The sequence below is a fragment of the Marmota flaviventris genome, chromosome X (assembly GCF_047511675.1).
Source record: "Marmota flaviventris isolate mMarFla1 chromosome X, mMarFla1.hap1, whole genome shotgun sequence".
Taxonomy (NCBI): Eukaryota; Metazoa; Chordata; class Mammalia; order Rodentia; family Sciuridae; genus Marmota; species Marmota flaviventris.
Window position 1 is genome coordinate 77,036,578 of NC_092518.1, and position 72,089 is coordinate 77,108,666.

At 36.0% G+C, this 72,089-nt stretch overlaps 1 pseudogene; it reads right to left on the reverse strand.

The window, feature by feature from the left end:
* Positions 1-23,076: 23,076 nt before the first annotated feature.
* On the reverse strand, positions 23,077-25,315 carry LOC114091376 (splicing factor 3B subunit 4 pseudogene; annotated as a pseudogene).
* Between the last annotated feature and the right edge of the window lie 46,774 nt (positions 25,316-72,089).

Here is a 72,089-nt window from a genome sequence, read left to right on the forward strand (position 1 = left end):
GAAACATTTCTGATTTAACTATTTTTATTTGTTTTATATAGAAATGTTGCATAGTCATAGCAATGAAAATATCCAAGAAAGGCCCATCTAATAATGTATAACCAGATGAAAATTTCCAATTTCTACATGTTTGTATTGGGAATAACCAAAGTTGCCTAAATTTGAGTACTATTTCTTTAAATGGATTAGTTTAAGTGCTGTTTTGAAATAATCAATTGTTTGACTTTTAAAATTAAAGAGGAACAATTTACCAAGGAATGATAACTATAGTGTGCTGAATTTCTACTCTTCTATTTGATGTTATATTCTAATAATGTTAGTATTTAGTTTTCATATTAGTGTTGGAGATATTCAATAGTAATCAAATGCTTGAAGTTCTTGTAGAGTTTTAAAATCTGATTAAAGTAGGGACTACAATTTTTGGTTTCTACTTCAATACAGAAGCATGAAAGAGTTTTAAAGTGAAGTCTAACAGTGTTAACAAAATTCTTTTGGTTTCACTGCTGATATTATCAATCTACCCTTGCAGAATGTCAACTGCTAAACATATTCCATCCCTGGGCTGGCACAGTACTAAGAAATTGACTTTACCATCTGGCTTTCTAGCATTTTTATCAAGTCTTTTTAATTAGGTTCAAATCGGTGATCTCCACCTTTCCTTGCCTCTACCTTTTTCAGTGCCATTAAGACAGAACTCATTTCCAGTGCACTGCAGTGTGCTCAAGTGGAACTTAAATTGAATAGTATTTTCCCCCAGGTTTTCACACCTTACATATGCTAGCAAAAGTCATGTCATGCTTGCCCAGTAGTGCATATAATTCAATTTTTGTTTTATTAAGATAAGAAGATGACCATTACATTACAAAGCCATGCAGCCTTAAGAGACCTAAATGAAAAATGGGACCATAGTTAGAGAAATTAAAGATCTCTTCAAGGTAAGGAAAAGGAAGGGAGAGCACTGAAATTTTACCCTTGAACTTAAACCACTGAAACAATATGTATAATAGAAATGTTAAAAAACATTTTCAAGTTAATCCAAGTGTTTCACTCTCCTACAAAAATACTTCCACGGGGTTTACAAGAAAATGAAAAGCTGGTCACATTTGGTTATGTCAAATCTCTGCTGTTAATTTGAAATGATCCCAATTCAATAAAAATCTATCCTCTGCAACAGAAAGCTGGTCAGGCAATGGGAACTCATTTCTCCCTCTCCTTTGGCAGTAGAGCTAATTGGAGGTTGTATTATAGTTAGTGTGAATTTTTTTTTCCTTGAAAAGGAAGAGTCGAGCAGTTGTTAAAACATAGCCAGCTTACCACCTTCATAATATTCACCTCAGGAGGACCCCATATTATTTAAATATAAAATTGATTTCTAGAGAATGAGAGGGTAGAGACAGAAAGAAGTTTTACAGGATGAATGCTCAGGTATATTTCTAAGAAATATCCAAAGCATTAAAGCCCTTTATTCATTCTTGATTGAAACAATGCATGTTTTTTTTCTGTGGTAACATTGAGATGTGCATTATAAACTAAAACAGGACCAAAAAGACTGGCTTTTCCTAATTCACTAAGACAGTAATATGAAGAGCAAGATTCAGAGCTCAGAGACTCTGCCACACCAATCTGCCATACAGGCAGCCCAGAACAAATTGAGCAGACCACACAATTCATTCCTATATAATCTGGCATGTATAAATAGATTAAATTGCACTGTTAAATTCAAAATGCTGATTCTGGATTTCAAAGGTAGAACATTCAATGGATTGTGATTTTCTAAAATATGCTATGGTTTGGATTTAAAAAAAAAATCTGACCAGCAGAGCGACTACTCAGGGATTCTATTCACATTTTTTTCTAAGTGGTTCTAAATAGTACCAAGGATTCTTCCCTATGAACACTCAAGTTTGAATTTCCCATTTCTCTATTTTTAAAATATTTGTAGGTGTAGATGGACACAATGTCTTTACTTTATTTATTTATTTTCATGTGGTGCTGAGAATCAAACCCAGTGCCTCACACATGCTAAGCAAGTGCTCTACCAACTGAGCTATATCCCCAGCCCCTCTGTTTCTCTTTCAAATATCCTACCTACTCCCTAAAAGAAAAAGAATATAGGTTAGAAGATCTGTGTGCAATACCTGTTCCTATTTACTTCAAATATTTGGAATGTAGGGGTATTCAAATTCAAGGTAAAATTGTATAAAAGGGGAATCCCATTGCCCCCACAAAATATATTTTTTCACTGAGTTTCGCTCACCAGGGTATAACTTCCTGCAATCTCTAGATATTCTGCTCTCTAAGCATTTTATAAATATATGTATGCTGCAGGAACTGCAAAGTTCCATTTTCATATTTTTCTGCATAGGGTGTGTAGTGTCATTCTGGGACCAGCTTCAACCTTTATTATGCTAACCCATAGCTACAGTCTTTGGTGGCAGTTTTAGTGACCCTGAAATAATTTATATATTTTTAGAATCCTCTCCTAAGGCAGCCAAGGCAACCATAGATTATTAAATTCATTGAGGTTTTTCCTTTTTACACATTTTTTAACTGCAGATGTGCTAAACCATTCAGCAAAAATGCAGGGTACTGCAGAACAAGTAGAGACCTGCAGAGCTGTAATAATTACAGGATAATGTAGAACTAAAATAATTCTTCTGAATGTTGAGGTTTAATATCATCTTTCTTTTCCTCTGCATTCCCAGTGGAACAATTGACTCAATTTCTCCATGCACAAATCTTTCACAACCTCTTCTTAACTTTCTGCATTCTTCTTCCAGCTTGACTTTGTACTGGAACCCATGTCTCCCACTCCACTGAAATCATCACATTTTAACCCACCAGGCCTTATTGGTCCATGTCTATACTTCAACACTATATTTAAGAATCAGTCTTAGCCAGAGGAATTATTTAACATTCTAAGTAACAAATTTTGACATGTTTTCCCTTCCTCCAGTAATAAGTTCAAATTCCTTAAGGATCCACTTCTCAGACAAACTTAGTAGCACAATGAGTTCAAAGAGGAAAGTCTTCCAAAGGGAATATAGAATTTCCAAACCTCTAAAGACCTATGACACCCGCCTAAAAGTGATGCCTCTGCACTATATTTCTAGGACCTGGTTAACAATCAAAGATCTTAATCCTTTCTTTTAAATAGTAAATATGACAAGATAGCCTTAAAAAGTAAGGCAAGTAATTTTCCATGAGTGTGCTGTTTGTTTCACTTGGCACAAATAGTTACTCATCCTTGGCGAGTAGATAATTACAAGGCTTTTTGTTTCACAGACCATCTATGGCCTAATAATATTTCAGTAGAAATTTCCTAGTGAACAAGTCACCTTGTGATTTGTAGTCATGCTAGCCATAAATCTTGGTCATAGGTTAGGAACAGACTCAAAATTTTGTCAGCAATTCATGTTATGCTATGATATCTCATTTGGCTATAATATGATAAAGTGTGACAGCTACAGCCTGTGACTAATCATGGCCTCATACCGAAGCCTTCTAATGTGGAAAGCAAGATTTCAGAGAGTCTACTGTATGAAAAGAAGCTGCTTCACCCATCAAGCAATGTTTAGTTGCACTTCTAGCTTCTACTTTTTGAGAAAGGATAGAAGGTGGAGGAATGGCAATGATTGATAGGCTTTTCATAGTTTCAGATTTCAAATGATTTATCATCATAATATTCCTGGATCAATATTAGTATTTTCATTTTTAGGTGGTAGGAAACTGAACCAAAAATACTTTTCAATATTACCTTAGACAATTCATGGAAGAGAAAAAATGAAGGTAGATAGATAGAGTTCAGATATTTTTAATTATATATGAATAATTCAGTTTATCCACATTTTGATAATTGAAAGTAGGAGGCACAAAAACTACTTCTCATAGCAGAAGTATGAAAGATGTAAGAAGTTGACATGTAGCCTACCTTTTATTGGCTTTCCACTTTTCAAAACCTAATGGATTGCTTCCTGCTATAGAGTCTGCCAGAATGCATAAAAATATTTCAAATATCCAGAGAAGCTTCACATCCATTGATCAGGGTTTATATATTGATTTGTGGCTAAGAGAGACCCATTGTTTCCACTTCTATCTGTTGTAATGAAAATGGAATGCATGCTAATTTGAACTGAAAGTAGATATGTAATGACAGAGTGTTGTCTCTGGTGTTTTGTTTTTTTTTTTTTCCATTTTGGTCTAAGAATTTTGGTTACATCAAATCATGCAATTTGTTAATGATCACAATAAGAAGCCAAGCCAACTCTGACATTCCCTGAAGTCATCCTCAAATCAAAAGATATGTTTTCAGGATCTTCGATACACAACTGTTAATTGTAGAAGTTTGAGTCTGGATCAGGTAGAATCTAAAAGGAAGGATAAATATTTTCAAGCTTTTAAAATCACACACACACACACACACACACACACACATACACATACACACCCTATCAATATGTCATTCATATGTTTCATTCATGGGGATGTTTATCAGGTTCAATCCCAGGCAAAATAAATTCATACAGCTTTTGTTCCATAGAAATTTATACTTTAAATGGAATGGTGTAAACATATATTAAGGACATAGAAAAATGGAAAGAATAATTTAACAAGTCCAAAAGTGACATTTTGAAAACTAAGTCATGGTAGATTCCTAGAAGGGGTAGAATTTTCAGAATCTTTTGACTGATTGTGAAAAAACAGCCTAATTAAGAGAAACTTTAGAAGGTACAGATGAATGGCATAAATGGATGTTTAATAAAGGAGACCTAAGGAAAAAAAAATAAAGGAGACCTATTAAAAGTGTATGGAACATTCAAGAGGATAATAAGACAAATTAAATGAAGATGAAAGATAACTAAAAAAATCATTTGGAGCCCATCATCGTGGTACACTCCTGTAATCCCTGCAACTAGAGAGGCTGGGGCGGAAGCATGGCAAATTTGAGGCCAGCCTCAGCAACTTACCAAGATCCTAAGCAATTTAATAAGACCTTGTCTCGAAATAAAATAAATAAATAAATAAAAGGACTGGAGATATGTCTCAGTGGTAAAGTGCACCTGGATTTAATCCCCACTACTAAAGAAAAAGAAGTCATTTGGCCAACCTTTTTTACTATGGACAAGATAAAAACCTAAGCTATTCCTTAAAAATTGGCAAATTCCCAAATTCGTTGAGTTCTTTAAACTGGTTTCTTCATTTAGCAGGTAATTTCTATAATCTCACAGCTTTTGATCTTTTCTGATATGATTTTTAACCAACTTAATCCTCCTACTGTTATCATCAGAGCTTACTTTAGAGGGAAAAATGAAATTTAACAAATATTATAGGCTAATCCTCAGAATTCTTGGTCTTATTAAAACATACACCTACAACTCCTAAAATATGGACTATAAATCAGAATTTTATGTGATTTCAATTAATGTGAAAAACTTTATTTAGACCCCAAATACAGTGGTTGGATATTATGTCTTTCTTGTTTATCACTGTACTGCTAACCTTATTCATTTTCTAAAATGATGTTATTGTTATAAACTGTTTTCTTTTGATATGGATATGACCAAAAACATTACTGTGAGACCCCAAATTCTTCTTCATTTTTTCCATCTGAAGTATGATCTTCATATATCTATTGGCAGTATGTCAATCCTGAAAAATGCTGCTTATTTTTGTAGCTCTACTTTTACTTTTGTCATCCAAATGAAAAAATATGGACGTTCATATGTCTGCTCAAATTACTTCACTTCAAATATCTTTTGAGCACCTATTATATGTTGGGTATCACACTAGGCCTTAGAGATATAAGAACACTGGTCCAAGTCATTATCATCTTTCATCTGGAAAACTATAAACCTTCTAAAGTGTTCTCTGCCTTCAGGATGGCTTTCCTCCAATCTTGTCTCCACTCTGCAAACAAAATGAACCTTCTAAAACTAAAACTTAGTTGTCCCACTCTGCTGCTTAAAATTCTTTAAATGGCTTCATTATGATGGCTCCAAAATAGTCTCAATATCTTACCTTGGTTTCCATAGTCTTGTGTAATCACCATCTTTATTCTGCACCATTCCACACTTAGGTTGCAGACATACTACATTTCTTTTTCTTCCTTGGGAGCTTCATATAGTTTCATTCACTTAAAATATTCTAGTTCTTTTCCTACTCAATTCTCCCTCATTAGCTCATTCCTAAACATTTTCAGGCCTCAGCTTAAGGGTCACCTTAGGGTCCTATCACTTCAGAGTTTACAATGTAAGTTGTATAACATCCTGTTAGTTTGTAGTGAGTGAATCTACTTAGACTGTCATAATAAAATACCACAGTCTGGGTGGCTTCACCAATAGAAATTGAGACTATTACATCTGACATGGTATAAACTTAATAAGTTATTTTGAATGAATGAAGAAGAGTAAGACATGATCTGTTCCCTCAAAACTCAATAAATATAGCTTATAAACCTAGCTTATTAGTTAAACATAAATAAAAATTGGTTATAATATAGCATAGCAAACTTGATTACAATAACATAAACAAAGTACCATTGGAAAGAATTGTTAACTTATTATATCTGACCTGGATGGAGTGAAGGTGGGGTGAGAGAGTCAAGGCAGGCTTCCCAAAGGAGACAATATGTGAACTTGGCTTTATGAGAAGAAGAAATGACTGTTGTTTTGACTCTTATTATAATCTCATTTTTTCTCCAAAAAAGACAATAAAGTCTAAAATAGCTCTTAAATATTTATTTCCAAGGAGATTCTTACTTGTGTTGTATAGGCTGCTTCTTCATGCTTATAAACCACATTACAAAGCACAGTAGACACTGGTTACATGTGGCTATTTTAAATTTAAATTAAATTAAATAAGCATTCAGTTACTCTAGCAACATTTGAAATGTTCAACAGTCACATGTGGCTACAATATCTTGCTGGGCACAAAATCATGAGCCACTCACAGCCTTGTAGATTCAAACAGCAATTCTTTATTCCCGAACTCACACCGGCACTCTACAAACACATTCTGGGCAAAATCCACACTCTCCACCGGGCTCTGAATCCCAAATACTCTCTGAATCCCACGAGAACTCAACGGAACTCAAGGCGCCTGAGGCAGCAGGATACGCCCTATTCCTAGCAGGAATCACCTGAAACCTGGAACTGCCCTAAACCCGGAACGCCCTAAATCCCTATCCGCCCTAAACCCTGATCCACCTTAAACCTGGATCCGCCCTGGTCCTTGAGCAAGGTCACCTTTCATTCAAAGTCACTGCAAATGACCTGGGTCCACCGTGGAGAGTCCTTCCTCTAAGCAACATGGAGTAGGCTGACAAAGAAATTGCGATGCGTCATTCCTACTTGGCAATGGCTCTCAGCAGACTGCAAAAATTAATATAACTTTTTCACCATCAACAAAAGGACTTAAAAACAGCATAGGACAGGGACACAGCCATATCAATGTTTATAACAACACAATTCACAATAACTAAACTGTGGAATCAACCTAGGTGCCCTTCAATAGATGAATGGATTGAAAAAAAAATGTGGCATATTCTGGAATATTACTCAGCAATAAAAGAGAATAAAATCATGACATTTGAAGATAAATGGATGGAGTTAGAGAAGATAATGCTAAGTGAAGTTACCCAATCCCCAAAATCCAAATGCCATATGTTTTCTTTAATATAAGAAAGCTGATTCATAGTGGGAAAGGGAGAGGGAGCATAGGAGGAAGAGACAAACTCTACATAAGGCACAGGGGTTGGAGGGGAACAGAGTGGGCATGGGGTTATTAATGATAGTGGAATGTGATCATCGTTATTATCCAAAGTAGAGGTCTGGAGGCATGAGTTGGTGTGAATATACTATGTATACAACCAGAGATATGAAAAATTGTGCTCTATATTTGTAATAAGAATTGTAAGGCATTCCACTGTCATATATAAATTTTTTAAAAGGCATCTTATAGGGCTGGGGTTGTGGCTCAGTGGTAGAGTGCTTGCCTAGCACATGTGGGGCACTGGGTTCGATCCTCAGCACCACATAAAAATAAAATAAAGGTATTGTATCCAACTAAAACTAAAACAAAATATTTTTAAAAAGGCATCTTATAAACAATGCCATCATTCATCTATTAAATAAATTTGTACTATCTATTATTTGCCCTGTACTATACTAGATGTTATTGGGTGTAAAGATAAATATGACAGGGTTTCTGATTTCACAAAGATCTCTCTAGTGAATTGGCTTGCTTTATTTCTGCAAATTGGCTCATGATAAATGTTTCTTTATTTTTGTACACTTTAACATTACTATCTCTAGGCATTTATATGCTGTTGTATCTTACTGAATTGAAAGTTTCTCAAATGCTTAGAAAAAGAATTATAGCTATGAATGGAAATTTGAATAAATCCACTAATTATTAAGTACTCATTATGTGACTGCCCTATGCTAAGTAACATGGAAAATCCAAAAGAAATATAAGACAAAATATCTTCTCTCCATAAGTTTATAAATTAAATTAAATGTTGAATGCAAAACTGATTTATAAACAATGAATATATTTGTATTATTAAAGTATAATTGGGAAGACTGTATTCACATAAATTTAATGAGCAGAGAACAGTATAATACAGTATACAATCAAGTGCTAGAATATATACCATAAATTTATAAATCCTATGAAAATTAAAGTTGAGAAAGAATATCATGAAGTAAAATGGTCAAGGAAGTCTTTGGGAAGAAAGTGATATAAGTCATAAAATTGATTATGTTATAAGTGACAGAAAATAACAAAAACTGGCTTCATCAAAAAGGGGGATTTATTGACTTATGTAACTGGAAAGTTCTAGTGTGGACTTTAGACAGGTGCATACAGAGAATCAAACAAAGAAATCCCCTTTTTCTCCTTTTTTACCCCTCTCTCTCCATCTGTCAGCTCTACTTTTCCTCTGTATTGGCTCTATTCTTGGGAAGTTGCTCTCCTTCTAGTAGCAAGATAGCTACCAGAAGCTCTAGGTTTTTTATCCCTTTCATTCAGCAACCCCAGTGAGAAAAGAGCATCTGTTTCTAAATTGTTTTCCTTGGGTCATGTTATTATCTGTGAACTAATCACTATGATCAAGAGAAGACAATGCTCTCATTAGAAAACAGGAGAGGGAGATGTTATTTTTTTTAAATCAAAATAAGAACAAATTAAAAACGAGGAAATGAAAGTTAAAGAACAAAAATTCAATTTGAACTAGGACTTGAGGAAAATACTGCATTTGATTCTTTCTCCAGTAGAAAGGTGAACCTGGTATTCAAGAAAGGGAAAGAGAATAAAGAAAGACAGATATAAGAACAAGTGTTCTTGCACAGGATTAATTTATCCATTGTATATAAATTTATGAGATAAGAGGTCATCTGTTTGTCTTTGATTTACCATAGTTAGTATACCTTGGGGCAAACCTTTCACAGGAAGTCTTGGCTGATTCATTTAATGCAAAATGATGGAAAAACAGGACAACAAGTAAACCAATTAGTAAAATTCATATCTGTCCCCTCTGTCTGATTGACTATTTTTATCTTTGATGTTTTCTGTTTTCTATTTCTTTGTACATATACTTCATATAAACAATTAGTTGGAATGTTTCTTGCCAATACTTGCATGAACCAGATGAATTCCTACCATTTGGGACCAGCCAAATCCCACAGTACTCAGGCATGACACATATCATCACAGATTAACCCTAGCATATTGGGACAATTTTAAGAGCTGCCAATTTTTTCTCAGAAGCTTCAAAATTCCATTCCTGTTAACGGCATTGAACATTTGGTAAAGCCTATGAATACCACTTTGTTCAATCCCCCTTACCACAAAAATAATAAATACACACATACACATAAATAAATATATTTTATGACTTTTGATATATAGATTATGACTTTTAGTTTATTTGGCATGTTCCCCAAGTTGCACAGTGAGAGCACAGAAAATAAGGGGGTACATTGTGGAAAATTTACACACCCATAATAAAATAATAAGTCATTCTGCTTTTATTATCACTATATACTTGCATTTTAAACAATATCAGGAATAAAATAGTAATGGGGGGGTAACTTGGTCACTCTAAGTTAAAGTTTCTCAGCTTCAATGCTCTTGACATTTTGGACTGGGTCATTCTTTGTTGTACAGGAGGACTGTCCTAAGTATTGTAAGATGTTTACCTGCATCCCTGGCCACTACCCACCAGATGCACCCCTACCCAGTTGTGACAACTCAAACTGACTTTAGACATTACTAAATGTCCCCTGACAGGCAAAATTGACCTTAGATGAGAACCAATGATTTAAGCTCAAAATTATTGCAATGATTACTATTGAGATTTGAAAAGATATTTTATTACTTTTTTAAAAAATTTGTTCTATTCAGTTATACATAATATCAGAGTGATCTTCAATTCATTGTACACAAATGGAGAACAATGTTTCACTTCTCTGGTTGTACAGGAAGTAGGGTCACACCATTCGTACAACCATATATGTACTTAGGATAATGATGTTCTTCTCATTCTACCATCTTTCCTAACCCCATAACCCCCCCCTTTCCTCCCTCCCCTTTGCTCAAAGTTCCTCCACTCATCTCATGCTCCCGCGTTTTATTAATTTTAATAATACTTTTTTCCACTACTTAACTCAAAATAAACACAGAAGTTAACACAAAGAACTCTAAGTAATAATGTTCTTGGCTTCTGCTACACACACATCCCTGTACTCGTGTTCATTTCAGAGTATAACACTCTAGGGCTGGGCATGGTCGTGCATGAATATAATCCCAGAAACTCAGGAGACTGGGTCAGGATAATCTCAAGTTCAAGACCATCCTCAGCATCTTAGCAAGGCACTAGAAACTTAGAGAGACGCTGTCTCAAAATTTAAAAAATAATAAAATAAAATAAAAAAGGGCTGGAAATGTGGCTCAGTGGTTAAGTACCAAGAACATAATAGTTTAAAATCATTTGAGCTCACTTTGGATAGAATTCACACCTATAACCATTGTACGTCTGCATATTCCTGCAATTAAATACTAGATCAAAAATAAATAATTACAGGACAGTGAATTTTAACAGCAAAGAAACTAAAATTGACTTGCCTTAATACTGTCATTATATGTAATTACTTGAATTTTTTATTAAAAGAGTGAGTAATAAGAGGTTGTGAGGGGAAAGGGGGGGACAAGGGAGAGAACTGAACAACAGCAGATGAGGTAGAGAGCGAAGATGGGAGGGGAGGGGAGGGGGGATAGTAGGGGATAGGAAAAGTAGCAGAATACAACAGTCACTAATATGCCATTATGTAAAAATGTGAGTGTGTAACCGATGTGATTCTGCAATTTGTATTTGGGGTAAAAATGGGAGTTCATAACCCAATTGAGTCAAATGTATGAAAGATGATATATCATGAGCTTTGTAATGTTTTGAACAACCAATGAAAGAAAGAAAGAAAGAAAGAAAGAAAAAGAGTGAGTAAAACAAAAGGCAAATTGTAACATATTGTTCTTAGGTATTTTGATTTGGTGTTTTTGTATAATCAGTGCTATGGTTTCGGTAAGTGTCTCCCAAAGGACCATGTGTTAAAGGCTTGGTCCCCAACACATGGTGCTTTTAGGAGGTAGTGGAACATTTAAAATGTGTTGCCTAGTGGAAATCCTTAGGTTACTGGGGATATGCCCTTGATAGTGCTAGTGGGAGTCCAGCTTCTCTCTTTTTCACATCCTGGCCCTGAGGTGAATGGTTTTGTCATGCATTATCACCACTATATGCTGCCTCACCAGAAGCCCCAGAGCAATGGGATTTACCTATTATGAACTGAAACCTTCAAAACTATGAGCCTAAATAAATCTTTCATCTGTTTTAAGTTGATTTATCTCAGTTATTTTTTTGCAGTGGGATTGAAATCAGGGACACTCGACTACTGAGCCACATCCCAGCCCTATTTTGTATTTTATTTAGAGACAGGGTTCCACTGAGTTGCTTAGTGAATCACTATTGCTGAGGCTGGCTTTGAACTCAAGATCCTCCTGACTCAGCCTCCCCAGCCACTGGAATTACAGGCATGTGCCACCCCACCCAGCTCAGTTTTCTTTTATAGTAATGGAAAGTTGGTGAACACTTGGTTTGGTATTCTGGTTTGGTTAGTGAAAATTGTAGTTAATTGAGGAAATATTTTACTGAATTTGAATGCTCTCACTTATATTAAAAATTTATTCTTCTCTTTCAATTTGTACTGTTCTTGTGGAATTTTTGCTATTAAACTAAAGAATTATTATTACTTTATTATTTATAAACATATATAGGTATGAGATTTTAATTCATTATTTTATTCTTTTTTGTTTTGTAATGCTTATTTCATGTCTTATTATATTTTACTTACATAAGTTCATACAATTTTTTAAAAGTCTCAATAATAGTAAATACAGTTCTCACTCTCTTGACCATGAGTTTCAATTATTATCACTGAAAATGTTTTTTTTTTTTTTCTTGTATTCATCAATAGTCTCTGTGGTGAATACCTGAGAAAAGCAAATATTTATTTTGGATCAGATTCAGAGGTCTCAGTCCAAGGTCATCCAGCTCCATTGTTCTGGTCCTGAAGTGAGACAGAGCATCATGGTGGAAAGGTGTTGTAGAGGGAAACTGCTCATCTCGTTTCCTTCAAGAAACAGAGAGAGAATGTGTGAAAGTGAGAGAGACAAAAAGGAGAGAGGAGAGAGGAAGAAGTCAGAGATAAGATATAATCCCCACAGGCATGCTTCCAGTGACCTACTTCTTCCAATTCAGTTCCCCCATTCAGCCATCAATGGGTTGATTCACTGATGATGTCAAAGCCTTCATGATCCAAAGACTTTCCAAAAGCCCCACTTCTGAACACATGAGATTTGGGGGGCTATTCCAGATTCAATCCATAATAATCCTATCAATGAAAAGAATGTTTAAAAATATCTTTTTAAGCCAGATGTGGCTGTGTACACCTGTAATCCCAATAATTCAGAAGGCTGAGAAGAATGATTCCAAGTTCAAGTTCAGCCTAGGCAACTTAGGGAGATCCTATTTCAAATTTTTTTAAAAAAAGAAAAGAAGGGGAAAGGTTTGAGTGCTTGGGATGTAGTTCAGTGGTAGAAAGCTCCTGGGTTCAATCCCCAGTACTGAAAATACACATTTTTCAGTATATATAATGAATTTGTCTATTACACAAAAGCAGTTGTTCTCAACCAGGGGCAATTTTGTCTGTATCCTCAATAGTTATTTTACATCTGGAGACATTTCTGGTTGTCACAACTAGGGATAAAAGTGCTGCCTGGTACTTTCTGAGAATGCTACTAAACATCCTACAATGCTAGATCAGCCCCCTGCAAGAGAGATACAGCCCAAATGTCAATGATGCTGAAGTGGGGAAAACTGATCAAAAGCAATGGTTCCCAGAGTCATACAAGCACTTGGAGTCCAACAAATTATTAAGAAGACACATGCCAGCTAAATTCAAGTTTGACAGAACTGGATCCGTATGCAACAAAACACTTCACTGTCACATGTTTATACCAACACTGCCAGTTTTGTGCCACTCTCATTCTCATTCTCATTCATATTCTCATGTAATTGATGTTGAATTTCGCCCCAATAACAGGTTTATGTTTTCAGGTAGATTTTCGAAAGTAAGAAGTATATTTGATCATCATCACCTCTCAAATCTTCTCTAACCATAATAGGTAAAGAGTTAAATTTGGACAAAGTAAAGGACACTCCAAATGCAGAGAAAATCTAAAACACATGCAATCAAGAAACAATCTGAATCCAGAATAAGGGAAATTTGGAAGTTTTAAAAACCCAAGCTAAAAACTGTAATTAGGATTCAAAAACTGCTCCATATTACAGGATTTTTATAATCCTCTAGTTTTCTATGCAGATAAAAAGTAAAATTCAAATTATCTACTCATTGATTCCATAGACAATTCAGTAACATCTGTAACCCAAAACAAACACTTTTCCATCTGCAAAAAGAAAAAAAAGAAATAAAATAAATACAATTATATTACATGAAAAAGGAAAGTAAGATAAAGACAAGAAATGAAAGCTATATTTTCTCCTTGGAAGAGAAGATGCTGTGTTTGAATAGAAACTAACTAGATATAAAATTTCCTCGATCTAAAACTAGGTACCCTATTGCCTTGATAAACTCTCTTAGGAGCCAGTAGTGAAAGCCATTTCATTTTCACTTTAATTACAATGAATTACTCATTAAATGAGAAAGTCTCCAATAGATATCAGTCTTGCATACCAGTTCTCTTTGTGTCAGGGACCAGTTTATAGCCAATCCTATTTTATACCATTCAAGCCTACTTTATTAGCATATTATCAGTACTGGGTATTCAGTCAGTCAGCTGTGCTTCTTCAACAGATAAAATGACATCATTTCTCCTGTTGTGGATGTTATTTTGCTTCCCATTTTTGTTCAGATAAAAGCAGGTGGAAGAGGGGAGATCATGAAATTGTATTTTCATCTTGTGACTATATTAATGTCATGAGCTCCGATTCTTGATCTTATATGGGATTTTCTGACAAAGCCCGTCTGGAATAAGTTAAATATAAGGACATAGAATAGAGTTACCAAAAAATGCATGAGAATTTGAAAAGATTTAGATACATGAATAAACTGAGCCTGGGACTGCCAAACATTTTATTATTAGGCAAGGTTATGTTTACAATAATGACTTTCTCTAATATGGTACAGTTGAAATAATTTTTAATAAGAATTTCTAATTCAAAGTAAGTCATCCCCAAATAATTTGTTGCTACAAATTTGATTAACCCTTTTCTAAACTTAGGATCTAGTTTATGGCAAGAGGAGCAAGGACAAACTGCTAAAAGATAATGAATATCACCTGGACTGAAATGTGGCTCCCTTCAGCTCACCTCTAGGAACAAAAGAGATTTAAATATCAGTTCTAGCTAGATGTCATCTGTTCCTCATACATCATTTTGGGTGTCCAACATACACTACTAATTCTACATGCAATGGAATACAGCTTTGATTTGTGCTTCAACTTCACTTACTGTTATGATAGCAGCTGTCTAAATTTATAAACCATTAGAGACACCATCATTAACTTCTTCATGAGCTTAACTTCCAATTTCAGAATTGTTTAGAATTGTGTGACATTGAGTAAAAATATAGCAAGAACAATATTGCAAAACTAAAGATTAGATTTCATGCTTTCCTCTGTAGTATGCTCATCCCTCAAAGTTAACATTTTAGGATTTATAGTTCCTTGGCACCTTTTGAAATACATCAACCTTTCCCTTTGATAGTTTTGCCCAGTATTTTCCAGAGTAGATATTTTGAATGCCCTTTTAATTACCTAGACTGATAATGTGGAAAATTTGCCTACCCTTTTAAAACATGTCTGTATTCATCAGAATAAGCTTGGCTATGCCATTGGCTTACTTCCCATTCATATAAAGCATGATTTGGTCCAGAAAGTTCTCCACATGGTTGTTATACCATATGAAACTTGTGACTTCCAAGGTCATTGCAACAGTAGTACAGAGGAAAAAGTAAGTATACAAGGTCTTCACTGACTCAGTTCAGAAATGTCACATATCATATCAGCTCCCTTTCCGTTAGAAAAAACTATAGTCACATGGCTCCAAACTAACTCAGAGAAAAAGTAGATGTCCTAGGAATATTTGTTGAGTACAAATTCAGCCAGTCGTTCATTCATATATTCTACTCATTCTAGTCATGTATCTGGATGCAAGCCTCTGCTGTTGAAATTTAACTCCATTTTGGTTAGGTCCAATAAACATGAACAAATTTCCATGTTCTTACCAAGAAATGCACCAATATAAAAAAGTAAGGAAATAATAAGAAAAGTGTGTTGTGAAGTGAGTAAACTGTAGTCACTTGAGACCTTTGATCTAGTCTAATTTTACTGTATGAATAGCTAGATTATGCCTCAAAACTGCTTTGGAAACCAACACACCTTAGCTGCTTAGGTGCTGCAACCATCTTAAAATTGGCTAAGGGTATAAATCCTTAGGTTGTCATGAATGCCTATAGTCTTCCTTCAATAACATTGATTTGGCTGTCAAGTCAGAGTAAAATGTCAACATCTCATACTATCCAATTAAGGCTTTAGAGAGATACTTTTTCTTGCAGAGAAACAAAATGTCTGTCTCTTCTTATGTCTCACATAACTCAATGTATGCAGTATACAACATCATATTATAGAGATACAAATAACTGTGGCACATGACACAGCTGGGACACAGATTCTACCCAAGTAAAGCACCCATGTCACTGACATGGCAGAAGCTGCCCTCATTAGTAATGATGTACAAGGACAGTAGTGGCATAATTTTTTTATTTGCAACATGGCTTGTCAGAACAGAGTTATCAGTGAAATTCTGCACATGTGATAAAAAATACTTTACTCAAAGCCCTCATATATGCTATTATTCTTTGAATCATAATGAAATGTAAGCCTGACAACATACATGGAGAATAATTGCCAAATGGGAAATGGTGCAGTCCTCTGTTGAGGGGAGTATCTTTCTTCTCAGCCTTCTGCATGGGTCAACAGCCCTTAATAGAAGTGAGAGTAATATGAAGTCATCCTACACTTCTTGATCAAGATCAACCAAGGGATTCTTTAGCTGCTTGCAGTAAGCAATGGTTATGGTATGGCTTTGGCTGTCTTTGAACCTGTTAAATTTTGTTGCAACTTCAGGATTGATTTGAGTTTGAATGTGAAAACACAAAAAACAGACTGGTTTTCATGTGACACAAAATTCAATATAAGGGAGGCTATGTAGTTGTTAGCTAGTTCCCCTAAATTCCTTTCTCCCTTCTTACTATGCACATAACTTTGTTAGCTAGATACAACATTTCAAAGATTCCCTAGCAGACACTGTCGACATGTTATTAAGTTCTTGCCAGTGGAATAGGAACATACAGATGTGCTTGATTTCTGCCTCACTTGCTTTAAAGGAAATTGCTTGCACTAGATGTACTTCCTCTTTTCTCCCCTTTCTGTAGGATAGAACACAGATGTGCTGCCAATTCAATTTTGACTATGTTTCTAGGAAATGCCCTAGGAGTAGGCAAAGCAACAAGATGGAAGGAACCTGTGTTCCTGAATAACCTCATCAAACAGAGTAGCCCCACCATTGTAGACTAGTCAAAATTTGCTTAAGAAATAAACTTCTATCTTATTTAGACCACTTTGACTTGGAGTCTCTTTGTCAAAAAACAGTTCAACCTTTATCTTTGCTGTAAAGTTTGCCTCTGTGGCCCCATGTCACATCCCCTTTGCTTACCTCTAATTTCAGCTGCAGCACTCAGTGGAAAGTTCCATGAGAGCCCAACCCACTTCTTGCAGGGCTGGGAGTGTAGCTCAGTGGTAGAGAGCTTGCCTAGCTTGCTCCAGGCCAAAGGTTCAATCCCCAGCAACACACACACACACACACACACACACACACACACACACATACACACACACAGACACACAATATCGTGCAGACTGCACCTGCCTCAAAGGCATGCTGTGTGACTTTCTTATCTGCATTGGAGCCTTCACCAATGCCACAGATGCTTTTTCAGTCTGCATGCAACACTTAAATAATGGAAGACAAGAAGCAGTGGCTAAGCACCCAGAGTCTCTTCCTGCTGATGTGCAATTCTGTGAGGATAAATGGTTAAGAGAACTGAAAATGTTTAAGCCAGAGAAGACCTGCTAGAACCCAATCACAATAGTTAATTATGAATAGAAGAATGCAATTATATTTACTCTAATCCCATGTAAGATATTCCACATAAAAAATGAAGACTAAGAAGTAGAAGATGTAATGAGAAAGATGGCAGTTTACTATAAGTAAAAGCTTCATAAATTCAAAGTTGTTCAAAGTTAAGTCTTTAAAACACACTTTTGATATATAGTGACAGGTTATTTTAAATCTTGTAATGACTCCCCTCTACCCTCTGGATGAAGTCTGACCTTCTGATAGAGAGACAAGATCCTTCAGGATCTGGCTTCTCCTGATGCCCACTTTGCCCCAACTGTGATAAACCATGACAAACTACTTGTGATTCTTGTATCATGCCAGGTTCCTTAATCTCTCTGCCTTTACACTAGGCAGTTCTTTCTGCCCTTCTCACCTCACCATCCATTTGTTCTCCTAGTAAACCTCAGTTCTGGGATTTCTTCCTCTGTAAAACCTGGTCTTGAATGCTGCCCACCCCACCACATCCACACACAGAGATAATTATTCCTGTTCCATCCTAATTGTTCCTTTTATATTTTTATTTGTTTCTGTTATTACCCAAACTATAATGCAATTAACTACTTACATGTCTGTCAGCTCTATTAAACTGAAAGTTCCTTAAAAATCAATGACAATATCTTATTAATCTTTCTCTCTGCATTACATAGGAAGGTATGTGGCATGTAATAAGCAGTCAACCATTTGAATAAACAAATTTATGAGAAGAAAGTATACAGGGAGACATGCAGAGAGAAATAGACTGAGAATTTTTGGTGGAATATTGTAAAGAACTGAATCAAAAGGGTGGTTATTCTGACCTACCCTTAAGGTTTCTTCCAAACCTCTGTGTATGTGTGTGTGTGTGTCTGTGTGATTCTACTTTAAAAAAAAAAAAAAAACCTCCTAATTGCTCAAGGCTGATTAGACCTATTTAAATGAAAATTAGTTTAAAATATCAGTCATCCCATAGTGAAGAAACTTTACCTCAAAGTAAAAAAGAAATTCTATGACCTGTTAATATCTTAAATTGTTGAGTTACACCAATCAAAATTTAGCAAGCAAAAATTCTAATTTTTATACTGCTTATTACCAGTTTAGAAATAAATTGTACCTGTTATTTAGTCAGTACTCACCTTGGAATAGAAGTAGTGATATGTGCATGTGCTCATGTATGTGTTTATATGTGTGTATATGTACAAATAAGTTTCTGTGCATATAAATCTATGAGTAGTATACAATTTTATCCTGTAGAGAAATCACACAGATGAATCTTAATTCTATGAAACTGATAAAAAATAAAATCAGGTGCTATATCCTAAGTAAATGCTCATAGTTACAGAATTGTGCTACTCTCATTTATTGATATGATTGTATCAAAATCCTCTATCTGAAACACAGCAGGACATTAAGATTGTTTCAGTATAATATATATAAACCCAGTTTTTCCCTGCTTCTCATTAGCATCTTGATTAAGGTATAGCTGAGCACTGGGAGATAATACTCTGAGGGCCAGCTTCCTTGACTCTTGTTTCAGTTATTGTTGGCATGATGGTTACACCTAAGCCAGGGAGACACAATATCATGAAGCTACCCTAGACCTTTTCTATATATCCCACTAAATTTTTTAACACTTTCCCTATCTTCTGTGGTACAAGAGAATCCAAAGATCATTGTAAAATAAAACTTTACTTTTTTAGTCCAGCTTTACTAGACTGTACCTATTCTGAATGTTAAGGCATATCTGTATTTCAATACTGATGATAATTATTAGAACTGAGCCTTGCCAAAACTGTGATGATATGAAAGGTGTACATTGGAAGCTGCCTCTTCAATGTTCCCTCTTTTCTGTTTCTCAGTGTCTAGTATCCTTAGAATTCCTGTTGGTTGCCTGGGGTCCTCCACATTAACACTCTTCATTCTCTGGAGCATTCTGTAACCCATGACTCATCACTTGAAAATATCTGTGCTGAAATCTAGCTTTTTACAGTATTTCAATGCAATTAGCTAGACAATCTGATAAATCAATTCATAATGATCATGGCAAGGGATAATATCAACTAGAGTTGAAACCTCACTCTATCACTTTATTGCAGTGTGCCCCTGGGCAAGATAGTTAAATTCTTTTTGCCTGAGTATCCTCATCTATAAAATGGGGATAATAAAAGTACATACCTTATAGGACTGTTATAAGAATTAAACAAATCAGTATATGCAAAGTGCGTACACAATGCCTAGCACATTGTAAATGCTTAATAAATGTTACCAGTCAATAATCATAATTTAGGGGGGTCTTGAGTGTTTGGTTAGAACTTCAGACCTTGCGGGAAATGCTTTGACACTTATTTTGGTGGCCTGTGCTTTAATACAAATTCTGCCTCTTCTGTGAGGGGAGCCTGAGAGGTTATTCTCTGCACGGTTGTACAATACAGAAAGACCAATGAGAGAATAAGAGTCCTTCTACACTACTCAAAGGTAAGGCTGTATAATTAACATAAAAACTAAAGAATCCCTTTAAGGCAGACAAGTACTCTAAGCATGGATGCCACTGGGAACTCACTGATCAATTTTCTAAAACCCTAGTATCATAGGAGAGATTGCTCAAAATGTCTTTGACTTTTCTCCTTAGCTCTTCTCAAGTGATGACTATTCTCCTTCATTGGCTGGTCTCATGCATTTTGACACAACTTATCAGGCAAAACTTGTGTTCCTGGTCTTTGCCTTATATATTTTATTTAATTTTTTTATATTTATTTTTTAGTATTTGGCGGACACAACATCTTTGTTTGTATGTGGTGCTGAGGATCAAACCCGGGCTGCACGCATGCCAGGCGAGCGCGCTACCGCTTGAGCCACATCCCAGCCCCAACCTTATATATCTTAATACCAGTATTAAAAAAAAAAACACAGGAAAATGCCCAATGGCACAAAATAATATTCTCAAAGTCATTTTTTTTTCTTTTCATGGTGATCACTTTAGTTATAGAAAGTGAACTTTTAAAATATACTTAAAAATTCAGACAAGCTTTTAAATCCTGTTATCTCCATAATGACTTACTTTCTAGACAAAATTGGCAACCTTTTAAAAAGTTTAAATATCTTATTCTTTTTCTTCAGGTCCTTTCATTCTTCATAAATGTGACTCAGAAGATAAATCTGTTGTATGAAGCCACAGACTGAAGTCAAAAACATAAGACAGGAAAGAGGTTACATAGTTTCACAAAATAAAACCAAGATAAGAAAGAGATAGAATCACTCTCATCTCAGTCCAGGTAATGTTGGAACTTGCCAGTATCGAAGGCAATGATGCACACTGTAATCTATCTTCCTAACAATTAATTATTTAATGTGAGTTTATTTTTTTCACATATGGTAGTACAGTTCTTTTATATTCAAGCATTCAGTTTTTGCTTTTCCTTTATTTACAGTAAATTTCACATATTAGATTCCATTTAAGGACATTTTGATTGAAATTGAGCTTTATATTTCCTCTCCTTCCACCCACTAGACTCAGACTTCAGCCCCTTTGAACTTTCTTGAATGACCACATATTGCTACAGTTATTTCTGTCATGGAGCTTAAAAGTACCATTCATAAGTCATTCCCTATTTTCTCCTCACTCCCTTTCAATTCAAAGTGTGTGCTCTCTTGGCATTACAGAATGATACATTTCAACAGAGCACACTTTATAAAATGTCTGTAAGACCATTTTTATTTTATAGAGAATCAAATGTCCATGTCTTAAATATTGGCCAACACTGGATACTTCAGAACCGAGGTTATATAAAGCATGGTCCAAATAATGACATTGTATTATGTCATGGAGTTAATTTAATGGTATTATCTTCAAATAAACATTTCCATTCATCTTGTTTCTCATACCATTTTCAATTATAAACTGTAAAGTAAAATTGAAATTGTCAAATCCCATCAACAAGTATTGATTGAGCACTCAGCTCTTCAAACTTACCATAGACTGTAATACTGGGAATATGCATTTCATTCCTTGATCTCTCTTCCTGTTATTGCCTTTCCAAGCATCTGTGTGATTTATAATCTCTGAGTTACTGAAATTCTTACTATGGCCACTGAAATAACTACAATGTTTGACTAAATTGGGTGAAAAACAAACATTTTTTTTTCAAATTCATTTACCAAAATAAATGATTAACAGTAAAATTTCAAGCTCCAGTACTAAGACAAAATCTTATGTATCTCTAAACAATTTATTCTTTGCAAGCACAGAATGCTTTTTTAATCATTTTAAAGATAAGGAGTGGAAAAATAGCTATTGCATGAGAGATGCAGTTTATCCTTAGAATTCATAGATTACAAACTTGTGAATTTGCCTTCTTTCTGAAATTTATTTTAACCCCAAAATCAACACTTGTGGTACTTTTATGGTCATTATCAGACATTCACAGATTGGTGAAAAATTTGAGTCACCAATGTGCATAATCCCAGTCGAGGTCAAATGTGGAAATGACCTGCCTTCTTGATTCATTTCTCATGCTGAAAACCAATGTCCCTTTTTTTTTTTAACATTCATGAACATTTATTTTGACCCAAATTGCTAATTTTAACGTTTACAACTATGAAAGACATTTATATGGTTCCAAATGAAAGCCACATTAACAGTATATTCAGAGAAATCAAGTTTCCCTCCATATCCTCTCCCTTCCCCCAGGGATTTTTTCTCTCTCCTTTTTAAAAACATAAACAAATACATATATGTACTGCCCCTTATATAAGGTAGCTCAGCATATATATTTTCTTCATTTAATATAACCCAGAGATCTCTCCCGGAGACATCTAAATTTTTTTTTTTTTTTTTTTTTGGTGGCAGGGATTGAACTCAACACCTCATGAATGCTAAGCACATACTCCTATCAGTCAGCTATATACCCCCAGCCCCTTCCTCATTCCTTTTCACAGCTGCACAGTACTCTATTGTGCACTTACCAGTTTATGCAACCAGTCCCTTACTAATGGACATGTGAGTTGTTAGCTATAATGAATAGCTCTGTGCATGTTACTTCCTATTTTTGCCAGCATAGCTCCAGGCACTTTACTTCGCTTCCCATTTTAATGTCCCATGTTATAAAACAGAGGATAAGTTCTATATAAGGACACAACTGCTACAGTGCACAGCAGAGTCCAGCTACTGAAACAGCACAATACAAAATAAGCCTTCAAAATGTAAATACCCTTACTTTTACCTTACCGCTCCTCACAATGCACCATTTCTTAAGAGAAAAGTTACTTCACCAAGGAAAACCCACAAAGAATAAACAAGGATCAAAGTTTTATTTTCTCTGGGCATCTGCAAAACACTGGACCAATGTAAAAAAGAAAAAAAAAAAAAAAAAGAAGAAAAACCTCCTTTAAAAAAAATTGCATTGGTGGGGGACTGAGAGGGATTAGCGCCCTAGCCCCCCAAGGAGCTATAGCAACTCTGACTGATCCAAGGAATCGAAAAGGTATCGGAAGGATAGAACAGAAGGAAGAAGAATGAGAATTTACTGAGGGAGAGGGCCTCGAAGTGGGCCACGGGGGGGAACTGGAGGCCGGGGCGTGGGTCTGGGTGGGGGGAGGGGCCCCCGTTGGTAGCCATAGGGTGGGGGTCGTGGAGGACCAGTGTATCCATGAGGTGGCATCAGTGGAGGAGGCCCACGCATACCATGTGGAGGCATAGGACCTGGGTGACCCATGGGAGAGCCAAACGGAGGTCCTCGGGGGGGGGGGGGGCATGCCCATTGGAGGAGGCCCAGGATGAGGCATTCCAGGTGGTGGTCGGGGTGGTGGCTGCCCCCCAGAGCCTGGAGGTCCAGCATGTGGGTGTCCTAAGCCATGAGGGCCATGGTGGGCCAGCTGCATCTGAGACATTCCTGGATGGGGCATCCCACCTGGTGGGAACGGGTGAGGATGAGAATGTCCATGACCAGGATGTCCAGCCCCTGGGGTTCCTGCTGATGGAGGGCCATGTCCTCCAGCCCCAGGCGGCATAGGTGGTGGGGGCATGGCAGGAGGTATCCCAGGTGGGAGGGCTCCAGGAGGCGGCACCGGAGGTGGGAAGGAGCCAGGAGGAGGCATGCCTGGTGGAGGAAGCCCAGATCCCAGTGATGACACCACAGGGTTGGGGGCGGAAGGTGGAGGGGGCGCATCTGCGAACAGCTGATGAGGACGGTCAGCCTGGGAGAGTGGGTTCTGGGCTGCTAGAAGTCGTTCAGCTGCTGAGCCATGACGCTCGCCCTTAGAGTCCTTCTTGAATGCATAAGATACAGTGATAGGGCGGTTACAGAGGTACTGCCCATTCATGGCCTCAATTGCTGCATCCGAAGCATCAAACGAAGCAAAATTAATAAAGGCATAACCTTTGGAATTGCCTGTATCGGGGTCCCGCATAATTTTAGGTGTTTGTAAGATGACCCCGAAGGCGCTAAAAGTATCATAAAGCAGCTTCTCATCAATCTCTGGGTCCAGGTTCCCAATGAAAATGTTGGCCCCTACATCCAGGTTTTTGTTGTGAGCAGATGCCTTGTTTACACTTATTGGCTTTCCATAGAGTTTGATCATGTTCATGATCTTAATGGCATAGTCAGCATCTTCCTCACTCAAGAATTCAACAAAGCCATAACCTTGGTGCTGGCCAGTGACTCTATCCTTTGGCATGTGGGTGTTGACCACGGGCCCTGCCTGGAGAAAGAGTTCCCAGAGCAGTGGTTCACTAACCTTCTCATCCAGGCCCCCCACGTACACAGTGGCATCCTGGTTCCGTTCGGATATCGGCCCCCGCAGCCATGGCGAAAGAGCTCCCGCCGTCTCTAAGCACCAGCTCCGCCCTCTCCCAATGTCCCTTTTGATGCCACACTATTTGTGTTTTTTGTAGATTATTTTTCTTTTTAAAATGGCCCCCAAGAATACTGCTGAAATACTTTCAAGTGTTCCTAAGTGCAAGAAGGCTTTTGTGATTCTTACAAAAATAATATGTGTATTAGACAAGCATCATTCAGGCATAAGTTGTACTGCTGTTGGCCATGAGTTCAATGTCAATGAATCAACAAAATATATTCAATAAGGTGTATTAAGCAGACACACACATAAAACAAGATTACACATTGGTTAATAAAAATGTGACCAGATGCTTAGAGACACTTAATTTGCATTCCCTCTAGGAGCATTGGTTTAGTGCTTGATAAGATATAACTATCACAATAACAAGACAATGGCATTTTAACTCAAGGTTTAGTTATATCTGTCAAGAAGTCAACTACAAAGATAAATTAATAAAATATCTTTCTATGCCAAAATCTTGGGTCATAGACTGTAGAATTTTTTCATAAAAGGACTAATGAAATTAGGTTTATTTTCATGAAGATAAGTCTCTGTTTTCATACAATAAAGACGTTCTGTAACAAGTAAGCAGATTTCTACTTGGACTTAAATAACAGAATATTTGAAGATTCTTAAGTTACTCTAAAAAGAATGACAGAACAACAATATGTGTGAATAGCTTACCAAAGTCATTGTACATTCTATGTAACCCCACAGAATAAAATAATTTTTAACAAGCCAAGTATCAGAGACTTTTGTCTTCATTTACTTCCCTAAATATATATAAGATATTGAGTGAACTAAATACAGTGAAATTAGAACATAGGTAGCTGGGCACAGTGGCACACACTTATAATCCAAGTGGCTCGGGAGGCTGAGGCTGGAGGGATTGCAAGTTCAAAGCCAGCCCCAGCAACTTAGTGAGGCCCTAAGCAACTTAGTGAGACCCTGTCTCAAAACAAAAGGTAAAAAAGGGCTTGAGATGTGGCTCAGTGGTTAAGCACCCCATGGGTTCAATCCCTGGGACCCCCCCAAAAAATATATAGGTAGATGGGTAGATGTGATTTTGTTCTGGTAAAGAGACCTTGGGCTATTAGTTATCCTTTGAAGCTAATTCTGTTTCTCGGGGTGAGAAATGTCTTCAGTACAATAATAAAACTCAGACTCCTTTGCTTTGGAATGATTTATTCTTTGATTAGAATCTCAATTCTTAACAGGTCCAGATTTAAAATGTCTTGAAATCTATAAAAGGTTTGACAAGATTTGGGGGTTATAGGCAAACAAAGGAGTGTTCCAGCCCTTTGCAGTTGAAGTGCAGTGATACACCCTGCCCAAGAAGGGCTGTGAAAGGAATACCAGAGCTACTTCGATCTTTCTGTAGGCAAAGCACAATAAGTGTTGATTAATGGGAGATTTATTGACAGGTTATGAACCAAGGAGCCAAGAGGATGGCCAGCTGGTCACTGCCTAATGTTTAAATTGCAGCACCCTAATGATTTTCACTTTCCTCCAGCACATTTCCTGTATTCCCACTATAAGTCACTGCAGTAATAGATTTCCTACCAATAACCTTCACCTTCTCTTTAGCCATCCAAAAAGCTGCTTATTAGGCACTAATTCTAGATATTTTCCCAAAATTTTTCTTGGCTTTACTTCTTCCCATTATGCCTTTTAAATAATAAATGTAATTAGTGGTTCCATAAGGCTTAATATTTAAAGTACTTTCATAGTTGTTAAAAAGTCAGTCCTTACCACATCCATGAAAGTTAGGCCAGCTCTGTTCTATCATCTACCCCAGGCACCTTCCTGTCAAAAAAGAAACACTTCACAAATTCCTTTTAATGAAAGTCCATATTTTGTATATCCTCAGTAGACCAGGGTGTAAATCTTGAGGACTCAATCCATGTAACTGGGACATGTGCTAAGGTACTGCTGGAACATATGCCACTTAGAACAAGGGATTGGATCCTATTTTATTAAGCTTGTATATAATACATAACACATTTCCATACACACCTGGGCAATAAAAAGAAAATTGATGACTATGAGTAGAGTAAGTAAAACATACTCCCTCCTGAATTCAAAGTGATCATCTAATTGAGGCAAATTACCTTCTCCAGGATTTGCTTATAATAGAAAATGTAGCTCCTGAAAGGCTTAATAACACTGAATTGGTACCCTTTTGAACTAAATTATTCCCTCAGAGAGCAAAATGGTCTTCCTGGAAGAGGTAAATTACCTTAAACATATGAGCACTTTACCTCAAAGAAACAGTACCAATTTGCTCTGGGAACTCCATTCTTCAGTTGCCCACACCCTCCTGCACAAAGAATCTCCATTGTAAACTATTTGTCTACTATGGTTTATATGTGCTACAAAATACAGCCCAAGTGTTTTCCTCCTCCGAGCAGCCATATTGGAATGTTAACTCTGAGAGGAGGTATCTACTCTCAGTGGGAAATTCAGATAGTGGTAACTAAGATAGGATGCTTGTAAAAAGATTTGGTATTTCATGAGAGGAAATTTCTCCATTGCTGTGACTGTAGTGCCAATGAGTTGAAAACGGTTGAAGAACCCTTATTAGTTAGGCCTATTTGGGGTCATAGACCACTCCTGCTAGTTGAATTTACCCTCTGACCCCTTGAAACACAGCAATATAGATCCAGATAATGTCCTCTGTTCATTTTCTCCAAACTACTTCTTGTAAATGCTAATGAAGAATCCTCTTTGACTCCACATATTTTGGATAGTACACTAACTCTCTGCTCCAGCATTTTAAAAGTGTTGACTTTGCACAGATATTCATAAATACTCTTATGTAATGGATTCACCATCTTGACTTTATGTGTCTTACACTTTAATATTGCCCTTCTGTATTTTTTGAGATTTGTTTTTAGAGCTTTATAGTTATACATCCTTCTGCATATTTTAATAAGCCATCCTTCAATCTTTTTATTGCTATAACTGTTTTTGATGCTCCTGCTGTCGTTTAAAAATGCAACTGGCAGGAACCATATAGAGGAAAATATTAATTATACTTATTTCTTTACCATTGTCTATAAGCATTATATTACCATCCATGGTTTTCATTCTAAATCTGTACATGGTAGGCCTTGCTTTTTGTCTTTCTACCATGTTTGTAACCTGGCAACATTTTGTTCTCTCTGGTGTTTGTAATAAATATAACTTTATTAAATATCAGCTATCAGTGTAATTAATGTCCCTTGATCATTAATACAGATATGAAAACAGAGAAGTCTCTCATCAGATTATGTGGCACCTCACTGAAATCCTTTCCTAATATTGTATAATATCATGCAACTATTCTGACATTGGCTCATATTTTCAAGTTACTCGATACTGTTCAGATAAACTTCTCTGATGCTTTTGGTTGATTAACTGGTAATAATTTCTTTGTCAGAGCTTTACAACTTAGACTTTTTCAAAATTCGGATTTATTTGAGCTGTTGATGTTAACACCTCTCCTTGCCCAGTTCACAACACAGTCAACAGAATCCAATCTTCCTCACACACACACTCCTCCAACTACACAATAGGCTTTGGTTCAAAGAACTGCATTTAAATTACAGATCAGTGTTCCTCTTTGTTTCAGTAATCCCACAGATTGCTATCTGTAATTTTTGCCATAATCAAATGTATTTTTTACTTTGAGGGCAACCATTTTGTAATTGTGTAACTGCAGCTTAAATTTACTCCTAGAAAACAGAGTTCACCTTTTCTCCTTTCTGACCATGAAAATTTTCAAGAAAAACTGCTAGATAACAAAACTCAATTCCAATGTATATCAGACACATTGGCTTCTCCACTGGATTGTATCTTTGAAATGGTAGAGCAATACAGAAATCTACCAGGCCCATGTTTAATTCATTACCTGACCTTTTTAAATATAGATTTTGTCATTAAACTAAAAGTGATCCAAACCTTTAAATATACACTATAGCAATATTAGACCTATAATAACTCTACATAGGGGTCCGTTGTTTAAAAGCTTGACTTTGTTCTTAAATAAATTGATTTCTCTCTCTCTCTCTCTCTCTCTCTCTCTCTATCTATCTATCTATCTATCTCTATCTCTCTCTTTCCTTCCAAGATCCACTCTACTTTTTGTCCATCTCTCACTTCTGAAAGATGAGGCAAATTAATTCCTTACAGTTAAAGGAAGCAGGAGACTCTAGGAAAAATGTACCATTTTTTCAAAATAACTTATTGACTGTGGGCCTAAGTCACTAAACAGACTTTACTGAGGTGGGAATTGACACAAATTGTTCCTATCACATTGCCCTCCTCTACCCACTTCACTGCTACCCCCAGCACACACTCAGTCTTTGGGTGACTTTCTCATTTTTCTCTTCTGTATTATGCAGAGATTAATTCTAGAACTGTGACTTCCTCGAGAATTAGGACCAGATCAATTAATCTCCCCAAGACCTAGCACAATGTCTAGGACATGCGTGTGCTCACTGAATAAATGTCTGTAGAGGGATCAGTTAAATAATTAATCAGATATTAAATTTTTCTAGTGCTGTTATACTTTTCTGACATCCTAAACTACAGTTAAGGGTAAATAGAGGGCAAAGTCTCACAACAACATTGACCTGCATTCCCTTAACTTTCATTCTGTCAAAACAGGAAAGAACATAATTCATAGAATGTTAAGAGGCACTGGTCCAGTTTAATCCTATCGTTACTATGACATTGGTATCTAAATAGAATATGTCTGCATTGATATTTCAATTAAATTATTTTTAAAATTCCAAACTTCTACTAAAGGTACTGTGGTCAATAGGTTACTGAAAAACATTCACAATTGCTTATAGATGCTGGCAGAAAAACAAAGATAAATAGACATACTAAAATTTATAATCATGCCTTCTATTATGAGGTCTACATTTATCTGACAGTATAGGACAATAAATATCCTTCCGCAAGTACAATAATACCCAGGACTCATCAGAAAAAGATTTTTAAAACATTCTCACAGGAAATGACAGACACATGTAAGTGAAAACTAACTTTATTAGAAAAGTAATTGCACTGAATTCCTATAATTGGATGGCTCTAAAAATCACCACAGTTTCAATTACTCAAGGATTGTGATGGAATTTCACCTAGTGAAAATTCAGGGAGTTAACCAAATTATTTATTTCTTTTAAATGGTGGATAACATGAATAAAAGTATTACTATGTTATTTAAATCTAATTTGAAAACATAATTTACATGATGAAAATTGCTCTACTTCTTAATCAGAGTCACTCTGGTGGAACTGCTTTAATAAAAGTTCCTCTTTTATATAATTTAGCTTTCCTATTAGAAAATGAATTTTTCTATCTTCAAATTAAAAATTGCCTCACACGTTTAACCTTTTCTTGCATCCTGAAGCTTGACTGAGATGGAGTGAAGAGGGTGCTGCCTGATAACCCTTTGCTTTTAGTTTGCATTTCTGTCTTGAGCAATTGTCAAACTTGTATTATGCTAGTTCCCATTTTAACACCATTAGTACACAGTGAGATAGTGCCAAAAGAAAGAGGTGGAACTGAACATTTTCTGGGCTGCTACCCTTCCCATGGATTCCCATTCATCAGAAGACACTCAGCCTCCCTCAGCTTCTTCCTGAAAATAAAATTATTTTTTCATGATCAGGGCAGCATGAAAAAGATATGCAACCTCAGGGAAAAGAAAGGAGATATGCAAACTAAACAGTCTTTTTATAGGTATCATAGGATCACATCAATAGTTGATTCCAACCCCTGACAGGGAGAAATTGCATTTATTAGCAGAATCAAGAAATACTGTTCTATGAATTATTTTAGGTGAGAGGATCAAACTACTGAAAGATAAACTGCTAGTTTGGAAACTACATGTTCCCCAAAGGTCCATGCTAAAGGCTTGGTTCTCATGGTGGTGGTATTGGGAGGTGATGAAAATTCTAGAAGGATAGGCCTTATGAGAGGTCCTTAGGCAACTGGGGGTGTGTCCCCAAAGGGGACTGTAGAACCTCAGCCCATCTTCTCTCTATCTTTGCTTCCTGGCCATAAGGTTTTAATCTACCATAAGATCCTACCATGATATACTCCTCACCGTAGGCCCCTAAAATTGGGCTAATTGATCAGGGACTAGACCCTCCAAAACTGTGAACCTAAATAAACATTTTCTATTTATAAACTAATTATCTTGGGCACCTCATTATAGAAATGCAAAGCTGACTAATACAGTTCTTAGAGATGATTTCATCCAACCCTTTCATTTTGTCAATAAGGAAGCTATTACTTGCCCCAAATCATTCACCCTAATCTAATACCTACGTCTCTTAATTTCCAACCCATGATTTTCTGCATTACCAAACTGGTTAGGATATATAAAGCAGAGTACTTTAGGACAACCATCTCATTCTCACTCCCACAGTCTTACCCCCCCACAAACAAAAAATATCATTTACACATTTTCTCTTTTCAATACACACTTAAATTTGAATGTACTTTATAATGCAAAATGTTCTGCCCTAAAACTTTTATTATTTGTTGTATTATCTCCTATAAATCTAACTTTTGGTACCCTCAGCCCCTCTGTTCCCACACATCACAGTCATCTGACACACACGAAGACACATTGCTTGACTGCCCCATAGGATGATGGAGCTAGTAAAATTCAATGCCTAGTATCAAAATTCATCATGACCTCTCCAAGGATATTGTTTAAAAAATGAAAGATGATGCAGCAATTTAGTTAATTAAAAATACACTTGTAATGAGTCTGAAGGAAAAGTAAGCATTTTCAAACATGAGGATGGTAAAATATAGATGCTACAGGACTATATGCAAACTATTTAATCTTATAAATATGTCATTTTAATTTCAGCTAATGGATATGGACACTTTAGAAAATGCAAGGGAACTGGACGTCAATTGATAAACTCTGCGTCACCAAAGTAGGGCATTGCATTAGGATTCTAGGCACCATCTTGATTTTATATATTGTGTTCATGAATATATAAAAGGCTTATTTAGATTTTCATTTAGATGTTTTATTTAGGATGGAAAATTAGATTATGTGTGTAATAAACTTCCATTGAATTATAATTACACATAAATCATCAGGATATGAAGTTTTAAAAAGTCTTTATCAGATAATGTAAGCAAAATGGTAACAATAAGTAATGAAACAATGAGAAATAACAATTGCCCTGAATTGCAGATTAACTGTATCAAAACTAAATGACTATATAATGCTAAGATGGTTAAATTTGTCCCTTTTGTCTGCTTCTCCCCAACTTTTCCCTATCCCTGTATCTGTCCTTATTAATAATCGTTAATTTTAGGGTATCTGTCAGTCCCACAACCCACCCACCAAAAAAAAAAATAGAACCCAGGTGCTATGTATGTACCATGTAACTGATAAAATTTCTCCCTCTGAGCCACAGATGATTGGGCATGAAGAAACATTTGGCCATTTTCTCCTGGGCTCTCTCATAAGCCATAGCTGATCAGATGAAGATAAATATTCACCACCGGGTGTGCCAACCAGATTCTTTTCCTAAGAATTTGGACTTCTGATGCAGAAATATGACTCATCCTCCCATATATGGTTAAACTGAGAATAGAGAAATTCAGAGGCTATGATTTTGTATTTTCTGTTATCATTAAAGTTGGAGGGAAAGAGAGAGAAAGAGATGAGTAAGAGAGAGAAGCTGTCCAATTTCTCCACAATTTTTCAAAGTATGTTTTTAGCTATTCATAAGGCAAAAATTTCCCTGTCTACTTTGGTTTTTTTGAGATAATGTGTTTCTTACAATAAATTCCCCTTTTTTACTTATGCTCATTTTCATTAACTTTAGTTAATTTAATTATTTACAATCAAATGCTTGATAATTCAAACCCTTTGGTTCCTTTTTATTTGTTTATTCTCTTCTTTTTTCTTACAAACAAACAAACTGTACATGCATAAACACACACACACACACACACACACACACACAATCGACATTAAAAGCCAAGAATTCTAGAACTCCATATTTTGGACACTTTGAGTTTCTAAACCTTGCCACATTATACGTTTATTATTGTTCTTTGAATCAACTAAAATGTTTCTTAGGAATCTAAGAAAACAACAGGAAATGAATATTGGTTATTCGTTGTGTTATTTCCTCTCTCCTCACTAGACTCTCTTTAATAAGAAATTCCCCTTCCTGACTTGAGATTACTGATATTTCTACTTGTTCATAGAACAGAAAAGTACTGAAATTAATAGTATCCATTTCCAACGTGAAGAGTAGACACCTTGAAGCTGTGTCTTGTAGCTACATATGAATAGTGGCGTTGCCATTCATCTTGATGTTACCAACACGTAAACAAAGCATTTTAGAAACTGTATGTTTCTTTTTATTCAGATATATAATCATAAGGATTGGAGGTTTTATGCTATCTTACAATTTGCATAGCAAATAGACTTGGTAGGATTGATTTGTTTGATTTATTCCATCTTCACAATTGATTTGCAAATGATCAAATTAATATATTGTTTAATCATTAAAGGTGACTGAAATGCAATGTCAATTATGTTATATAGTCCATCGGTGATATTGTTACTGTTGTTTCCAGTAAAATACATTTAATTTTTGCTATATTTTGTCATATAATTTGAAGATATTCATATAATATCATCTCTTGTTATTAACTTGAAATCCTCAGAAAATTAAAGATTTCACATTAAAAAAATGCCAGCTAGAATCACTTTTTACTTTCAAAAATATGGATGCCCTACAGGAGACAGGTCAACCAATCAACAACAGGAAAGAAAACTAAAAATCCTCAATCACTAAAACTACCTCTCCTTCCATATATGATTTGACAATAAGGACTTACTGGGCACCTATGAGTAATTTATACATGTGTATTGTCAACTGACAACATGTGCAGTCCTGCACTGAGAGATGCAAAATATAAAGAGCATTTGCCCAAAAGAAATTTGGAATACAATTGGCTAGAAAGACAAATTCAAATTGAACAATATAAAGAAAATTTGTCAACTGCCAAATCATTTCATACAGATAATACAATCAATATAAACCCCAAAACAGAAAAAAAAGAAGTTGTTATGGGCCCAAACAAATAGGAATGATTTCCAGGTGAAGTGGAACTTAAGTCCATACATTCCCTCAGCAAATCATTATTGTGCCAAGAACTGTGCTCAACTTTGAACTTACCCTAAAAGACAGATAATAATTCTATTGGTAGAGAGAAAGATGAGTAATATTCCTAACAGAATTAACAGCAAAAGTAAAGGTACAAACAAGGGAATACACATAGCATATTTTAGGTACATGGATTAGATTCATTTGGTTCTTAAAGGGGAAATTATGAGATATATTTTTAAAAGTTGTTTAAGGCTAGAAATAGAAGATCTTAGAAACCAGGACAAGGAGTTTGGGTTAATCTTTATGGAAGTAACAAGCTACTTGAAGGATAATAACAAGTGAAATTTTGAGCAAAAAAAGATATTATCATAGGATTTTTTGGAAAAAAAATCTGATGATGAAGAGATAATTTCAGGATATATAATTAAGGTTGATATTTAAAACAAAGACTAATTAGGATATCACTGCAATAGTACATGTGTGAGGAGATAAATGGCAGATTAGGAAGTTGACAACAGATACAAATGGGAAGGAAAAAATCTGAGAGGCAAGGACTGTACAGATTTGACTGGATATGAAAAAAGAGGAAGGAAGAAGAAAAAGGTTACAGTGAGGTTTAAGGTCTAGGTGGCTCAAAGAAAGTAATGAGTCAAGAAGAAAAGCTAGTTTTAAGGAAATGTAGTCTTGGGGACCATATGGTGTCATCCAAATGGAGCCATTAGATGAATTAGTGAATGATGAAAATAGTAGGGCTGAGAATATAGATTCCAGAGTGATATTCATAAAGTTTGGGCTACTATATAATCTATCCCCATTCTAGGAGATGTTGGGGGAAAGAAGTAGACAGTTCTGCTCTCAAGACCTCACAACCCCAGTAATATATTAAATGCTAAGTTATGCTTTATAGTGCTGCAAACAGAAGAGAGAGAAATAAATACAGGCCACAAAAAAATCACTGAAGGCTTCTTGAAAGAGGTGGTGGCTCTTGAATTTCAGTTAAATAAATGCCTGTATGACCTCTTTGGCATAATGATTATGTTCAAATAGTAATGAATATTTTATTATTTAATTTGTCTTTCCAACTAAGAAAATGAGTCTTTCTTCATAAGTCTAGACCCAATGATGTTAAGGTAATTAAAAGACAATGTGGCGATGAACTTAATAAAAATGAGGCACCAGTCTGAACCACCTGATAGTTCTTTTTCATCCTTTCTCTATCTGGTTTATGTGACTCTGTTTCTGAGAAAGCTCTTAGGGCAGCACTACCAAAAAACACTTAAGTCTCTCAGCTTGTGATGTGGGATAAGAAAAAAAATCTGTGGCCTTAAAGAGAGAAATAAGTGACTGGGATGAAATTTTATCTACTTTTAGCAAACATTTTAAAGTATTTGCTCTGCAAAGCATTAGACTGGGTTGGGAAGAAGGAGACTAGGAGGACACAAAATGGACTAAAACATAGCCCCTGCCCTCAAAGGAGCTTATTGTTTGGTCAAGAAGATGGATGAGACATAATACAAAGTATGTGGGATCAAAAGAAAAGCAAAGACAGTTCTAAAAGGTGTAAATTGAAACCCTTATAGTATAATGTGGGTTACTTATAAACTCTGTTCCAGTGTTAGGGCTCAGACAATAGTAATTTGCAATCCATATAAAATTCTAATGGGCTTATTAGCTAAAGAAACTCATTTGCAAGTTATTCTTTGCATTTCTAACATAGGAATTTATTTCTAAATCAACTGCAGTTTGAAGAAATATGTAAATGAAGAGGTTCCTTTATTTTAAAGTTTAATTTCTAGTGATGTCATGATTCAAAGCAACAGAAATAGTCTTTAAAATGGAAAAAAAAGAAACAAGTGTTGTTGTTGTTGTTGTTTTTTCCTTAACTCATATTTTACAACTCTAATATTTCAAGTCAAGGTTTGGAAGAAAGTAAGAAATAAAGAGAATTCAGTAGCTTTTTGGCTAAAGAAGTTTGGCACTCTTCCATGACTTGCCTGTTGCAAGAGCCAGGATTTGATTCAGGAGGAGCTGAAAGCTTCTCCATGCTGCTCCGGTGGCCCAGAGATTCTGGCTTTGGACAGCACCATCTGGACCAGTGTGAACGACAAAGTCAAACCTCCCACGTGCATTTGCCTGACTGGGCAAATCAACTTCAGAGCAAGGGCACTGGCTGCCTCTTGGGCTCCATCAGCTTTCTTCCTTGGTGGTGTGGATAGCTCCAAGGTGCCACTGCCATCACAAAGAGAATAAAGCAGCTTTTCCTGTCACTGTATATTGCAAATAGTCCAATTGTGAGTTGCTATTTATCCTGGATTTTGGCAGCTATAGTTACTCAGCTTCCCTTATCATCTTTTCCTCTGTGAATCTAGGAGATTTCCTTGCATACAAATCCCAACAAGTATCTTCTTTGGCATCCCTCATTAGAAGAGGTTTTTTCCTGATTGTTTTATAAATGGGGTGGATATGGTTAGCAAGCCTAAGCTCAGCTCCATGGCCTGTATTGCATCCCAAATCTCAGCACTTCAGTCTGTCCGTTATTAGTCACGTCTTCATTTCTATTTCAGCACATTTGATGAAATTCAAAGTTCGGGGATCACGGCAGCAAATTTTGAAATTAAACTAACTAGTATACCTTCATAATAATCTATACTTCCATACTCTACATCTCCAAGACTATTTGAAGACCATCTCTAATGCAACTGTTTTTGTTTGTTTTTGCCTAAGTGTTTCCAGCTAAAATCAAAGCTAAGAGAGGAAGACACACTGTTGCCTGTGCAGGGCAGTATCTACTAATAATGTTATTTCCTGTAATAAAATAGCATTGTCTCTTTTTTATCTGTATCTTAATAGGCAAATTCAGATCTATTCCCAAATAAATCAAAGAAGGAGCTGAGTATCATGTAACCTGCCAATCTGTATTGATTTCCAAAATACTTTTGCAAAATTTTTATATCTTGCTATTTCAGTAGAGGAGATCGGTTCAGTTATTTGGAATTCCTCCTACAATGAGCTATACATAAACATTTTGAGGTCCCCAGATTGTCACTATGTAGGGCAAAGGATAGCTCTAAGAGATTTTCTGCCCTTGGTTTACAAAATTGCATTTAGAAAAATAAAATAAAATGGCTGTCAATAGTTTTTCTTAGTTGAGCTGAATTATATAAAAAGTTAATATTTCATTTTTTAACCCTATCAAACTCATTGTCCTCGATGGGGCATGGATGATGTAATCAGTGCATATGTAGCTGTAAATAACCATGAAAATTTGGGGGTAAGGTCAGATGTAAACACTTTTTTAAATGAAGTCAATAGGAATCAACACAGAGATTAAACTAACCCACTCTAACTATAGGCTTATGAATGTGTTTCATACATGAAAAATGCCAAGTCCCTCAGGATTACACTAGAACTGACTATAATCTCATTAATTGCATTGGAATGTCTCTGAAAGAATGTGCCTGTGCTATATGGTAGTTGCCTGCGTGGAGTCTAAAAAGAGGAGAATTGGCTAAAAAGAAATTGCTTGTGTTAACTAACTCTGTCCAGAAAGACAGGCACTATATATTGCAATAATGATAATGATAATTATGGAATCATAAACATTATCATTTATTGACATCTAAGTAACTTAATATATGTGGGACACGTAGAACAGTGCCTGGCACAAGTACATGTTCACTAAGTGTATGCTATAATTATTATGATGCTGTAATAGTATAATAAAGCATTCTGCTAAGCACTTTACAAACTTTGGTTTGAAACTAAAATCTACAGCCAGCACACAATCCTACTAGCATCCTTACCAACTTTCTACTATATCCCCATCACACACAGACACACTACTCATAAAAGTTGATCTCCTACAATCCATCTAATTGCACAAACCATACGTATGCACACTGTTGGACCCCATCTCCTCAATCTCCAAGTCGAATCCTCAAAGAAATCCTCTATTACTATGCCTGGCATTTACTATCCTCTATTTACCTCCATTGTTACCATCCTGATCCAAAACACCATTTTCTCCTTCCTTCCTAGACAACCGCAAATGGCTTCTTAACTAGTCTTTTATGAACACATTTTTCTCCTATTCATGCAGATTTTCCATAAAGTAGACACACTGATCTCTCTGAAACTCAAATTTGATCCCTGACCCACTCTTCAGTGGCTTTCTATTTCCATTACACTACTATTGACAAAATTGCCAACCCCAAATTGTCACTCACTTGATATGCTTTAGCTACATTGGCTTTCTTCCAGTTCAAAGAAACATCTTTAAGAGGTGGACTTGATCTGGAAAGGCAGGAAAGTCCTCCCAGAGAAAATGAGGTGTGAGTTGAGAGCTGGAGGATAAGTCGGTGTTAAGTTGATGATGGGATGTGGGAAGAGGCAAAGGTACTAATTTAGGAAAACAAGTGGAAGAACAAAGGGCATAGAGAGAATATGAGTTTGGTGTGTTCCAGATACAGAGTATGGCTTAATGTAATGGGCATGCAGGAGAGTAAAACCTGTTGGGGACAGACAGGGAGGTGAGAGTCAAAATTTGAAATACATGATAATGAATATGTGAAATAAAATTTTAAACTTTCTTATTTACAAACTACAATTTGGTTCTTACTTCAAAGTTTAAAAGATAAGCTTCACCTTTGTTTTAGCCAAATATAAGTTTAAGCTCCTCACTAAGTCATCAATGAAATCTGTTAGACCTGGCTTGGCAGACAGTAGCCAAGAGATGCCAGAATATGAAGAAAGGAATGTGTTGCTGGTGGGATCTCAGGTGCACTGGCACAACCATGTGAGAAGAGAATCTTGCCCACATTATTTGATACAAGCCAACTCTCTCCCTTTCAAATCCAATAACTATTACTCAACAGTTGAGAGAATGAACCAACAAACAGCTTGCTTGGGTTAACCAGTTGAAAGATGCAACTTGGGAGCAAAGAGAAATAAACAAATTACATATTTGCAATTCCACAATGAGATATTTAAATGTACACGTGGAGGCTGAAGTTAGAAAGAAAGAAAAAAGAGGGGGAAGGGAAAAAAGGAAGGAAGGGAGGGCGGAAAATAAAGGGAAAGAAAGAAGAAAAACTTCAAAGGAAGATAAATGGACTTTTGGGGATTTTTGCTCATTTCCAAGACCTCTCGGGGAAGAAAACAAGGATCAAGAAAAATATCTTTCTATAACATTGCCTGAAAAACACCCCAGCATTTTCCAAAAAGGGCTTCTTCCAACAAGATCTTGAAACAATTTCAAATTATTCATATATTTAGTCATCAAGAAAGAGACTATTTTCCATATTTTAAAAAATTAAAAACTAAGACACTGAATTGCTATGTAGCATATGCAAAATGAAATAGAATTAAGTTTTGATAGTTGATTTGCCTTAATTCACCTTTCCATGCAAAATGCCATAAGGGCATGGGTCCTAATTCCATTACCATTAGTACCTACCACAAAGAATTCCACAAAGTATAAATATTTGTTAAATGACTGAGTAAACCACTGTGCCCCAGCTCAGAAGTGTCATTTGTTCCTCATTCTTTGGAGTTTCTCCCAACTACTAATAGAGAGCAACATAGAACTTGCCAATATCAGTATCTTGGAAACTGAATATATAGCAATTTGGCGAGTTACATTGTCCCAGTAACACTTTAGAAAATAAATTTCTTTTTAGACATCTGTTTGCTCAAAACTCTTGGGTTTTGTTAACATAGTTCTGGTTTTTTTCTCTGGGGTTATTTTTGAAGTGTTGGGAATTGAACTCAGGGCTTTATGCATGCTAGATGAGTGCTCTACCTCTGAGCTGTGTTCCCAACCCTAATGGTAGTATTTAAAGAAAATTATTTTTTGTTGAAATTTTCTATTTTAACAAGGAACAAGCAAACCATGTTTTGCTGTATTATCCTGTCTTTGCACTCATATGAGGGAGGTCATGAACTCTGGTATGTCCTGGTGAAGGTTAGTACCTGAATTAACTTTTCCATTCCACTAATCCTCCAGACAAATGGAAAGAAGAGTGGTCTCAACATATCACACATTAGAATGTATCTTGTTTGACTATCAAAATGGTGTAATCTACATACCTTCCACTTTACTAATCCCCATGTGAAATATGGATTATCAATTTGTTATTCAGATGCAAATTCAGTGTTTATATAACTCATCAACATTTTGAACACCATGCCTGGCACTTTTACACACTTGGTCTTATTTAATTCTCTCAACAATTTAATGAAAAACGTCCTTTCATTCCATATCATAAATGAGTAAACTGAGGTCCAAGGGAGATATGTAATTTGCATATAGTCATACAAAGGAGTATTCTAAGTTTTGGGAATAAATGTTGCCTTGACAACTATATGACTATTTTAAAAGTTTGTTTTATTCATTTTATGTCAACAAAACCATGCATATTCATGACAGATATTTCTTACCATAGAAACAAGAAAAGAGAAAGCAGACGTGGGTGAGGTGGATGAAAGCAACCATAATAAAAAACATTTAGAGACAATTACTGGTAATGCATTTCTATATGTCTTTTTAGGGATTTTTCTGATGTATAAGTTTAAAGAATCATATTGCAGATAGTTTTGTAATCTGTTTTTTTTTTCATTTAACAATTATGATGAAAATTTATACCAGTAAAAGGACACTACATCATAATTTTAATGGCTGCATAATATTCCATATTATGGGTATTCCACAATTTATTTAATCAATCATTTTTTAAACTTTTGTTGCCAATATTTTGCTATAACAAATCATGCTGCAATGAACTTCATTACAGTTCTGTTTTTGCCCACATCCTTATTGATTTACTTGAGATAAATTCCTAAAGTAGAATTTCTGGATCAATGGGCTTGCACATTTTAGTCTTTTTGATACATATTTATTGTGTCTCTTAATTTGAGCCTGGAGATAAAATCCAGGCTTGTGGAGACATTTTTAAAAGAATAAGAAATGTTGCCATGTTTCCTCTCCTTTTTTCTTATGATTATCTACCCTTGCTTGACTTGTTATCATTCCCCAGTCATCTCCTCTTCCAGTCATTTGCAGTCTCTGCATTCATACTTTGCCAGTAATTCGCTTAAGATAGCCAAGAGGGCAAAGCTAGAATCTGACTTCTGTCTACATATGAATGATGACCGGTCATAGGTAGCCACAGAACTATGAGCAGGCAGATATATAATTATTAGCATTTGGTAGCTGAATGGATCTTTCTGAAGTAGGAACTTCTGAGTCCAATAATTCAGCTATTTAAGACTTAATTATATCTTCTTTCCATTTCTTTAGATTTATCTTTCTGGTTATGATTTCTGTTTTCAGTTACCAGTCTCTAATACATTTTAAAAAATCATTAGACATCTTTTTTCTTCTTACATTTTTTGAGAGGAAATGTTTGTACACTGTCTACAAATATGGTTCAGGTTAAATGATTTCATACCCAATGTTTAAATGCAATTAGCACTCAAAATGGCCTGCAAGAAAAGCAATATTTCAGTACCTATGAGTAGAAATAAGCAGTATATATTTGAAAATGAATTCATCTCTGATAAATGAAAGGAAGATATTTGATGCTTTCTTATCTCCATTAAAAGTCTGATTACCCAATGTCACAACCCTTTTTTGCCATTTTCGTCTGTTAATGGGAGAGTCTTTCCTCTGTAGCACATTAATAAATGAATGATCATAATGAAGGCATAGACTATAAAGCACAAACCCGGGAACATCAGATACATTCTGATTGCTTCAGGGCAAATTTTGTTACAATAAATACTATTAAAATACCATCTCTATAGAGACAAACACAAAGCTAGCCAACCTGCAGCTGAGGGCCCCTAGACTGGTGCCTAACAAGATGTTGCCATCATCGGTTACAGCAGGATTTTACATGCATGTAGACTCCCTTCTAAGTAATCTGAATAGCAACCATTCTCAATTAATGTCATCTTATTTTTATATAGTGATAACATATAAAACATCAACTACGGAATGTGGAGGCAAGATTTGCAGAAAATGCCTTTTGCTGCCCTTCTACCTCTCCTTTTTCAGAATCAAATCTTTGTTCTGAATTCCAGTCACTTCACTGGCTAACTACAGCCATCTCACTACCCTCCCTACATCCAAATGCATTCTACTACAATAAATTCTGTAGCTAAAGCAATGGCATAAATACCTAATCTCTGGCATGTAACTGACATACAAAAGTGAGAAATCATGAATGAAGGTGGAAAATTAAAACAGTCAAGGAAGTTGGGAGTTGAATATGAAGGACGATGTATGATTTGAATGGTTAAGAGGAAACAAAAAATAGGCCTGCCCTCACACACAATAGTGCCCCATCTACCCTGACCTAGAAAGTAGAAACTCCATAGTGGAAATGAGAGGGAGGGAGAGAGAGAGAAGAAGAAGAAGAAGAAGGAGGAGGGGGAGAGGGAGGGGGAGGGGGAGGGGGATGAGAAAAGAGACATTTGACTATAGTTTCCCTGTCAGGTTTCTAAGCCATGATTTATTTAAGGGATAGTCAAGAGAACACCCACTTTGAAGAAACAGCTCTAATAGTCAGAACTTCTCTGGCCTGCTCCTCTCATTCATATTTGGAACTTAACACCCAGGAATACTCTGGCAAGTTTCTCCATCTCTGTAGCCAGTGCTCACCCTCCATGATTTGCCACAAGAGCTTGTAATTGATGTTAGTAAAAAAGAATATATATAAAAGCAACCCAATGGAAATTTCTCAGAAAATTTTCAATGTCTCAAATGTTAGAAGAGAAACTGTACATTGAACATTCTAGTTTGTCTCCTTAGAGACTTCTTTCATTCATATTTAAAAGAAGTAACAGGAAGGAAACTGATTGAGGAACTTGTGTTCTGGATTCTTCTTAAAGGCATCCTCAGTGGTACTGTGTATGCATCTGTGCAAGACTGTATGTCAGTTTTTATGTTTTGAAGTTTAACCCTTTTCTTGACAATTGAGGGCAAGTGATTTAGAGCCTGGGGTTTTAAGTTGGACAGAAGTTGTATTGAACCAAACCTCTACCATTTATTAGTTCTGTAGCCTATAGGAAACAATATTTAATCTAACCTTGAGCTTTAGCATTCTCATATGTAAACTGTGAAAAATAATAGTACCTACCTATTCTTCTGTGAATAGTAATTCAGAGAGTTACTGTGCATTTTAAATGAGATAATCCACATATGTTATGTATTATAGTACCTGAGCCAAAAGTAAGCAGTTAATAAATAATTACTATTGCTATTGTGGCTGCAGTTATATTTTTATATCACTAGAAACATAAAATGCATCTTTTTCCTCTCGCCTTCCCACTGTGTTGGAGGGCAGGGAATAAAATTTTCTGACTTATTTGAAGATGCATCCTACAATCAACTATTGAGCCTAGTGAGGTTGCTTATTCATTGTTCCAATAGCATACATTTTAATATGCTCTAATTCAATTTCTGGGAGTTGCTCATCCCTTGCCTAGAGCACCAGCAGCCCTAGAAATTCATTCATTAAATGTGTCCTGAGCACCTGATGTATGCCAGGCATCGAACTGTCTTGGAGACACTATCATAAGCAGGACAGACATGGTCCATATCCATGAAGAATTCACAGTTTAGTTTTGTTATTAGGAGGAGAGGAAATATGAATAGAGAGATGGGTAGATATAGTAAGTACTATGATAGAAGTTAGCAGCAGATGTTAAGAAAGTGAGATGATAATGTAGGTGGGCGAGGTGAGGAAGGGCCAGGAAGGCTTTCCAGATGAATCATGTCTAGAGCTGTGTCTTAAAATATATACAGAAATTATATGTGGGGGGGGGCATTCATTCCAGACAGACCCAGCTGAATGTGCAAAGAAGTGGGTTATGAAAGATCCTTGTGTTAAAGAAAACAGCATATAAATTAGTATGACTGAAGAATACAAAAAGGGGGCAGAGAAGGGAGAAAAGATAGGGAAGTAGGGGCCAGATCATAAAGGGTCTTAGAAGCCATTCTAATGAGTGGGCTTATTATTCTAGAGAAAATAGGAATTTGTAGACGTGTTTTAAGCACCCTGACCTTGGGGAGGAGAATGCAGTATTAGAGCAGATATGTACAAGACAAGAAACTGTTGGAGTAACCTAGGGGGATGAAATATGAGGCCTGAGGGCAGTGGCAATGGTGTTAGAGACACAAGAAAACACTGAATAGAAATTTAAGAAATATAATCAACATGATTAGATATGTCATCTATAATTATTTCATGTGCTATAATACAGTTAACAAATATTTACTGAACACATATATATTCTATATAAATAGAACATAAATGAACAAGTCACCATGTCCCTGCTTGCTGAAAGAAATGACATATATACAATATGTTTAAAGTATGAAAAAAGAGCAGGTATGTCATGAACTAGGTGCCAAAGGAGAGATGAGAAAAGAAACATCATTTCCAGTTGTGACAGTTTGTACAATTAGGGAGAGACAAGATGGAGATGACGTATTTTACCCAGAATGATACATAAACCAGAATGTGGGATTTTCTTTTTTGTTCTTATTATAAAATTTAAACAATGTTCTCATCTTTCTCAGAAATAAGAATACAATAAGACAAGCCTGTTATTAGTGCAAGGAGGTTCCTAGATAAGTACGGACCAGACTCAGAAGAATTACCTGTATTGTCGTATAAACTACTGCTTTAGTGTGAATGTTTGTGTCCTTCCAAAATTCTTTTATTGAAATCCTAATACCTAATTGATACTGTTAGGAGGTGGGGCATTTAGGAGGTCATTATATCATGATAATAGAGCCCAAAAATGGGATTAGTGCCTTTATTTTTGTATAAATGCCTCAGAGAGATCCCTTGTACCTTTCATCTTTTGAGGACATAGTGAGAAGACACCATCTATGAGAACAGACACCAAATCTGCTGACTCCTTTCTTTGGACTTTCCATCATCTGGAACTGTAAAAAAGAAATTTCTTTTTTTTTAATAAACAACTTGGCATACACTATTTTTTAAAGCAGTCTCAATACACTAAGAAAGCAACTGTCTTTGAATTATTAGAAAAACCTTGCTGAAGCAGTGAGATCTAGAGGAGAAATCAGAGTCTACCACATAAAGATCCAAAGAAAGAGTGTTCTAGGCAGGGGAAACAGCATGAATGAAGAATAGGAGGTAAGAAATTATTCACAGGAAACTAAAAGAAGTCCAACAGATGACCAATGCAGGGAGTGAATGGAGAATGAAGAGAGATGAGGCTAAACTTGAGAAGGCTTGTAAGTCATTGCCAGACTTTGAACTTTGCTCTAAAGGAAACCACAATTTGCTAAGGTGTTTAAAGGATGGACCTAACCTAACCAATATTTCATTTTTTAATCACTCTGACTAGAGATTGGAGTGATATTTGGAAGAAAACAAGACTGGAAGTAGGGAGACCAAACAAGAGGGTTTTGTAATGTTCCACACAGGAGGTGACAAAGGGGAATAACCGTGGATATGTAGAAAAACATTTAAGAGGTAGAATCAATAAAACTTGGCAACTGAGTGAATACAGAGCATACAGTGAGTCAACCATGACTTCCATGTATCTGTCTTGAGCAACAGGATAGATTGTGGTGCCATTCCCTGGTATGGGAAACACTGGAACAGAAACAGACTAGTGGAAAGGAAAAGATAACTAATTCTGTTTGGGACCTGTTGCATTTCAGTGGCTTGAGTGACATCCAAATGGAAATGCCAAGCTGGCAGTTGAATATACAGAGTGAGCTCTCAGGGTGGAGTTCTAAGCTAAAGAGCTACATTTGAGAGAGATGGGCACACTAGTGATGGTCTCTTCAATTACTTCTACAGATATCCAACATCATCAATCTTGAACTGATTGTAGTTATTTTCTCTTATAGAGGATAATTTCATTTCCTGATTGTTTACTGGTTTCCAAAACCAGGAGAGCCATCATGGGGAAGGCAGCATTTGATCTGGACCTCTAAAAGGCAAAATGGTAATGAAAAAGAGGACATTCTGGGCAAAGAGGAGAAGAACAGAAAAATAACAGTCTGGAAATACAAAGTTGAATAAGGTTTGAAGCCTGCAGCTCTCAAAGAAGCCCTTCTTCAACTCTGAGTTACAAGCACTTCCTCTGTGCTTGCTGAGTACCCTGTGCGAAGTCTTGTTATTGCACTTAAACCACATTATATTGAAAGTATTAGTTTCTTGTGTCAGCTTCCTCCACTATAACAAGAATTCTTCCTGTGTTATTCACCATGTTATCCCCATGCCTGGCACAGTCACTAGTCATGGTAAATACTCAATAAATGTTCATTGCAATGAACTAAACTGCAACCAAAGAGCTTGCAGTCTAGTGGGGAAAATGTGGAAGCTAAATCTGGAGGGACATATTTTGCAGAGAGATCTGAATGTCAAGAAAATATGTTGGAATCTAATGGTAGGCAACAGGGTGTTAAGAAATGTTTTTGAGCAATGAATTGTCTAAATTTCATGAAATAATCACTGTGTGTTTTGACAATATTGATCTAGTAGCTATGTTTTGAATGCATCACAAGAGTCATGGTAGTCAAATGGGTCTTGTCTAGGGAATGATGCAGACAGTTGACAAATAGTAGGTACTCAGTAGACATTTATTGGATAAATGGATTAAAGTGGGATCAGAAAGAAAGGAATGGATTCAACTGTTAGCTAAGGAATTTGATTCATGCTCAGATACCTGTTAGCTCCCTGGAATACTTCTACCACCAACAACATTATGTTTATTTTATACTGCTGCAGTGTGAACCTGCTATAATAGGGTCTTACTGTAGCAGCATAGACTACTTTGTTCCCAACATCTCTTTTTAAAGCTTCTTCAATGAATTAATTTTAAGAAGATGATGTTATTTTTGCATTATTTGGTTGGGGACTCAGGTCATTTAGCTGCATGATTAATACTTTATCAGGAGCCTGCATACTGTCAGGCAACATACCTATACACTGAGTGTTTCAATTTGGCAAAAAGGAAACAGCTTTAGTGGTGATTATTGTGTGTGAAAATTTCCAGGGGAGGGAGACTGGCTATTATTGATCGAAATGGGCATCATTCTGCTGTCTTTGCTATTTTGTGGTAGAGACTCCGAGGTATTTGCATTTGATTATAGTTGTTCCCCAGCTGTTCTGCTTTCTCATACTTGTTCTCTGGTACCAAATATCGTAGACAATCAGAATATCAAAGCACACTGTTTCTAGATTCCTTCAACCCAGAAACCCAGTGACAATAAGCTGAATTTTATCTCTGGATCTAATTAATGTGTGGATCCAATTATTGTGCTGTATGGGCTCGGTTTTCCTAAGTCAAGCCTGTGGATCTATCTATATTGCACCTAGCTGAGTTTTAGAACACTGCAATCAAATTGGCCAGTCAAACGGAATGGACAAATTGTATTTAACAAAAACCAATGAAAGGAAGGGAATGCAATTTTCTCTTTCCTTGGAAAGCCACTGGCTTATGTAACTACTATATTCTGGTGAATGTTGTAAGTTTTCATTATGAAGACATTGGATTTATTTGAAATCCATTTTTAAAAAATCAATGTGTCTATTCCACCTGAGGGTTATTTTATGCTGAAAACAAATAGCATTATTTTTCTAATATTGAAATAAGTGTTTCCACTGCTAAAATAAATTATTTATTTCAATAGAAGAAAATTGACATGTGTCTAAAACTGTTTCATTTCTTATGATTTATTTTATTTGCCTTATATAATTTTATCTCTCTTTATGAATGAAGTTAGAGTTGGATTTTTATTCTTTATTCTGCTTAGTCCTTGTAATTTGGACAATTCTGCTCTTTACTGGCTTTTACATCTGTACCAAAAACATTAGCCCTAAGTGAGGCCAAGATGGAAAGCTACATTGCTGTCTGAGCTTTCTGTAATAAGTAGATTAGAACATGCCCATGTGTTCAATCCCTGAAGGTAGCCAGGAAGAGAGGGACTACTGAAAATCAGGAATAGGATATACTTAAGAAAGCATCCAAGTCTTTTAACTAGGAGAATGAGAAGTAAATTTTCTTTCTTTTAAAAAAAAATTATATGTGTGACTTAATGTTAATAATATGGAATTTGGGAGAGATTTGGGAGCACAGTTTAAGGTGATTTGTCTGGATCTTGATAACAAGTCTAGGAATCCTGGTAGAAGGAAGTGAAGTCTAAAATGAGATAAGAACAATATGAAGTAAGCCTGTGAACAGGAGATGGGGACCATCAATTGTACTTTCTTAAAGTCTCCATTTTTATCTGGTGAAAATAAAAAGTAAATTTCCAATCTATCTTCTATGTCCATGGAATAAGAAAATATGCATGAATATGCTAATTTGTGAAGAAATAAGTAGGAAGGATAAAACATAAAATAATGTGATTGGCATATGGGGGTGGGGTAGAAAAGGTGGGGAGAAGGGAACAAAGAAGAAGAAATAGGTCAAGGACATCACTGATCTAAGTATAATTTTGCAACATTTTGACTTTTGGAACCAGGATACTGCTTCACATAGCCGAAAAATAAATAAATAAAATTGATAAGAATAGGGAAAAGCCTACATACATACACTCATATATACATATTATGAAGATATAGAATATTCATACCCACTTACATACACGGACTACAAAGGTGGTAAAATATGAACATTTTAGGGTTATGGGTAAAGGGTATATGAGGATTGTTTGTACAAAAATACCCCATTTATCTGTGGGGAATATGCTCCAAGACCCCCACACACCAGTGGGTGCCTGAAACTGCAGATGGTAACCAACCTTGTATTTGCTGGGCTTTTTTTCCCTATATATCATGCAGACTGGCCACATACTACCACAGTTAATCTGTCCTGTGTTTTATACCCTTGTGCCTCCTTGTACTTTGAGGCCATGATTAAATAAAATAAGGACTATTTGAACAAAAGCATGGCCTATCACTATAGTTGATCTGATAACTAAGATAACTACTAAGTGACTAAAGGGGAAGGTTTATTTCACCTCACACAGTGTAGATACTCTGGAGAAAGATGATTTATGTCCTGCACGGGATGGAGCAAGAGGGCATGACAGTTCATCATGCAACTCAGAATGGTTTATTTCTGAAATTTTCCATTTAATCTTTTTGAACCACAGTTGACCATTTTTAACTAAAATCATAGAAATCCAAACCATAGATAAAGAGAGGACTATGGTACTATTTTTGTACTTTCACTGTTAAATCTGAAAAATGTCAAAATATAAAATTCACAAAAAACGTAAAAATAAAATGTTTAAATGGATCTATCCTAGCACCAAGATGTTTTACATCTGGATTAATAGGACATCTTACAAATTTAAGGAAGTGAGTCATATGGAAGTAATTCTCATTGTTGGAATAGATTGGAATGGATCATTCATCCTCGGGCTCATTTTTCCCTGTGTTTCTCATTCATTGTCATTAGCATGGGGAGTTTGAAAGCCTACAAGAACACTATACTAGTAGACCCCAATAACAAGAACTAGATCCAGTCTTTGCCCTCTCTGTATTCTTAGCATCAATTTTGCATTAATCTATGTCCTCTTTTCAAGTAGGTAGAAACCTAACCTTTCAAAGTGAAAATCAAAATATAAACCTAATCATGTTTCCCACTCTTGAGGTATTCTCCTGTTATTGCTATGAACTTTTAAGACTTCCTAAGGTTTAATGCATCCTAATTCACATCTTTGGATCTTTTGAACCCTTGTAATAAATCAGGGTGTTTGAAGATTGGTGAAACTGAATGGTTTCCTTAGACTAAGCATTAACACAACTACAAACCTGGACTGAACATTTTCTTCCATTAAGGCAAAAGAAGTCTTAGAAAGGTAAAATAATTAAATATTCTTTTTAAAATAAAAAAAATAAAATCTAAAACACAGCTCATTCAACTTCTAATTTCAAAATAGCTGGAGAATATGAATTGGAATGTGGTTGAGATAAGGGACCAAAGGCTTAAGTAAAACCATGCTGCTCTGCTTTATACCTGGAGCAAGGCTGGCCATAGGGTAAATTGTGCATTATGCAAAAGTTTCTTTCAATGTCCCCAATATTGTCTCCTCCCCAGGCATTAAGTGTCTTCCTTCTTTTTCTTTTTTTGCTGCTATTTCCACTTTAACAATCTTCCTCATTCCTGGAAAGGGGTAAAAATGACTGATACCCAACCATTGTAGTACATTTGCCAGAGGCATTGTGATTTTCATAGATATCAATATCATAAGCCAAAAAGCCAAAGCTCTAATGGTAAGCTTCAGGCGTCTGACAGCAGATGAAAGAGATAAGGGAGAGAAAGGGAGACAATGGTTCTGGACCTTTCCAATACATCTGATATCATACACTTCTACATAAAATCAGCCCTAACTAGTTAACTAAAAAGTCACAAAAATGTTCTACCCTAAAAGAAGCAAAAAGGGGCTGGGGATGTGGCTCAAGCGGTAGCGCGCTCGTCTGGCGTGTGTGCGGCCTGGGTTCTATCCCCAGCACCATATACAAACAAAGATGTTGTGTCCGCCGAAAACTAAAAATAAATAAATAAATATTAAAATTTCTCTCTCTCTCTCCCTCTTTAAAAAAAAAATTAAAAGAAGCAAAAAGCTCACCCTAAGAATAGATTACCCAAGTTGGCCTCTTGGCTTCGAACCCAAAGCCACTTTGGCTGCAGATATATAAGAATATTCAGTCTGCTTACATTTGCACATCTCTGATTAATGATTTTTTTAATAAGTTCACTTTTTGGAAATACCTGTACAAGATAAAAACATGACATTTCCTATTCATTGATGGGTAAATTGATTTAAAGTATAATACCATTGTCAGCTAACAAACAAAAGTTAGCAACAGAAATAACAAATGAGGCTTCTCCCTTTGCCTTCTATATCTGAAAAGAAACAGATTCACAATGTGAACTCTTCCTGTTGTTGTGTCTTCTCTGGATCTGGTTTAAAACCAAAGCACCCAGAGCCTTAGAATCTACATTTTGTTTGAAATGCCATTTGGCTTTACATCATTTGCCATAATCTCTTTCCCAACTGGCTTGATATTCTCTCTTACAGATGCTGTAGTGAGGATTCCAATGCATGTAGAAGGTTGGACCAGATGGCCTTAAAGGACCCTTCCAAATACAAGATTCTCTAATTCTCTGATTTAATTTTGATGATTTAATTTCATGACTTTGGCTATCACCAGATGAAATTATGTAGACATTCTGTCTTCCATCTGCCCTCAGATATATGTCAACTTATCTCTATCCAAATTCATCACATCAGTCAATGATTAAGTACTAATTTACATGCAGTATTCCACAAAGCCTTCCTAAGGGTTCTGACCCACAAATATGAATAACAGGAGCACAAGATATAGTCGAGATGGACACCCCAAGTTATCATAGATTTTGAGAATACAAAGGAGTATAATCATTCAACTAATTCCATATACTGATTTCAGGCCAATCACTAGCACCTTTTGACTATAATTTAGTATCCCTCATAGACCAGATAATAGAATAAGAATCAGCCGATCAGCAAACAATAGTAACTATCAGTTACTGAGCCACTGAGTGGTTACAATGTATCAGGCTAAGGGTTCTACGCATATTAACTTAAGTTTAATTCTCATAGCAACTCTATGAGGCAAGGACTAGTATTATAGACCTTATTTTATAGAGAAGGGAAATAAGTTTAAGTAACTTTTCCAAGGTCAAAAAGTAGGAAGTGGTCATGCTGGGATTCGAACACAAGTAATGTGGACTCTACTCCCATAGTACCTGTTTTTAGCATAGTGTCACTGTAAGTATGCAAACCACTTAAAGTTGTATTGGTTTTTGTAATCAATAATCAATCACCTGCTACTTCTAAAACTAAAGCCAAGAAACAAAGTGTCTCCTAATAGTAAATTATGGAATATATTATGTATTCTTCTTATGTAGTAAGTCACTTTTACATGGTCTGAGAGGTTATTCCATCTCCCTGGTCAACTCACACTCTACTCACAATTATTCCAAATCTTGTCTATTTTCCTTCAACTTCCAACACATTCTCCTCTCCCCTTAGCTCACAAATTAGGTGATATCAAATGGTAGTTTTCAGAGAGAAAGAAGAAAAGCTATCATATGTCAACTTCCACATCTCCACAATAGCCAATATACTAACCCACTTTTGTGCACATTTCTCTCATCATTGAGAGCTAGCCTTTCTCATGTGCTTTGTGTCCTTTCTCCAGCTTCACGAGAATCATATATGAACAACTATACCCTTTCCATCATACATATTTAATTTCAGCTCTTCAACTGGATTCTTCCTACTAACTTTTATACTTTCTCAGATTGCTGAATTCTTGACCCCTTAACTTGATACCATCCTCCAGCCATTAATTTCTCTTCTCCCCTTCTTTACAATTTCTCAAGTTGTCTATCTTCCCTTTTTCTGTTTTCTCTCTCCCACTACTCACTCACCTCACTCCAATTTGGCTTACATCCTTCTCACGCTACCTAGTCAGTGTTTACAATCACCAAATTACCTCTGTGTAGCTAAATCCACCATCATTTCATTCGTCTTATTTGACTTTTAAATACTTTTGAACACTTCTCACCATTCCCTCCTTCTTAAAACATTTAGCTCTTCTGGCTTCCTTTAAACCATATTCTCCTGGATTTCCTCCTACACTTCTAGTTGTTTCTTCTAGGTCTCCATTGCCAGCTCCTTCTCTTAAAAGCCATTGCATCTTCCTCAAAGCTGTTATATACCAAGGTAAACGTGAATGGCTATACTTTTTTTAAAAAAAATTTATTTAAAATACTTGTGACTACTTAAAGCAAAATAAAAACTTTGTCTTGTGGGGTTTATAATATATGTAAATAGAATACTCATGACAACTATAACACAAAGGATGGTGGAAAGGAGTTAATGTTAGTGGACCTATGTGGTTTCAAGGCTCTGCATTTTTCATGAAGTGGTCCAATATTAACTCTAAGAGAGAAGTTAAAGATGTATATTGTGATCTCTGGGAAACCATTAAAAACACAAAGAGATAAAGCTAAAAAATAATAGCAAAGAAAAATGGAGTTTGAAAATATTCAGATAATCCAAAACAAGGCCAGAAAGTAAGAATAGAGGCTCTAATAAAAGAGAAGGCCAATAGAAGACAAAATAAAATGGTAGTTCTAAATGCAACCATATCATGATTGCATTTAGAATATTCATCTTAATGAAGCCCAATTTATCAATCTTTGCCTTTTATGTATCAGTCTGGGTTTTTTTTTACTTCTCTAAGTGGTACAGCTAAGTTTCCTATTTAGAATTAACTTCAAAGCCCATCTTTACAGCTAATACATTGTTCTACTTCCTGGTATCTGTGTTTCAGGAGATCTATGCTTTCACCTTTAGGCAGAGAAGACTGCACAGGAACTCCAGAAAAGATAAAAACTCAGGCTTCTTCATAAAGAAAAGAAATCCCAAGAATCTTGCCAGGCCTATAGAAGCTATTAATACAGAAGACTGTTCATGTCCTTGACTTAGCTCCCTGGTCCATGGGGTAAAGTTCTGTATCCAGGACACAGATATTCACAGTGTGGATTTTGCTCTCTGGGAGGATTCAGGAGAACAAGAACCAGATCAAGCCGCTGTAGCTGTATGGCAACACCAGCCACACTGCAATCATTGTTTCTGGATATACCCAGATTATTTTGCTGAATTTAAATTAGGACAGTGAGATTCTTTCAGAGCACAGAGTATTCACTGATTGATTTTTTTGGTCTGAATCCAATTTAATCAATGAACCACATGTATATTGAAACTCTCTACAACTTCTTGGCCTTCTTCCTGCTTCCTCTATCCTCTTACTACCTCTTGCTACATCCTTATGCCATTGACTCCTAGGTGCAATTCTGTTAAACTAATTAACAGCCATCCTAGGACTTCCAATTTCTCTTTTCACCCCAAATCCCTGAATCCTTGAATCTTGTTTCCATGGAAACAACTAACATTTGCTTCTATAATTTGATATTTGACTTTCTTACCTGCAACTTACCCTGTAATACACTGAAATATGACTTTTACCCTCCCTACCAAACCCCACACACCCCTTAACAATGCAATTGATCTTTCCAAGGTCACCAAAGACCTCTGCGTCATTGATTAAAAACAATGGAAGATTTTTAGTTGCTGTGTCTCGGTAGTATTGGGACATTGTTGACCATTTTCTTCTTGAGAATTTTTTTTTGCTCATCTTTATTTATATTCATCCTCTTATCTTTTCCTCCTATTCCTTTGTCTGCACTTTTCCCATATTCTTTATAGGTGCTTTTTTCCCCTGTCAGTTAGGTATTGGTGTTTATTTGGACTGTCTTATATTCTCTGCTTTTGTCAATGTACACAATTTTCCAACATAAATACAATTGTCCACTGCTATAGTTTGAATGTCACCTGCAAAGTTAATGTATTAGAAACTTGATCCCCAAAGAGGTGCTGGAAGGTGGGATGTTTGAGAGATATTTAGGTCATAAGCTCTCTGCTCTGGTGACTGGATTAAGACCATTATCACAGAAATGGGTTCCTTATAAAGAAACAAGTTCAACCCCCTCCCTTCTCTTCACTTCTCAAACTCTTACTCTCTCACCTTCTGCCATGAGATAAGATGGCCCTCACTAGATGCTGGCACCTTGATATTAGACTTTCCAACTTTCAAAACTGTGAGAAATAGACTGACAGCTACACTAGCTTCAAATGCTAGCTACATATTAATGATTCTATCATCATCTCTATCTCCATCCTGAACATCCTGAATCTCTTCTTTATGCATGAGAGAAGTCTATTCAGTATCTATTGGGCATGTACACTTGAATGTCTCCCAAATAGCACACATTAAAGCAGGCCTGCCACCCCAGACTGAAACCCTAGACTAAAGATGTTTTTTTCTGGTTTTGGCTGCCTTACTGGAAGGCCCCAGTCCTGCTTGGATTTACATACATTCTTTTTGTTTTCTTTGACTCCCCTAAGATTAGTCAATCCCAAAGAGTTGTTTTGAAGCCAAGTGATTCTTTTGTTTTAAGTAACACGTACAGGATGAACTCAGGTTAACAAACATATTAAATTGTCCATTATGGGAAATAAATTAAAATTGTACATCTTCAACTCAGAGAAAGCAAATGATCAGGAGGACTCTCCAATAAAAGGTAAGTTCCTCATCAAAACAGTATAAAAAGCCCTAGACAGAGAGCCAATGATGATACCTTCTTTGAGATCACCCTCATGCTATCAGACTTCTCCTTGCTTCTAATAAATTTGCGACTGGATTCTCATCCTCCATTGTCTGCGTACTTTATTTTTTGGGTGCATGAGACAAGAACCCTCCAGTGCTCACAGGACCCTGTGTTACAAGATTTATAATACCCAAAATTAAATTGCCATCTTTGGATCTACTATCTCAAACCTGTTTCCCCTCTTCCTATTGACTGTCTAGGTGAATTGCATCACCAAATACCCAAATGCAATTGTCAGAAACCTGAAGATGTTTCTTAATTTCTTTTCTCCCTCATATATACCTTAATTCAATCAACCACCAAACCCTACTAAATCTCTCTCTCTCCCTCTCTCTCTCTTTCTCTCTGTCTTCCTCTCTCCCTGTCTCTCCCCTTCCTCCCTCTCCTGACTAATTCTGTCCATCTGCAATGCCAACACTGTAATCTAAACCACCATCATTATCAAAAAATCTTCTTACCTCTGGTTTGCTCCCACTTAAAATCCATTCTTCAGATTGCTCTCATGATCATCTTGGAAACATTCAAAATATTAAAATATTCAGTGGTTTCTCATTTTATTAGGGGAAATTTAAAACTTATAGTAGAATGTTTACCCTTAGAATCAAGACAGTCTGTGATTTCCTGGGTTTAAACTGAAAATCTTCTAATCATTAACTATTAGATTATAGAGGCTATTAGATTAACCTCACTGAGCTTCTGTTTCCTTATCTATAAAAATAAGGATAATAATAACTGGAAGAGGAAGAAGAAGAAATGCCTGATAATGTGTTGTAAAGATTTAATGAATTTGCACATGAATAAAGCACTTAAAATGCTTTCTGTCTCATAATTAAATGGCTGTTATCTTTGTTGTTGTTATTCAACAAATATTTTTTTGAATTTTTACTATGTGACAGGGAACCCTGGGAGATAATAGCAAAGCTATTTTGAAAAAAACAGACAAGGTTACAGCCCTCAGGGGAACTGATTTACAATCTAGCCACATTTCTTACCTCTCACAAACTTACACTCTAAATTGTACTATTGTCCTTCCATTATAAGCTGTCTCTCATGCTGTTTTTCTCTCCTCTGGGCATTTTCCTACACTCTTCCTGTCTCAGAAAACATTCTCTTCCAGCCCTCCCTTGCCTTTATAACTTCTCAGTCTCCCAATCTCAGTTTAAATGTCACTTCCAAAAGTCCCATAACTGGATTAAGTCCCCCTTGTTTCTTAGATCTCCCCTTATTTTAGCCCATTTGTATTTTACCTATTTACATATGTATATCCCAATACTCTAAATATCAAAAGATATAGGAGTCTCACATAGTTCTTGCTTACCTTCATTTCCTCACCGTCAAACATAATGTCTGACACGTGCAGGTATTAAATACATGTTTGTGGAAGGAAGTAAAGGAGTTAGCAGAGGCCACAAAGACATTTTGTTATAATGTCACTTTTTTAATATTCTTTTAGTTGTATATGGACACAACGTCTTTATTTTACTTATTTATTTTATATGGTGCTGAGGATCAAAGCCAGTGCCTTATACATGTAAGGCAACCTCTCTGCCACTGAGCCACAATCCCAGCTCATAATGTCACTTTTTTGGGGGAAGGTGAGTTATTATGGGGAGGATACTCAGTAAATTTATGGTCACCTTTGTATGTCACATTCTATAAGCTAAATGTCTTCAGTATTTCAAATCCTCATTTGGAGCACTTGTATACTTGGAAAGCAGAAATCGGTTGATGCATGCAAAAGACATGAAGCAGCTATTACTTGAACTTGTAATTATGCACATTTACGGTCATTCCGCTTTATAATAATGGAAAGAACTTTGAATAAAGACTCACAAGAATAATTAATGCTAGTCAAATTGTTGTTTTTTTTTAAAGCTATCACATAGTCTGAGATATTGGTATCCTACCCTAAAATAGACCCCTAGCTATACTCCATCTTGTTGAATAAGTGTTTGCATGTCTCCCTCCTAAGAAATATTAGTGGCATAGAACTACACACCATTTAAGAGAGAGAAATAGGCTGTATAGCTCAAAAGAATTTCAGAAGCAATTAGAAATATTAGTGGGCTTTCTGACTGAAAAGTCACTTGGCCATAGAGAGAAGCATACCAAGGCCAGCAGTGGTAAGGCTGCCAAAAGTTGACAAACATTTCTAGCCAAGTTCTGGCATTCATCAAGTTTCCTAGCTGAAAAGATACTTCAATATTTTTAAAGATGTACTCACATATGGCAAGCACTTCTGACTGTAATATAGTCCTGGATAGCATTACAATTGAATCACGTCATGGTTCCCAAATACCTTTCTTCAAGAAAAATCTTTCCAGGAAGATCAATATTTAAAATAGCAAATAATAACTCTTCTTTCTAAAGCTCCATTCCTATTCTCCCACAACCCAATGTCCCCTGAGGGTAAAGTGGCAAGATCACTGTTCTGGCAATCAGAAAATATACTCAGAATCTCAAGGTAAAATGGAACATAAAATAATTCAATCCAACCATCCATTCTGTGCCTGAATTCTACTACAACAAGAACCCTCCAGGCTTTTACATCTTTGGACAAGTCACTTCCCCTCCTCTATTGCAACAGGGGTTTGTGTTAATACACTTCAAGGTCCTACTGCACTATAAAAATATATGACTCAATGATACTAATAGCACACAGGAATCCTGACCCACCTAGAATGCAGATCATGAAGATTGCTAAGTTCTGTGTTCTGTACAACTTGTAGTCCAAAAACTATGACTTGAAGAATCCTACCAGACTACAGGTAGTTTTAGGAATTCTGGAACCACGCTGAATTTTCTTTTTCTTTTTTTCATACTGTTTTTAATTGGCTCTTTTTAGTTATACATGACAATAGAATCCGTTTTGGCATAATTATACAAGCATACAATATATCTTATTCTAATTAGGATTCCAGTCTTGGGTATGTATACAATGGTGGGGTTCCCTGTCATATATTTTTATATATACATAGGAGAGTTATATCAGATTCATTCCCCTCCCTTCCCTTCATTCCCATTCCTGTAATCTACTGAAGTTCTATTCCACTCTGAATTTTCATGCAAAACTGATACATTCTTCTGGTAATGGAGCCTATAGCCTTCTTAGTTGCACCATTTTACATTTAAAAGATAGGGCTCATTTTCTTAAAAGATCATTTGTTTGAAGGTAGTGTTAACTTTGCCTCTTCTAGAGCATTTTTTAACCTCTTTGAGTATTTGAATTTGGAAAAAGTTTTCTTTGTCTTTTTTCATGTTTCAATCTTAAATCTCCTCAGACATTTTTCTAATGAACATTATGAATGTTCAGTTTATGGGCATCCAAATTGTGCTTAAGAGTTCCCAGTACAAGGGGCCGGGGCTGTGGCTCAGGGGTTGAGCACTTGCCTCATGTGCATGAGGCACTGGGTTTGATCCTTGGCACCACATACAAAAAATAAATAAATAAAACAAATATACTGTGTTCATCTACAACTAAAAAAAAAATTTTAAAAAAAGAGTTCCCAGTACAATATCTCCCAAAGGTGATTGCTCTATGAGGATTTTTTTAAATGTGTTGTTTAAAAGTACCATAGGAACTTTTATTAATGAAAGGACTGGCATCACACATCACTAAGTAACATAGTGGCAACTGCTTTGCTCATGAGCCTGCAATTTTAATAAGGCAGAGATGGGAAACTGAATGATGAGTTACACTCTACTCTCTTCTTCCAACCATTTTCAGAATTCGCGTGAGAATACCCACACCTGAAATGTGCAATCAAAATGTTTCTGGAACTAATTTTTAGTATGTTTATATATTATACTAAAAATTCTCAAAAGTTTTATGTGTACTGTAAGATTGAGTAAGTAAGTAAATGTGTTAATGTTGCAGGGAATCAGGTCTCACTGTAAAAAAGGGCAACTACAAAAAAAGAATGGGGGAAGATAAGATTGGGATTGAAGGTATTACTCTGACACCCCAGCAATAATGTTGCATTAGCAATGAGCATATTTCATATCGAGATCTTGGTTTCTAAATATCTTTTCCCATTCAAAGGAGTTATGACTCCTTGTAGAAATAGCTGGTGCCAGGGCTAGGGGAGAGAAGAGGTACTAAGAAAGATAAGCCCACAATATCTTCTTTTACCAGAAAGTAAGAAAATAACCCACAAAAAGAGAGAAAATGGAGGAGGGGGCACATTCACATTTTGAAATAACTGACTTAAAAGGGACTCCCCTAAGCAAATCTGGTAGGATTTAAACCTCAAAGTAAATAAGAAAAGTAACAAGTAATAATCCCTTTAATAAAAAAGTAATTTGTTAATTCATAGAGAAGAGAGAGACTGAGACAGAGGGACAGACAAAGAAAAAGAGGGAAACAGATAAAACATCAACTGAGAGCATGATGGGAGTGTTGATTTTAGAAAGGCACCATTTTGTAATCATTATCATAAAATCTGGTTCAGGAAGAACCCTTCAGTTGATGTTAAATGCAGGGTAGGTAGATGGATAACAAACAGGATATTTTCCTGATCTTAAAATGAATTCTTTACATTTTCAAGGGGAAAATAGTACACAGTTGAGAAAACACATAATACTTCATCAACATTAACCTCATCAGTGAGAGGTAAGACGTGTGCTTCTGGATGTGCTTTCCTGAAAGAGACTACGTATCATTTTTGTAGTATTGAGGGAGGGAGTTTCACTTGAATCTAATTATGAGAAACATCAGAAAAACCTAAAGTAAAGCACATTCTCAACAACAAAAGTATATTTTAAAAATGCCAGTACCATGAAAATGAAGTAAGGTTAAGGAAACATTGCAGATTTAAAAGACTAAAGAATCATGACAAGTAAATGCAATATTTGTGATTGGGCCAAATTCTGTACAGGAGGGAAAATGCTGTAAATGGACATTAATGAATCAACTGAAGAAAGTAGAGTATGGACTGTCAATTGGATAAAAGTATTTTATCAATATTAAATTTCCTGAATGTGATAGCTATGCTGTGGTTTAGTAAAATAATTTCCTGTTCTTAGGAGAAATATTCTGAAGAGTTAAGAGGCAATAGGGCATTCTCTCTAATAGGTCAGAAGAAAAATGTTTATATAAATGTGTGTGTGTGTATATATATATATATATCAGAGAAAGTAAATGTTTATCTGCCTATCAATATATAAATTTATGCATAAGGATAGAAAGAGAAGGAAATGAGAAGAAAGAGAAAGAATAATAATAAACATGAAAACATATTAAACACTGGTGACAGGTAAAGGGCAATCAGACGTCTTCTATATTATTCTTGCCACTTTTCAGTAAGTCTGAATTTACTTCAAAATAAAAAGTTTTAAAAACAGACTGATGTTGATATGCATCATAATTTGAATGACAAATAGACTTTCTTTTAAAACGTCTTTTCCCATGATAATAATTTATTGGGTAATGCTTTTTACTCAAATGTTTGTTTTCTTTGCAGTAAAAAGAAAGATGATGTGGAATATAGGAAACAACCAACTTAAAAGCATTCCTTTAAAGGTAAAGGGGGGGATTCCCTCTCCGTAGAAGAAAGGATACCATTGTGACTGTGCACACACACACAAACACACACACACACAATCTATATTTATATCACATTGTTAACCTTTTTCCCTTGGCAAAAGTCTTCATGAAACCACCTGGCTTGAGCTCTATTAATCCTTTCTCTATAAAAAAGCAAGCAGAGCAGTGGACTGGGAGCCAAGGAGATCCGGGTTTAAGTCCCAGCTCTGTCACCTACTAGTTACATAGGTGTAAGGCTCTAAGTTCAGCTTCCCTATCTACATACAATAAGGATAATGATAGATTTGGGGGAACCAAGTGTCTGAACCTGCCATGCAAGGCTTTCATGAAGAACACCAGCAGACAACTTGGTCATGAGGGGTCATGTTAAGCTGGTAGTAAGTGTTGGATTTGATCATCTACTTGTCTTTCTGTTTAATCGGACCATCCTTTAGGGTGGAACTTGTCTACAGAAGACATATATTCCTGAAATGAATTTGACAAGCTGCCTTCAAGAGTAATAAATACTAGACCATCACTTGCATTGACTTCACTGGCTTATACATATTAGGGCCATTTTGCTTCATGTGTCTGAAATCTTCCAAATAATAGTTGTGTTGGTCCAGAGAGTGACAAAAGAAACACATCTCATTTTCCTCCTAGGTCTTTCTTGTGAACCTTTGAGTCCTATCTCCTTCATTTACTGACATGACCAGTTTTTTTTTTTTTTCCCATCTGGTGAGCTTTGCTGAGCTTTTCTTCCTCTGAGTGAGTGGGAAGTGAATTGTATTCCACCATCAGTGGCAGTATCAATTTCATCATCTACACTGTGACTGCTGAGTCTTACTCTTGGGGAGGTGGCAAGATAAGGCATCAGGTTCCAGGTTGCTGACTAGCTATTTTGGGATTTGTGGCATAACTGAACTTGTAAATCGATGCTTGTATAAATGTATCAATACAGAAACATAAACACCAATAATTTTACCTATTGTGTTTTTGTTTATTTGTTTATTTTGAGGTACTAGGGATTGAACATAGGGCCTCACACATGCTAGGCAAGCATTGAGCTATATGCCTAGCCTATTTGATTTTTATTTTGAGACAGGATCTCACTAAATTGCTGAGATTTTCCTTGAACTTGCCATCCTCCTGCCTCAGACTCCCAAATATCTGGGATTACATGTGTCTCCTGTCTTGCCCAGCCTTTGTTTTGAACTTTTATGTTGATGAGGAAGGACAGAAGTATACCTCATTTCTCCTTGCCACTTGAGTATAGAAAAGGGGCCTCTGGTAGAAAAAAATAAGATACTCTAGATAAAATGGGAGAGTGGCATGATGGTTTCACTTAAGGCAATGAACATACTTGTGTTTGATGGGGACTTGAGTGAAATCCAATTGAATATAATGCTTTGTGTGTTGCATTTTATAGTAAAGTGATGATCAAAAACATTAATTCAGTGCACTTTAAAGGAATTTCACAAAATAAAAATTTCTAATAGTTATTTATCTCCTTTTCATATTTATACCAATTATGAAACAAATCAAATTAACTACCAAAGACAACATGAAATGTAATTGATGAAATAGGACATACACAGTACTTTATTATAATCCTCCTCTCCCCTTTTTTCTTCATATATGGAGTTTTCGTTTGTTTTAGTTTTGTTTGTTTTTGCGGTACTGCTAAAGCAGGGATTGAACCCAGGACCTAGTGCATGCTAGTAAAGTACTCTAAAACTAAGCCATGTCCTCATTCCTATTGTGAGATCTTTTAAATAATTTTCTCCACCAATATCTTTGTCCATAGTAGCTTTCTTTAGCAGTACTTTTGAAGCAGGAAGAACATCACTCAGAATATTAAGTAGCAAATGGGCAAAATGAGTGCTGTGTTTCTAATTAATGGTATCAGTTCTCTATGCCCCCGTGACTCAGTATAATCATCTGTATAATGGGACTAAGGATGCACATCATATACAAGTAAAGGTTCAAGAAAGTGTACAATGTGATATAAATTTAAAATAATAACAAGCATGCTTTCTACGATTATTTTTAAATTAAATTTATTTTAACTGACCCATAAAATAAAGATTGTACATACTAATGAGGTACCATGTGATGCTTCGATACATGTATGTACTGAGAAATGTTTAAATCAGAATAAACAATATCTGCCCTCAAAATGCTTAGCATTTCTTTATGGTGAAAATATTCAAAATCCTTCCTTCTAGCTTGTTGAAAAGTACAATACATTATTGTCATCTCTAGTCACCCTACTATGCAATATCACTTTAGAACTTCTTGTTCTAATATAACTATAACTTAGCACCTATCAAACAACTTTTCCCCATCCCTCCCTGCCTACTCTCCTCAGACTTTGATGACTATCACTCTATACTCAACTTCTATGAGGTCAATTGTTTTTTAGATTCTACATGGTGAAATCATGTGGTTCTTATCTTTCTGTGCCTGACTTATTTCACTTAACATAATGATCTCCATTTCCATCCAAGTTGTCATAATCAATAGGATTTTATTCATTTTTTGATTGAATAGTATTCCACTGTATATGTATCACATTTTATTTATTCATCATTGATGTACACAAATTGTTTCCATTTCTTGGCTATTGTGAATAGTGTTGCGATGAACATTGCAGTGCAGATATCCCTTCAGCATACTGATTTCCTTTCCTTTAGGCATATAACTATGTTTTAGTCAGATTCATGTTGCGATTATGTTTTGTTTTTGAAACCAAGAATTGTACCCAAGGGTGCTTAAGCACTGAGCCACATCCGCAGACTTTTTTATAATTTATTTAGAGATAGAATCTCACTGAGTTGCTTAGCACCTCACTAAGATGCTGGGGTGGCTTTGTACTTGTGATCCTCCTGCCTTAGCCTCCCAAGCTGCTGGGATTACAGGTATACACCACTGCACCTAGCACTCTTATGTTTTAGATATGAGGTGTATTTCAAAAGCTCATATGTGAGGAAATGCAAGAATGTTCAGAGACAAAATGATTAGGTTATAAGAGCTATAACTCAATCAGTAGATTAACCAACTGATATGGAGTAACTGTGTGTTAACTGTAGGTAGGTAGGGTGTGGCTGGAGGAAATAGATCACTGGAGCATGCCATTATGGATTATACTGTCCCTATCTCTCTGCTTCCAGGTTTCCATGTCCTGAGCTGCTCTCCTCTTCCATGCCCTTCCCTAATGATGTTTTGCCTTACCTTACACCCAGAGCTATGGAGTTGGTTAACCATAGACTAAACCTCTGAAACCATGAGCCAAAATGTTTCCTCCTCTAAGTTGTTTTGGTCAAGATATTTTGGTTACAGCAAGAAAAAACAAACCTAAAATGTTGCTGTGACCAATATGCCCAAGAAAAACAACTTAGAGGAAGAAAGGTTTATTTTAGCCCACAGTTCCAGAAGTTCAATCCATGATCAGCCGACTCCATAGTTTTGGGCCTAAGATGAACACCATGGCAGAAGGGCATGGCAGTTAAAAGCTGCTCAGTTCACGAAAGCCAGGAAGCAGAGAGAGTTCTACTCACCAGAGACAAAATATAAGCCATAAAGAAATGTCCCTAGGGACTTATCTCCTTTAACTATTACATCCTACCTGCCTATGGTTACCACACAGTTAATTCATATTAGTGGACTAATCCAATTACTAGGCTATAGTTCTCATAACCCAGTTACTTCACCTCTGAACATTCTTGCATTGTCTAACACATGAGCTTTTGAGGGACACCACATATCAGATGGTAACAACCCAGTAGTGAGATTCCTGGATAATGAGGTCATTCTATTTTTAATTTTTTGAGGAAAATCCATACTGTTTTCTATAATAGCTGTAGAAGTTTGCATTCCCACTAACATTGTGCAAGTGTTCCCTTTTTCTCCACATCCTTGTCAGCATTTGTTATCTTTAGTCTTTTTGATACTAGCCATTCTTAATTTGGGTGAGGTGCTATCTCATTGTGTTTTGACTTGCATTTCCATGATGATTAGTGATTTTAAGCATTATATGTACCTGTTGGCCACTTATATGTCCTCTTTTAAGAAATATCTATTTTATCTATTGCCCATTTTTTATTCAGGTGTTGTTGTTATTGATTTTTTAGAGTTTTTATATATTCTGGATATTAAATCCCTGTCAGATATATAGTTTACAAATATATTCTCCCATTCTGTAGGCTGTCTCTTCACTGTTGTTTTCTTTGCTGAGGAGAAACTTTTTAGTTTGATATAATCTCATATGTCTATTTTTGCTTCTGTTTCCTAGGCATTATGGGTCTTATTTAAACACTCCCTGCCTTTCCAATGGCCTCAAGAATTTCTGCTGTGTTTTCTTCTGGTAGTTTCACAGGTACAGGTCTTATAGTTACATCTTTAATCCGTTTTAAGCTGAGTTGTATAACTTATGAGAAATAGGCGTCCAGTTTTTTGCTTCTCCATGTGGATATCCAATTTTCCCAACATAGTTGAACAAACAATCCTTTCTCCAATGCATGTTCTTAGCACCTTTATCAAAAATCAGTTGACTATTGATGTGTGAATTTACTTCTAGGCTTTTTATTCTGTTTTATTGGTGTATGTGTCTGCATTTAGACCAATAGCATGTTGTTTTGATTACTACAAGATGAAGAAAAACTACTTGATGCAGAAAGTTCAAGGTTCATTCCAAACTAATTAGTAGATATCAAGGTGATACTCCTTAAATGTACCAAAGCTGTTCAAGCCTGGGGGAAATATTGTATGATAGTCTAACTCCCTGGTATGAAAAGATATATTCATTTTCTACTAATGCTTTAACAAATTACTATAAACTTAGTGGCACAAATGTATTATCTTACAGTTCAATAGACCACAAGTCTGAAACTGGTCTCACTGGGCTAAAACTAGGCTGTCAACAGAACATGGCTGCATTTCTTTCTGGAGATTTTCCTGGATTATCTAGGCAGGCCCAATGTAGTGAAAAGAGCCTCCTAATGAAAGCAGGTGTCAAGGAGAGAAATGTGACAAAAGTCTGGACTAATGCTCTTTAAAAATGGAGGAATAGTAGTCACAGAGATAGGAATGTAAGTAGGAGGTTTTGTTGCAGAGGCTGAGACTCAGAATCCAGAAACAGATTCAGTATCCTGGTAGGTAGAAAAAGATGAAAGACACAGTTAATATAGTAGGCATATGTATTCAGAGGTGGCAACAGCCTCCAGCCTCAGCTTCAGCTGCAGTCCCAAGTCAGTTCCATTTTGTCCCAGTTAGTTTCATTTAACCCCCCTCAGTTCTTTCTACAAGCCTTTTTTATATGTAGGCCAGACAAAGAAGGCACATTGTCAACAGGTTACATAAGTGGGTGCATGCACAAAAGCAAATGTTAATGACCTTGACTACACACTAACCATAACATAGCTAATTCATGGCCTTAGTTAAGAACTAAAAATATAACATAGTCTGCCATACTCCTCAGTGAGGGAATCTAACTATAGCCATTTGGGGCCAGCCTGTGGTCACCAGAAGGTTTTAAAAGCAAGAAAACAGACTCTCCCCAGGTATTCCAGAAGGAATTCAGCTCTGGGGACACCCTGCTTTAGCCTGTAAGGGACATTTTTGTATTTCTGATATCTAGGATGGTAAAGTAATAAATTTGTGGTGTTTGAATCCATTGTATTTGCAATGATAGGGAGAATTCATTTCCTTGGAGTTTCTTTTAAAGGCTACTTGCATACTTTGGCTCCTGGCCCCTATCTCCATTTTCAAAGCCATCAACATCAAATGTCTCTCAAATTCTTCTTCCATCACATTTTTTTTTAATCTCAGCTGGAAAAGGTTTTCTGATTTTAAAAATGCATGTGATTAGATTGGGCCCACCTGGATAATCCGATCTAACCTTACATATCAAGATCTTTGATTGTTTTCACATTTGCAAAGTCTTACATTTGACATGTAAGGCAACTTATTTACAATTTTCAGAGATTAGAACATTGGCATCTTTCACTTCTGCCTACCATAGAAGTCAAGTTTTATAACTAGTTCATCACATTTCTAGAAATGTTACTTTGGAAAAAAATGTTTCCAGCTCTTCAGACCACATATTTCTTTATCTGTATGATGATTAGAATACCTTGCTACTATTGAGGCTCAACACATACCCCCAAAAAATATGATTGCAGGAGAACAGTATATGTGTAGGGGCAGGCCCAAAATGGCTATAGTTAGGCTCCCTCACCAAGGCTTTTGGTGGGCTATACTATGTTTTTAGTGTGTGACCCAGGCCACAAATTGGCTATGTTATGTGTACTCAAGGTCATAAACACTTAACTTTCTAGCTGGTTATTCTGAGAAACTACAGACACGGAAGTAGCTCTAAAAAGCTCCCCTTTTGTAAATTTACACCTATAAAGAAAAGTATCATTAGTACAGGTATCTACATCAGGAAGAGAGGTGATGAGAGACAACTTTTATCACCTGAGACTTTGGTCACATAACAAGGTAACTTTTATTCATCATTTATTTCCTCTCCTCATCTTCTCATAATTTGCCTCCACCAATTCCTCCAAGCCCCAAGCTTCTATCTTTTTCTATAACTCAGTGTGCTATATAATTTTCAGTCATTTGGCTTTCTTTGAGTTTCATATTTTGTAAGACTCCCATGCATAAGCATATAATTGAAATTGCTTTTTTTCTCTATTAATCTATTTGAATTAACTTAAATTGTTGACTGGGTGTGTTAACTTTATGCCACTGCAACAAAATATCTGAGAAAAACAACTTAATAAAATAAAGATTTATTTTGGGTCATAGTTTCAGAGGTTTCAGTCCAAGGTCAGCTGGTGCCATCGCTTTGGGCCTGGGAGCAAAACAGAAAGTTGTGGAAGAAGGGCATGGCAAAGGAAAGATGCTAACCTCATGGCAGACAGGAAATGGGAGAGAGGGGTCGGGGGGGGGGGAGAGAAGGAGCTGAGAGCAAAATATAGCTCCAAAAGACCTATTCCCTCCACCTCCTAATAGTTTCTACCACCTCCAAAGCATCTATTCAATCCCTCAATGAATAAATCCACTAATAAAGTCAGAGCCCTCATGAACCAATCACTTCTCTAACTTCCCACCTCTGAAAATTGCTGCATGGGGGACCAAACCTTTAAAAGAGGAGCCTTTGCAAGACACTTTATGCTCAAAACATAACACTAGAGAAAGAACCTAAAAAGGTAGAGGGAAGCAATTTTTCTCTCCTCTACACTACCTCACAGGATTGCTCTCAGTTTTAAACAAAGTGAATGAATATAAAAGCACTTTGAAATCTGCAAAGGTTACATAAATACAAAGGATTGTGTTTTCCATAAGAGTGGAGGAATGACAGTAAGAGTAAGTTAAATAGTTGATAATGAAGGGGGTCTCACTATTGTGAACTGCCATCTTACTACTTATTATGAAACTGCTTCCTGGTAAGCAGTTCTGTTGCTCCCATAACTGCACACTTTAAGGGTGCCAAAAGATGCTATACTTTCTTCAATTCTCATTGAACTAAAGAAACACTGTTCATATAGGTGGTCCTTTTTCATTTTGTGTCATGTTTGGTCACCTAACCACAATGGCTGGACCATTAAAGACTAGGAGGAAATGATGACTTAGACATTATTTTCATTTTGAGTTGTTACCAAACTGGTGAACATAACTGGAAGAGGTATATACTATATATGATCATAAATGATGCAGCTCTGGGGTTTCTTGTGGAAGTGCCAGAAAATCAGTGGTGAATACATTTTCTGCAAAGAAGGATCTACAAGTTTAGAAGAGTCAGATACCATAAACTTGCTGATTCCAGCCTGGGGGAGGACTCACATCAGCACTCAAAGGTCTACCTATCACTACTAATGAAATTCTCACTCTACCACAGCTTCATGCTTCTGTGTTCTATTGCTTACTGAATTATTAAAGATACTTGAAGCCTGACCATGGCATACTATACTATGTGTCTCATAATTCCTTTGTAAATACAGGTGTTTCTGCTTCTGCCTACATGCTTCTGTAAGAAAAGTGCAGAAAGTAGTCTTTAGAAATAGATCAGGGGACAGAAAATAAGCTATTCTCTTCCTTTCTCCTCTATCTCATCTTTGTTAACCAAGTGTCCCTGTACAAGATACTTCCTGACATTTTCCCCTTCTTCTATTCATCTCCCTTCTTTTCCTCCTCTTTTCTTTCTGCCAGACCTCTTCCCAAGTGACTAAACCCATGTAAATAAACCCTGTAGATTATTCCCAGCAACTAACTAGATGCACTCAGATTTGTCTGAATGTCAGTTAGGCACAACTGGGACCACCACTAAAATTGTATTTGTTGTAATGGATAGCTAATAACAGGTATACTTATAGTCATATGTCAGGTTCCATTCATGATTCAAAGACAAATTTCTTAAGGTCTATAAGCTTGTGATCTAATAAGCAATGCAAAGAAACTAGATATAGGAGGTTTTTATATGTATAAAGACTAAAATGTTCTAGAACCACAAAAGTGGAAACTTTGGGCAGAACTAATTAATTGAGATCCTGTTCCCCAGCAGGAGAGACATAGAAAAACGTGTTTCTGTCACTAAGCAGAACAATGGCTGATCAGTTTGAAAGCTGAGGTCACAATGGTTTAGAAAGGATACTACAGTCCCACATAGGGGGGAAAAAGCTCTATAAAAGAAACATCCACAATCTCAATTTCATCATCTATGGGAATATCTAGGCATATTTACACATATATTAATGCCTTTCCCACCAACTATAAATCTGAGGTTTACTTACAGCTTGTGCACCCTTCTGATCTGGAAAATCAGCATGATAGAGGCAGATCAGAAATTGTCACCAAATGAGTAAGTAAAGAAAATGGAAAACAAACATCACTTCCAGAGTCCCTTTCCCTGAATTACCCACATGGCTGGGCTGGCCACTCAGTTCTTAAACTTCCTGTTGGAGTGTTGTCTAAACTGTTGTTTCCTAGAGTTCCAAGGTCTGTAGGAGCTATCAAATCAGCTCTGGACTAGAGTGGCTTAATTATTCTCTCCATACCAGAAAATAGAAGGGGATTGCTTGCCATTGCAAGTCAGTACTCAAGGGTCCTAGGAGGAAGACTTCATATCTGAATTAGAACTAGGGATGTGCTCTGGCTAAAGCTTAGTTATTATCCAAGTTTGTATTTCAATGTTGAGGTCATGTCTCTTGGGATGAAGACAAAAATCACAAACATTTTGTTTTAAGCAATTTCATGCCCCAGAAGTGCCTAATTCCACTGATTCCATTCAGCCATGTTGAAGGCTTTTCCTTCACTTCAGTGTTAATGCACATATTATTTTGCTTATAGCAAAAATTGACAAAAAATGGGAGTAGGGCAAAGCTTGACATCTATTCCAGTGTTATAAAAAAAACACAGAGAGGGGTTCATCCTAACTTGATAGAAAATCCAGATGTCAGTTTCCCTGTAATGATGGAAGTAAGTGGTCACTTCAGTCTAGCAACTGGTTGGTAACTATTAAATTCCACCAAACCATCATATAGATAAAGCTTTAATTCTAACAAATTTTGTTATTTGCACTATTTGAAGAATAAACTTTGTCCCCAAAATATATCTCTAGTTCTAATATATTGTATATTTAATATACTCTATATGTTCTTTATAGCTCTTGCTACTCTATGCTTTATAAAATCTTCATGAAGATACATTACATTTTTCCCTAGACACCTAGACAGCAATAGAATATGTCACCTATTCCCTTTACTTGCTATTCCTTGCACTGTCATTTCTACTATTGTCTAGAATGTGATATAAGCTGGAAAAGACTGGAATAATTTTGAAGTCACAGGTGACACTCTGGCCCTTTCAAAACACATTAAATTTTTCAATAACCGAAACAATCATGTGAATTGAAATGTCAGAAATGTTACCTATATCACATCCATACATGTCCCAAATGTCATCATCCCCTACAGGATTAGTAGGTTGCAATCTCTTAGTAACAATTGGGAATATATATGGCAAATAAACAAGTATATTTCTCATTCAAAACTCCCATTTTGAAAAGTAAGGGAAGACGTGGTCAGAGTAGCAGACAGTGAAACATTATTTATTAGGTGTTTTCTACCGTAAAGGGAAAAAAATGAAAGCAAAGCAATGTCTAAGAAACAATTCAAAGCAAGATACCAATACCTGAATGAAATCAGAACTACTTACCCATTGGTAGAGTGGCTTCTGCAGCCAGTTGGCAAAATGATATATTTTTCAAGAATACAAGCAGCACTCAGTTTAACCATAGTCTTCTTATGCTGTGTGAAAAAGTAATCAAACATGCACTATTAGAGATGATATAAGAGACATAGAAGTTCCATTGAGAATTTACTCAAGGAAAAACTGCTGTGAGAAAAGACAATGCCTGCCAAACAAAGAGGGAAACACTTAGGAATAGCAATATCAATTTAAATGCCACAGAAACCTAAAGTGTTATCCCTGGGGATGAAGATATTATTAGTAATAAAACTTATTGCTTTGACTTTTTTCAAGATGTCCCATGTGAAATGTTGGAATGTAAAAATCCATTAAAAAAAAACCTGTACACATCTGGAAAATTCTCCACAACCTCACCTTTGGTTCTGTCACTAACACTGATATAGATTCATGAGGACAGAACGATGAGCAAAGCTACAGTGAATAGATTTGCAGGGAAGCCCTTTATAATATTAACAATGAATTTAGGGATAGTAGGCTCCATGATTCCTAATGGAATCTTAAAGTTGGCCATGTGAAATTTAGTTGATGTTGCCTTCATTTTGTGATGAATTCTCTGTTCTAAATTTAAATATGTTCGAATGAGTAGCAGCCTTTGAAATTAAACAGACTGCTCCTGGAAGGTTTTTATTTTCTTTTAAAGAAAATAATAGTTCTTTATCATACTCCAAAAGCTGATAGTCATTCTGCAAAGACCATACAATGCTCAGGAAATTTCCAAAGGGAAAACAAACCTGCCAAGAACAAACAAAAAGGTAAAGATGCCAAGACTCTCTGCAATTCTTTTTTTCCCCAGTGTTAGAAGTGTTGTCAGACATGTGTATGTAGGACCCTGATAATAAGCAAATGAACATGTTTAACCTCTGGGCCAGATGAGCTGTATGGAAGAGTTATGTCAGATCCTGTCACATCTAAGCAAAGCCACACAAGATGTCATTACAAACTAGGCTGTTATCCATCAGATATTAGATTCACCAGCTTCTAGGAAATGGATTGCCATCCAATTAAGTGACTTTATGAAAGGAAAAGAATATGATAATTCTGTCTCAATGAGTTATTGCTTTTGGAAAGTGTATTTCACGGAATACAAAGCTATCAAGTTAGAAGAAACTTGCATAGCTAATACAGAACAATTTTTCAATTTCTGTGTTAGTTCACTTTTTGTTTCTGTAACCAAATGCCTGATAAGAACAACTTAGAGGAGGAAAAGTTTATTTTGTCTTACGGTTTC